This window comes from Arctopsyche grandis, chromosome 5, assembly GCF_051622035.1.
Source record: "Arctopsyche grandis isolate Sample6627 chromosome 5, ASM5162203v2, whole genome shotgun sequence".
In the NCBI taxonomy this organism is placed as follows: Eukaryota; Metazoa; Arthropoda; class Insecta; order Trichoptera; family Hydropsychidae; genus Arctopsyche; species Arctopsyche grandis.
In genome coordinates this window covers 4,715,210-4,787,298 of record NC_135359.1, presented here as the reverse complement: position 1 = coordinate 4,787,298, position 72,089 = coordinate 4,715,210, and the positions used below count along the sequence as shown (strand labels likewise).

Sequence of the window (72,089 nt, the reverse complement as noted above, 5' to 3'; positions counted from 1 at the left end):
TTTCGACCCGTGTTACAGGTCGTAATTGTCTCCTCTGAATTGTATGTATGTATCTTTGCCAGGCGACAAAGAAAATTTCAAACACGCTCTCACTCTCTCCCTCTCTCTAACTCTCCTCCCACCCACTAATTGAGAATTGTTTGGTCTTGTGAGAACCCCAATTAATAGTTTAGTAAACTTTTGTTAAGTTTCTATATAACGTTTGCCGGGGTTTATACGGAGTGCGGCAGAAAAACGGACGGTCGCATAGTCTGTTTATTCGCAATGTTTGCCCGAGTTGAATTGGTTTGTTTTATAATATTTAGCCACATAGACTTAGCGGGACAAAAAACCTGCAAGATCACTTAGTTGTTCGGCCCTAAAATATAATACATATAAATATACTTATACACAGTGGTGTAGTGCTAAATAAAAAAGAACCAGGTCGGTGTTTAATTTTCACGACCCACCACCCCCCCCCCCGCTTTTTTCCTTACTAAAAAAAAAGTTGTATCCTAATATTGGTAGTTCAAATATTTATAATAAAAATCAAATAATAATAAACAAATATACTTGTTGAAATTATGATCTATTTTCTTATATTTTATACAAACTTTCATAATGCATCCTCTTCAACATCTTTGATTTTGCAAAACCCGTGTTCGTGTGTCAACAGCAACATTTCCTTTTAGCAATGCTAAAACCATGTACATATATTTATGTATACATATGTCAAAAAACTAACAAATTTAGAGATGACTATTCATTTAAGCTGAGTTCCCTCATTTTATCTATCCTCAAGTGCGTATGGTCAAACAACAAACAGTCGAAGAATGTTTTCTTTCGAAGTTTTGGGTGGTTTTAGATAAAAAATCCAATAAATTTAAGTTTTGAATGTGCTCAGATTACTATTCGATTGTGGTCATCGAGTTTTAGAACGAGAGTCTGCTCACAATATTTGGAATATCAAATTTTATGTGAAATTTTAGTCAAAATATTTTTTAATAGTATTCGAAAAACAACGTTTATATCAATCAAAGTGCCAGGGCTGCGACCTGGCCCGACTACACCACTGCTTATACATACTTGACAACAGAAATACACTACATTTAGTAAGATAGGTACTGTTATGTACCTCGCTTATCAATGTAGTCGACTAACCAGTAGGGATAAGACACACCATTGATTTGTGGCACGCCTAAATTAATAAGTAACACCATTGATTTATAGCACACCTTAAGCAATGACTAACCAAAATTTTACGACACGTGTCTTCAACACTTCATTGTTTTAAAGAAGAGTATATAAACTCATTACTGTTAGAATTTAAGATAGTCATCACCATCGAGACTCCGAAAGTGGTAGTCGATACCATCGAGACTCCGAGAGTAGCAGTCAACACATAACGCAGAACAAAGTCAACGCAGAAAAAAGTTAAATAGTGAAGCAGAGTTAAAGTGAAACAGTTCTACGTATCTCATTTTAAATTCATCATCGTTCCATTAAATGTGTCGTTTTTCGAATATCTCTACCAATAAAATAAACGTAACGTTTTAATAATAATAAAGAAATCTTGGTTAGTTGATCAAGTAGTTTTAAAAATAGAAAAATTATTTAATCTTTCATTGGAACGTGACAGTACTTATTAGCCAGCAGCATGGCTCGGTGGTTGCGTTGATACTAAGCACCGCGAGGTCACCGGGTTCGGTTCCGTGAGCTGACTGCGATTGAAAAGAATTTCTTCCGAGTATAATCTTTAATGCTGCCGGTGAGACATGGATATTTGTGACTCCAAGTCGATCGTTTCCTATCAAAGTTTGCCAATTTATCTGATTGCCATTATCATTATTGAAACGGTTCCTCCATCAAATTGACCTGCAGCACTACAGAAATACTTTTGAATTATTTATTTTAAATCGAGGTCAATACAGGGCTTGAACTCGGGAGCCTTTCGGTGGTAAGCATTTATGCAACCACCGAGTTATACTGCAAGCTAAGCATGATTAAATAAATAATTACCGATTAATGGTACTCCTATATAATTTACACTTATAGGGTAAAGAACTTTCTTAGAATTAATATCCTTATTTATTTTATAATACTACGCATAAAATAAACCAGCGGGCAGGAGATTCTTGCCCCTCCCAGAATTAAAGAAATGGATATAAATATTAAGTTTTTTTAAAATTTTACAAAAAAACGACGTATTAAGAGGGCTGGACAGCAGCGCCTTGTCCATACAAACGTACTATACTTCTCCCTTCCTCAATTATGGCACTAGAGAAATTATTTTTGGGGTGCATCTATCGTTTTATTTTTTTGATTAATTATTTTTTATAGGAGCTAGGAGCCGCCAAACATCTATAAAATCGCCTCTTTTTTACACCCACGAAACGAGTCCAGCGTGCTTATTTAACCCTTTGACTGCTACAACAACGATAAATCGTTGTTTTGAAATCGGCGAAGATTGCTACGACGATCGTTGTTGACGTCATTAATTGTCGTATTTCAATACTTTCTTTGAGCCACCAGCGCATCAGTGGCACGAAACATTTTTTTTATAAATATTTATCAATTTTTTAAATAAAAGCTCTTCAATTTCGGGTTCATCATCAAAGTAAATTTCGGGTTCATTGTCAATGTCATATAAGGAGTTATTACTTGGGAATTGATTATTGTCGATAAATCCATTTTCAGAATCAGTAGAGCTGCTGATTTGTCGAGTTCCTCGGCGAGGAGCTATTATTTCGCTTTCATCACTTTCACTGTCCGATATCATTTTGCAGAGTTAAAATAAATGGCAAAAAACAATAGAAATCCGCTTTCAATTATATAGGTCACGAGACGTCACGATGTGTCTCGCTCACACGTACACAATTAAAACCAAGAAAGAAAGAGAGAAAGACCGCTACCTGTTTCGAATATATCACATGTTGTAAGGATACATCGATATCTAAAAATAGATTATTGAAAAGAATAAAGCGTCGGAAAACAATTTATCAAAACTTATTTAGTGTATATATGTAGGTATCTCTTTCGCACGCACGCATGTAAAAGCAAGACAGAAAGAGAGAGCACGAGTCCACGACTGCTTCTTAAAAATGTATATAAAGTATTATAAAAATTACGAGTGTTCGGCGAAGTAAGTATGTAAAAAAAAATATTATATTTATTTTTTTTCAAAATAATTACAAATGTTAGCATTTTTCGCTTGGACATTGAAAAACCTCGTAGCAGCCAAAGGGTTAACGGTCAATTTTAAAAAAGATAGATGCACAGAAAGTATCTTTCTAATACCGATGATGAAATTTTTTTAAAAATTGGTCCAGTTTTGGAGGAGAAAATAGGAGAATACGAAACCTCGATTTTGTCAATTTAAAATACGTTTTATCTGGTCGAAGCGCAACTGTCGCATTCACTCAATATATATATATTGATATAATTTGTCGCATTCACTCAATATATACATACACTCAATATGTAATACGTTCGAAGAAAGGAACGGTAACAAAATTAAGGTTTCGGCTGTACAGCCCTCTTAAGAGCTTTGTGAAGAGATTTTTCTTTTATAAATTTTAAATTTAAATATAAAAATTTACTTAAGTACCCAATGAAATTTGTTGAATTTAAAAAAAATAAAAACATTTTATGCCCTTAATCTGAATTCCTCTCCCTTAAATCCCCAACTAAATCCAGAGTTCACCATAGATGTAAAGGAACCCTTATAAAATACATATTTGAATATTACAGCAATTCCGCTATAATTTATTGTTATTATGTGAATGGATTTCGTTGTGTGCCAACACAATGTTTGTTTTTAGTAAAATTATACTAAATCGATATTTTACATGAACGTTCAACAAACATGTAATAAGAAAGAGGTGAAAAACTGTACTAAAAAAAGAAAACTTTTCCAATTGAGCATGTTATACGACATATGTAGATAAATTATTTTCTAATCAAAAATACTAGTCAAAAAAATAGAGATATATTTTATAATAATATTATTTAGATTATATTATATATTTATTTATATATAACACATATGATTGTATTATTTTTATACATAAGTACTAACAATTTTTCAAACATAGAGACATCTATGGACAATCAATAATTTTTTGATATACAGCAAATTTATAAGAAGTACGTTAGTATACTTATAAAATTCAACAAATTCGAGATGCTAATAACTCGAATTTGCCAGAAACTGAGGGGGAAGATACTGATTTATTGGATCCGTCTTAATAATCAAGATCTCGCCAGCAGCGTATTTGGCCGGGACTTGAACCCATGACCTATCTACTAGTATGCAAAATAGCTCTACCGGTGCACTACGCTGTGATAAAATGAGCGTTCGAATAATAACCTAAAATTAAAGTGATCTTTAGAGGTCACCTTGAAAATTCGATGCACAAACATATTTAAATTATACATTAAATATATTTTAATTGATAAATTCAAACTTGGATGAACACATTTATTTAATAAAAAAAAATTATTACTATGTGTATTAAAATATGTACCTACATATGTTGTACGTACGAAATACCATTGCGTATCTAAAAAAAAAATTGGTCGAATATTTCCGATCGGTCGGTGAAGTTGAAAGATTTGACATATCAAATTTTACAACACATCGATTGCACACGCCGAATCGAAACAATATGACCAAACTATCGAAATTTTAAAATAGCCTATATTTCAACGACACACAACAATGGCGTCAACGAGAGTCGAATTGAGTCTCATCTCGTTCAATGTTGAATTTTTCCACGAGGTAGTGTTTTTTTTTTTTTCTACCCCCCACCGTGCATGTACAATATAATGACAATTTTTCAAAGGCTTTTCTGGCGGCGAGCCTTATGAAAAGCCCAGTTTGAAAAGTTTCGTCGGCTCGAGCCAAACCACTCGCCCAAGTGTGACATTATTGTCTCATAAGCCACTTCCGGCCCTGCCTTATTATTGTATTGTGCCACCGAGCTTTCCGAATAATCTCGCCGTTATCTCTCGTGAAATATATTTATTTTTTTACGTGTGTGTATTTCATTATACATATGTATATATATATATATATATATGTATATTAATAATAAAAACGATCCGACTCCTGCATCGTGGCAGTCGCGGGACACCGAACAGAGCAGACGGTAGGATTTATGTATTGCGAACGAAATTAGATGAAAATTGGGAGTCGAAAGAGCTGCTGCGAGATCGAAAACCATTGAATCGGATTTAATGGATTCGCGAGTGAAATGGAAAATAAATAAATTTTGGTGTATGTATTTTGAGCAAAGAGTTTACGGCGTTTCAAAGGCTACGCTGCAGTGTTTGTATTGGAAAATTCAATACGAAGTTTACGTGACTGATATAAAATTCAAGATTAGTTCAATCGACAGTCAATCAAAACTAAGGAGAGGGCGAATTTAATCTTTGCAAATTTGTATTGGTTATATGATTTGTATATATACATAGATATATGTACTCAAAGATTATTTGAAACTTACCTAATATAGTATTAAAATCTGTGTACATTTACATATATGTATACTAGCTGAACCCGGCATGCGTTGCAATGCCAGAATAATAATTCCCGTTCTCATTTCTAGTGATGGTTGGAGCTCTAATAACTAGAGGTAGGACAGCCAAGGGGCCGCTCATTGTTCCATTGTTGTAAATCCTTTGTAAAAAAGGTTCGGCAAACCTTTAACAATGCATTTACAATATTTGAACAATACGCGGCACGCTCTGGGTCCGGTCTTTACTAATAACGTCTCTTCAACGCCGTGGGGGCCCCAGCATGAGGCCCCCCCCCCCAATGAATACAGTCTGAGAGACCCTTTCGTCGGAGAACGAGACGATTGTCCGGCAATAGCACTAGAGCTATTTCTGGATATTTTTTATACATAGATATAAGAAATGTTAATAATACATATAAGCAATGCAATCGTCAAAAGTTTTCTGATACTTTATGTTAGAAATTTCAAATCATAAAAACTTGTTGCTAAATGTTTTTATATATATATGAAATTCATAATATGTACATATTTATTCTTCAAAATATGTATGTACATAATATGTTATTGGAACTTTATGGAAGACTTTGGATCTTGAATCTTTACTAGACAATGAAAACAACTTACATATACTAAAGCCATTCCTATACTGCCATTATAACCTTAGAAATTAAAAACAAAGACAACTTTATCAGGCATCATTTGTAATATAATTAATTTATGTTGTTTTTCTTTTAAATTATAGTGGAAGACAATTTCAAGCATCTATTTTTTCAAATTATAGCCTTTGCATGTTTTATTTCAGCTAATAGAATGTTCAGTTTTAGCATACATTTCTGTAGACATTATTTTAAAAACAAAAATCAATTTCAATACTTCAATCACAGAATACATAAATATAATATTTTACAATTTAAATATATAAACAAACAAATTCTTTATTTAATGATACTTTTTATACACCTACACAGATATAGAAATTTATTGGTAAACAAAAAATATAAACAACTTATCTAGGCATTGATTAGACTGCCTGGTTGTTTAAAATTTTCCGGTTTTGGAAATAAAATTAATTAACAGTTATAAGTATGAGTATAAAAATATATCGAAATAAAAAAAACAAATTAAAATATTTATATGTACCTACATGACTTGTTGTACAGATATTTCATGTCCATTTTTGAGTTTGTATCGAATTTCAAGTTTGTAGACGCCGGAATAATTCGGTTTTTCCTTTCAAGGTAATTTATGTGGTATACATAAATTTCCTTGAAAAGAAAAACCTGAATTATTTCAGCATCTAAAAACTTAAAATTCGATACAAATTCAAAAATGGACACACAATATCTGATATCTTTCTACAAAACCATCGATAAACATGAATAAGTAAACGTATGTATGTATGTATATGTTTATAGCCATATTAAGTTTCCTATATCGTCGAGGCGCCCGTTTACGCTACATTTATTTCTCAAAAATTATCGAAAATCACTTTGCACGTGGAAAATGCCCTATCTCACCAAAAAGAAAAACACCTACAGTATACATACATATACATATAGCTTACATTGCAACGAAATAAACTCAAAACAGTATAATATTTTCAAAAGTTACAACTCCGACTTAATCAATATGCAAAGACGCGTTCGAAAAAAAAGTGCAAAACTTCTCCAAAAGAAAAATCCCCTTAATTACCCCCCCGCGGAAACACCCATGAAAATGATCCACTCAAAAGCGACCACTAACACGTAAACGATTTACTCCGGCAAACGGGTAATACCTTTACAAAACTTTCGGCGAATTAATTAACATAAATTATGCACGACTTTACATACAATGTACGTTTGTCGGAGACGAAAAATACATTATAATTACGTACCCTAAAATTAATTGTATTAAAATTGCCTATCGCATGACAAGCGGTTTATGTTACAAGTATATCACACACAAGGCGGCCTAATTTCATAAACCTTATGATTATTTATATTTCACTTTGCGTTGCTAATTATTATGATTTACTACTTGCGAGTTTACATACATACATACATACATATATTCAAACTTATTCAAATTTATGCGCATTTTATACGCACACACACACACACACAATTTGTACTTATTTCATGATACAGCTCTTAATTATAACGATCATTAAAAAAAATGTTTTGAAAAACACATTAGCACAGTGAATACGGTACGGCGGCTGTCCTAGCATACAAATTCGCATCACATCGGATAATACGATTCGCGGATAAAGCTTGCAATAAATCATCGGAGAGGGGTTTTAATTAATATTTCGCGAAAAATTTGCGCCGTTAAAGTTTATAGGTTAATTTTTAATCATGCCGTTACGGGCAGGAGGGGCCCGCTTCCAGGTGGGAAGATTTACCGATTCATTTTATGTACCGAATTTACGCAAATTGAATTTAAATCAAATTAGCGCGAATTATGCTCGACGCAAAGTAATAAACTAATATACTATAGCAACCGTACAATCAAAAATTTCGTCATAATTAATATTATTTATACAACAATACATGAACATATGAGCGTACTATAAGCTGTTATATGTGCTTACAGAATCACCAACCATACATTAACACACTTGTGAAGAGTCTCGGTGATTACAATAGTATATATGGATGTATTACTCGGTAATACATCCATATATACTAACCTGAAAAAACTGCATGCCATATATAATATTCCGTTTGTTACAGACATTACTAACAAACTAACCAGTAGATTCTATCACAGAATCACTAATAACCATACTAACACACTTGTGAAGAGTCTCGGTGATTACAACAAAATTTATATACCCTTCAGGTATAAACACAGATTACCAAAACACAATCTGCTCTAGATCGTCGACTTTAGAGAGTCTTTAATTAATATTATGTCTTAGATGTATTATGAGCATTTATAAGAATGGTAAATATATTTTTGAGCTCTTTTTCCTATTATGCTGTACATTAACATTAGAATAATATAATACTATGATTACCAATAAAATAAAATTAAAATTGTAAAATAGAAAATTATCAGTAGATCAGTAGCTATTAAAATAGATATAAGATGTATTGAGAACATAATTTAGTAATTATAAAAAGCATTTAAAAATCAAAAAATATCAAAAAAAGAAAATTCATTCAATGCAAAATCTTACCAAAGTTGAATTTAAAACTTATTCACAATGTATGTATTTTCGAGGAAAGTTCAAAAGGGATTCGTAGGGAAGAAGGAGGATTTTTCAATGAAGGGGGGGGGGGGTCACTTATTATGTGTTGTGCTCGTGTGTGTGTGTGTGTTTATGTGTGGGTTTAAATATGAAATGAAATGATTGTTTGGTCATTTTTGCGATCTCGATTTGGTGAAAGTTTCGCGAAAGCTCGTCACTACAACAAACCGTAGACGTCCGTTCTCTACGCGACCCTCTACGACACTGGCTGTTTCTGCTCGCGGCGTTTGTGTTCAAGTTAACTTTGAACCACAGTTTAAAACTGTACGTAGAAGTTGAACTGCGCTCGTCAAACTTTCCCGAAAGCGATCGAATATCTTTCGGATCTTTAAATTACACACGGGTATAAAAATTAGCACTCAATATGGCTGGAGGTCCTACATAAGATAGAATCATCAGGGCTGTGAAGTATGTACTTATGTACAAGGAAACATGACTCCGACGACAACGTGGAGTACGAATATATTTATTTATTACGATTTTGCTATAGTGACATTGCAGAGAATTTGAAACTAGTCACTATGGCTAAAACAAAAAAAAAAATACACAGACACATCTTTTCTAGATCATGAAAACGTGATCAGTGATCGATTCCGATTTCAAATTAGTCAAAATCTCGAGTTTCGTATGATCGCAAAATTTCATCTATTGTTATTGCGTACATAGATAAAGTATAATAAACAGAAAATAAAAACATACAATCAGATGAAAATAAAATAAAAAATAAGCATAAATATAAAAAAATCCCTCAACCAGAGCAGTATATCTTCGATTAAGCAAAACCCAAACTAATAGATGAAACCATCAAATTGGTACGTGCCCCAGGTGAAGAGAATAATTCTAGTATATCTGAGTTGGCTAGGAACTTTGAAGATTGCTCAACAAACCAACCAGTGATTTATAAAAATGTTTCCCCAAATATATGTACGTTGTGATTCGAGGGAATTATAGCCTAGTGGTCTTAGCAGACACACACTAAGATAGAGCCAAGGATATCGACCGGTATGTATGTATGGACATACATACATATATGAGTGATGATATTTGAAAGTGATGGAAGTTCAATTTTCAGTTCAAAAAACCCTATTTCTGTTAAAACAGTTTAAAAATATTTCATTACCAAATTTTACACAATATCAATTAACGTTCGATGTCTATTGAGCATTTGAACATTTGCTATTTAGTATATGTTGAACATCAACAAATGTATAATATTAATTTCCTTATTATTTTCTTACTTAAAAGTACACGTTAAATAATTTGGATATAATGAAAGGAATCACTTCTTTTAATTCGATATTTCCAGAATCTCGGAATAAACGTATTACATTTCACCAGTATTTTTAAATATTGTTAAATGCAAAACATCAGAATTCATGTATTGCGAAATATTTTTCGAAATGTGGAAAAAAAAAAGTGGAAAAATGGACTTTTCATATTTGTCTGTTGCAGTGTTCACGAACATACTAGTTTGTTCATACTCAAACTATTGGTTTTAGCTTAAGTGCTAACAGTCAAAAACTTTAAATAGACTCAGCAGGTATCTTAAGAAATTATTGAAAGTCAAAAATTTTAAACTATCAAGACTTTTGAGACCTTTTTCTAAGGGAAATCCTATGAAAATCACGATGCAACGTTGCAAAAATTACAATTTCCGTTTCCGCTAATATTAGAAATATTGCAACCCGGGGTGAGCATATACATACATATGTATGCATTAACGCTTCCAATCCCGGGATCCCAGGATCCCGAATTACGAATATTATTGTTAAGGATTACGAATATTATTATTAACCTCTTAATAATAATATTCGTAATTAAGATTTTACCGACGCGAAAGTATGTCTTTTGGTAACCAAGTTACCAGATGGCTTATGACGACATGGCGTTGAAGAGACGTTACTCCAAGGCGTTGAGCTCTAACCATCACTTGAAACGGGAACGGGAACAGGAACTGGAACCGGAACGCCATGGGAACGGGAACTTATTCTGGCATTGCAACTCATGCCGGGCTCAGCTAGTATAGTATAAAATTGATATTTTCAAGTGGTTCAAAATCTGGAGGACATTGAAATGCAATTTATCGTTTTCCAACGGAGTTCGATATGGAAACAAAACTGTGTTAATTTGAGAAATGATTTGGAAATAATTGAAAGTGATCGATTAACGAACATAATTAATAAAAATGCAGAAGAAGAAATAATGAGAACTTGGAACACCGTTCCAGAAATCTTCAGCGCATTTTCTCTTCTACATATGCTTGTGAGTCATTATTTTCAGAAATGAATTTTATAAAATGTAATTTAAGGAATAGATTGACTGATGAATCCATCAGTCAATCTAATTCGATTTTAGTTCGAGTTAATTTAGTCTAATTCGAGTCAATCTAAGTCGATTTTTAAATGCTTTTTATTATTACGAAATTATGTTCACAATACATCTATTTTAATAGCTACTGATCTACTGATCATTTTCTATTTTACAATTTAATTTAATTTGGTTTGTAATCATAGTTTTATATTATTTTAATGTTAATCTACAGCATAATAGGAAAAAGAGCTCAAAAACCTATTTACAATCCTTATAAATGCTCATAATACATCTAATACATAATATTAATTAAAGACTCACTAAAGTCGATGACCTAAAGCAGATTGTGTTTAGGTAATCTGTGTTTATACCTGAAGGGTATAGACATTTTGTTGTAATCACCGAGACTCTTCACTAGTGTGTTAGTATGGTTATTAGTGATTATGTCATAGAATCTACTGGTTAGTTTGTTAGTAATGTTTTTAATAAACGGAATATTATATATGGCATGCAGTTTTTTCAGGTTAGTATATATGGATGTATTATAAATTATTTTTAGGGATTTATTTTGTATTACTTGGAGCTTGGAAAGGTTAGTATTCGAGGCGTTATTCCATACAGGTGAAGCATAGGTTAATAATGGTAATATGAGCGCGCGATATAATTTTATTTTATTTTGAGTTGATAAAGAACTATGGCGATTGTTGAATCCAGTTGGTTGTGTGTATTATTACTAAAAGTGACGAAATATGAACGAGATATTAAGAATTTGTCATCGAATGTACAACAGCAAAAATCTCATTCATAAATAACTGATGTGTATTTTTATTGGTTGTGACTTTATTTTTAAGAAACTCAATTGTAATTTTTAGCTTGTGAGTAAAATTCCGAATAAAAAATCATTTTAATTTTTTTCTATTTTATTAGTTTTTTTACTGCTTGGGCACGCCAAACAATCGAGAAATAGTATATGAGAATTTTTGGCACGCAGACACAAAAAGGTTCGCCATCCCTGTCAAAAGTGATCGGTAAGTCGTTGCATTGTTTTGACAAAAAAACATTTTAAAAACCTTACTAGGAAGGCTTGTTTGTTGTAGGTTGGAGGCTTATTGTAGCCTAAATAAGTTCGAAATTAATGTCGCAAAATGCTCCTGCATATCCTTCACCAGAAAACTATGTCCAGTTGATTTTCCTTATTCAATCAACGGACATAGACTCAGAAGGGTATCGGAAATTAGGGATTTGGGAGTCATATTAAACTCTGATCTATCCTTTAGTAAACATATTGATAATGTCGTAGCTCGAGCGTCGAGCGCTCTCGGGTTCGTTATCTTTAAAATTTAAAATTAGAGCGCCGAAGGTGCTACAATATTTAAAATCAGTACGCTAAAAGCGCCTCTGCTTTCTAAGTTCGAACATTTGTACTAGGCAAATTCTATTCATTGGGCGAAGGCGCATTTCCCTTTATATTCTATTATGCTTCTCAAAAAAATTTGTTTCTTATTGTCCTGTGGCATCTATAATTTAAATTGTGTGCTATATGACACTGAGAAATCTGTAACAATGCAATCTTTCTTTGGTACTCTCCAAAGATTGTTTACACTATTTTCAGCTTCAATGTATCGCTGGAAGATTTTAACTGATCACGTGCAATTATATTCATTAAAAAAATAATCTGATACACGATGGGAGGCGAAAATAGCAAGTGTCAGCTAAAGATTTAGCAGTGGAATTTGTAACTCAGAGTCGGTTAAACAATTAAAAAGAATCACACCCGTGAAACGGCGTGTTTGACGAAAATACACTAAACGAATTCATCATTTGTCCTGAGAAATAATAATAGGTCGAGTTTTTTATTCTTCTCTTAGATACAAAATTAGCATCAATGAAAGAAAGATTCAAGCATTTGAACGAATATTCAAAGACGTGGATTTTTATTTTGTATTTTGTAAACAATCTGCCGGAAAGAGACGAACTTCGAAAATATAGTGCCGATCTTCAAATTAAGCTCAAAGCGATTTCAAAATCGAATATCATTAGTAATGAACTTATTACATCAAAATCCTATCTTTCAAATAAAATTTATAAATGTACATAGTTGAATAAAAGTAACTTACTCAGTGAGATGTACGTAATTGTTGATAATAATTGGCATCTTGTATGTACATAGTTGTTGATCATCTCGTCTCATAATTAGACTGGTTATTCTTTTTTGATTGATTTATGACGAAAATCCTCTGCAAGTATTTTACAAAAAAATTTCCGATCAGTGAAATTTTCTATTAGTAGAAATAATGATATTAAAATGATGTGAATATGGATAATAATAATACTTGGATTGAAATTATATGTCTATCGCGTAATACAATTTAAGATTTATATAGCGGAAAATGTTTATCATGCTTGTTTATATGTATGTATATGTATATATGTATTATTAAATTGTATTAGCTTCATATAACATACATAGGTAAAATAAATATCTTTTGAAGTTTTATTATCAAAGTCATCCGAACGAATTCGAATAAAATTATACTTAAAATAAAAATCTTTTATTATGTATATGTATACAATGTACAACACATACATACATACATAGTATATATTACATATGTACATATTACATATGTAATCATTTACATTTTGAATACCTATTTATCTGTCGTTTGTCAGTCACGTATGCTTATTAAAATTTTCTTTTCACACTTTTACTTGAATTTCTTAGTTTCTTCCGTTAAATATTACAAATGGAAAAATGTCGTATTTGATAAATGAAACAAGCAAATTTATATTCTTTTGTTTTCTTTTAAATATTTTTTTGTATTGTTGAATTATTATTTTTTTAATTTTTTGTTCCATAAATTCGAGAGCACTTTTTTTTTTAATTGTGTACATACAAAAAAGCACGAAAAAAGAAATTGGTAAAAATTAGTTTTTAGTGACATCTATGGAATATATTAAAAATTATAATAGTTTTAATGCCGTTATTTTCCGTAAGTATGAATGTTATAAATATAATATTTAAAATATGTACATAAATCATATTTTACTATAACTTCACGCATGGATCATTAGCACTAAAATATTGCTAATATATATTGTGTCACATAAATTCGTCTCTCTTTGGTCATATTTTTATTTTATTTAAACATATTAGCCATAGTTAAATTACAGAGAGCTCCAACGCATCTCTGTGGCGAGTCATACCAACATAATAATAATATAATATAGTCATAACAACATTATAATAATAATATTTTATCATAATAATATAACATAAAACCATAACATCATCATTATAATAACATAACATCATAATGATAATAATAACATATCATCATAATAATAACGGATTTGGTGCAAACGATCGAAATGCGCCAGACAGATTGAACCACAGATTAACTGGATGGCTGCTTTAAATGCAATTCACATCTGATGTGCAAAAATTGTACATAAGATGACGATTAACATTTCGATGTGCACATATGCAATTATTAAAATTTAGTTGGATCTTTCTGGCGAGTTTTTAATAATTTTATAAGGAAAAATTCGCAACTAAAGTATCAGAAGCACAGAACGTATACAGGCTAGGTATGTCGAGACTTCGGGTAGATTTCGCTTAGTGTAAGTGCGAGCAGTGTGCACGCATAAGGTACACGTGTCGTTAATCTGTGGTTCAGTCTGTCTGGCGCTTTTCGATCGTTTGCACCGCATCGAATAATAACATAACGGTTCGGTGATTACTACTCAAATGTGAACCGGTCACAGGACAACCGGTCGATCTAGATCGGTCACACGTGATCACCCGTCACACTAAAACTGGTCACACCCTCAAATCGGTCAACCAGTTTTCTCGTGACCAGTTTTAGGGTGTGACCAGTTTTAGTGTGACGGGTGATCACGTGTGACCGATCTAGAGCGATCGGTTGTCCTGTGACTGATTTACATATGACTAGTAGTCGGTTTACCAACATAACATCATTATAATATGCGAAATATCATTATAATATCCTATATGCGAAAATTATTAATGGTTTACGTAAAATAATTATGCTTTTTTGCTATCAATCTATGTAACATAATAAACTGTAAATTTTCCTAATAAATAATAAATAAATAAATAAGTATAATAATATGTAATATTGAACGCTGATATTAGTTTAGTACATAGAATATTGACATAAAATTGATATTATACATTTTGAAATTAATTTTCAACAGGAATATAACCAATAATTTAATATTTTTGAAATTATTAATTAAACAAACTGATATGAGGCTTGTAAAAATAAACAGGCTTTGGTAGAAAAGCGTTTTGTTACGGCCAACTGTCGGGTCGAGTGGCTGTCATTTTCGGTCTGCACGTGGTGTGTCGTTGATATACAGACGCTTTGAAAATGACTAAAGTTCGCAGACAGAAGAAACGGAAGCACTTCAAAGCAAATATCAACAGAAAGAGACTTCGCAATCGACTTGAAAATGTTGGAGAAATCAACTGGTAAAGTTTTGTTTTTAAAAAATATTCTTTTCAATTTTTGTGACACATAACCTTGTTTTCGGGTCATAGATTCTTGCCTTAACAAGTGTGAATTTTCTTTCAGTATTCCAATTAAACGCGCTTGGAACCATAAGATATCCGCCAGGTCTAACTTGAGGGAAATGGGTATAGCGTACGATCCAAATGAAGCATTAAAGATTCCAAGTTACAAGCAACAGCAAACGGAGAAGGTTGTAGCAATCGCTCTGAAGAATGGTGATTTTACAGTGACAGAGGAAGAGGATATGACCCCTTCGCTTCCGAGCAAAGCTAGTGTAGTCCGAGAATTGGAAGCTGATGCAAAAGCACCCAGAGAATCTAGTTTGAGGTATTGTATTGTACATAAATGTGTACATATATAATATGGAATTGTTTTTAAATGTCGCTTACTTGTTTTAAACTTACTTATCATTTTTGAAATTTCAGGTTGCCAAAGTCGCACTTAGACTTGATAGTTTACCTTTTAGACAAGTACGGAAACGATTACAAAGCTATGGAGAGGGATAGAAGGAACTACTATCAGGAAACTTGGAAACAATTGCGTGGAAAAATCAAAAAGTTTATGAAGATGCCCAAAGAATACGGCAAATATTTAGAATCTAGGGGTCTGTTGGATAAAATTCTCGATGAGAATGTTATTAAAAATGAAGTGGAGGCATTAATGATCGATAGCGATTAATTATTTATTGTTAAGTATTTTAAGTAAAATAAAATAATTTTATAGTATTTTCTTTTTTTATTATAAGTAAACGGTCTAAGAACATACCAATCGACACAGTTGTATATACATGTTTATTTCTAAATTACAATAATGACTTATAAATGTTTATGAGAAGATATCGGATCCCGTTTTCCTCGCTAACTCTAGGGCTTTTTCCGATGTTAATTTTTCTTCCTCGGATGGATTTAGTGGTTCACCATCCAGTCCTATTTTACCGGCTTTGAAGTCCTCGACGATTTTTTTCTTATAAACTGCCGCAAAGAGTTCTTTGGGTGTAAACTCAGATTGGACCACGTCTGGCACGCGGTACGATACGTAAGGACGGAGCTCGCAGTCGGTCAAGTCAGGAACTATCAGTTCGGGGATCTTCTCCGGCACGAGCATTTTAACACCGCTTGGAGTTACCACCCACGGGGAATTCTCTTCCTTTGGACCGGGACCGTAGTTTACTGGATTCTCTCCTCTTGCCATAGCTTCTTTGCCTTTTCTGGTGCCGCGGCTTCGCAGCACGAACTTGCGGAAGTTGTGTTTTCCATGTTCAATGGCTGACACGGAAATGGGTCGAGAAAGAGACGGTGCAATCGGTATTAGTAGCCGCCATACACACATTCCGCTAGCCATCTTACAGCCGCTAAACACCCCAAGTAATTGACAGTTACCTAACCTCAATTGGTCTCAACAATTTAAATGGCGACCTACCGTTCATATATAAAATATCGGTTCGGTGATTATTGCCCACAAAACGCTCGCCCAAAAGTCACTAAAATCTCTATAACCGAACAACTCACAGCCGAAAAGTCCATCATACTAACGAGAACTCGAGTGTCAAATATTCCGTATTCGCGATTTTCATGACAAAAATTGTCTTTGGGTGATCGCAATGTGCGTAATAATCCAATTACCAAAATATCGTCATTCATATATATATAATCAGGCGTATGGGACAGGAGGTTATGTTGTGACCGTAACCCGGCCTATGGAAACTCGTTGTAGATAACAGAGGGAATTTATTTTCTTCAGTATACAAGTTTATTGTCAGTACATAAAATTCACGGGGAAGTGGGCTAGTTGCCTGCTTCAGGGGAATGCCTGACTGGACTGCTGTCTGTGGCTGCTGTACTGGTTTATATATAGCCAGCAGTTTGGCTTAGTGATAGCGTATATATTTAGCATCACTGAGGTCATAGGTTCGTGTCCTCGCCACTGCTGGTTAGATTTGGGGGTTTTGTGACTCCAAATCGATCGTTTCTCTATCAGAGTTTGCCAATTTTATCTGATCATTGCTGAAACGGTTCCTGAAAATTGGTATTAAAAAATCTAATCCTGTTGTCACAAAAATCTGTCTGTGTATAATTTGTATTAATTATACACAGTAATCTGAAATCCATAGATGTCACTATGATTATTATTTCTGATTAATTGTTATATTCTATATATTCTGATTGTATATGTATGTATTACTGTATTTCTGATTTCTGATTGTTTATGTATTTCATTAACGTACACCCGTCGCATTGGAGCAAATCTGTAATGGCGAGTGTGTATTGATTTGTGACAATAAAATAAAATAAATAAATATATGGGCACGGTGATGTCATCTTGCTCTCTGGGATTCCTCCGGGTTCAAGGGTATCCTTTGTGTGGGTGTGCCACAAGGTTGCTTGATGGGTATTCATCTAGAGCGAGTCGAATCGCCTTTATCGGTGGTCTGGATATGGGTGAGGTGATGTCATCTCGTTCTTGAAGATTCTTCCAGGCTCAAGGGTATCCTTTGTGTGGCTGTGCTTCAAGGTTGCTTGATGATTGTTTATCTGGAGCGAGTCGAATCGCCTTTATCGGTGGTCTGGATATGGGTGAGGTGATGTCATCTCGTTCTTGAAGATTCTTCCAGACTCAAGGGTATCCTTTGTGTGGCTGTGCTTCAAGGTTGCTTGATGATTGTTTATCTGGAGCGAGTCGAGTCGACTTTATGGGTAAGCTGAACGAAGTATTTCGGTTGTTCCCATGAACTCAAGGTTTGTTTATCTGGAGTGAACCGAATCGCCTTTATGGGTAAGTTGGACGAAGTATTTCGGTTGTTCCCTTGAACTCAAGGTTTGCTTATCTGGAGCGAATAGATGATTGCTTTGGCTTTGCTGAAAGCTCGTACAAGCTGTATTGTATTCCTACAGGCGCATAGGAACCGCGGCGCTGCATCACCCCCAGAAAAATTACAAAAAAATCGCATTTACAACTTGTATTTAGATATATTTGACATACTCATTAATAATGATTCTGTCAAATATCTAATCATTCTTATTTAAATTATATTCACAAGTTGTAAATGTATACAAATGTGATTTTTTTCTGGGGGTGCTGCAGCGCCGCAGTTCCTATGCACGAGCCGCGCCTGTTCATATATATAATATCGCAATTCTGTGTGTGTGTAAGATAACGTTTCGATTCGACATACATATATACGTCACAGCTCAGAAAATGCCAACAAAACGTACGAATATAATAACGAAAGAAAAAAGCTTCTATATATACTGTTTGCTTAGCAAATTTTGCTACCAATGTTTCCTCAAGGCTTAGAAACGGTGCTAAGTCTCTGAGCATTTACCACAATCTATTGAAAACTTATTTAATTAATTAATTAAGCTATTTATTCTGCAGGTGTTTTTATATTGTTTATATGCAGGTAGGTAGGTAGTTTTTATCATATTTTTTCATATTAAACAATTAAATATAAACATAAAATGAAATATATTTAAAAGGTATTTGAAAAAAATTCGACCGCGTGCAGATTGAACACAGTACTGACACATTTCTATTCATTTTTTTATTATTTATTTAATAGCTCTCGCGCTCGCTAAAAGCGATATCTCGCACGTCACTAAAATCTCGATCACGGAACATCTGAACTTTTGATTGATGGAGCTTTTGGGTACCAGATGTTTCATGATCGAGATTTTAATGACGTGCGCGAGACTTTTTGACGTGTGCTTTTTGCCAAATAATCACCGAAATGTGCAAAATGTCATTGACCATACGTCCCGTTTTGGACGGGACCGTCCTGTGTTTAGGTAGCCTGTCCCGTTGTCCCTAAGCACAGCTTCGGTACATCGAAATGTCCCGTTTTTAAAAAGAGAGTATATTTATTGAATTATTATATATGTATGTATATATCGTATAATTACACTATATATAAGTATATATAATAATTCTACATAACAAACTAAGGAAAAATATAGACTTTTTTCAATTTAATTATAATCACAGGATATTTTGACGTATCGCCGTGAAGTAACCAAAATCAATTTCGAATCATAGTCTTAAACACGAAAGAGGCAATTAAGTGGTTAAATAACACTGTTCGACAAATGACGACTTTTTTTGGTTCAGAGACGAGATATGACGCATCTTATAGATCTATGCCCAGTAAACACGAATCTGATAATAACAAATGTTGACTGGCTCGAGATTCTGAGATATATGTGTTTTTTAAATCGCGCGATTTTTCTATATCTTGGTGTTGTTCGGTTGATGTCTCAAAATCTGTCAATTTCCTGTTCAAAATGATTATTGAAATTTATAGTCGGGTATTTTACCTTTCATTTGTAGTACTTTTCAGCTTTCAAATCTCTCTAAGTAGTCGTCCAGTTCAAATCAAAAGTCAAAATTACGTATTTTCACTTGGGATTTTTTCCCACTGTTAATACTATTTTATATTGAGTTTTTTCTATTGAAACATTTTTATTGGGATAGCGTTCTGGCTACACTATTTTTTGTTTTTGTTTAAAAGGGTTCATTGGAAGTGTGCTGAATTTTAAATCGGTAAAATTGCGAGCTAAAAGCTCGTACTAGTATTTACTCGTATTTACACGAATCTGAATTAATATATTAAATAGATTTATAGCGATAATATATTAAATTGTCTTTATATGAGAATTAAATAAAATTCCACTTAGAAAAATCATATTTCGGCTATTCTTGTGAATTAATAACAAAAATTCGTTTATTTTATCAAGGTAAGCCAATTATCAATAGAATTTTTGTTATTAATAATGTTAGAATTTTTGTTATTAACCCTTTGACTGCTACAACAACGATAAATCGTTGTTTTGAAATCGGCGAAGATTGCTACGACGATCGTTGTTGACGTCATTAATTGTCGTATTTCAATACTTTCTTTGAGCCACCAGCGCATCAGTGGCACGAAACATTTTTTTTATATACGTATTTATATTTATTTTTCAATCAAGCTTTATAAATATTTATCAATTTTTTAAATAAAAGCTCTTCAATTTCGGGTTCATCATCAAAGTAAATTTCGGGTTCGTTGTCAATGTCATATAAGGAGTTATTACTTGGGAATTGATTATTGTCGATAAATTCATTTTCAGAATCAGTAGAGCTGCTGATTTGTCGAGTTCCTCGGCGAGGAGCTATTATTTCGCTTTCATCACTTTCACTGTCCGATATCATTTTGCAGAGTTAAAATAAATGGCAAAAAACAATAGAAATCCGCTTTCAATTATATAGGTCACGAGACGTCACGAATTCATGCAATCAATCAAATGCAACTGAAATGCATACAAAATGTTTATGATACATGTTGAAAAATTATTTGATTATTAGAAACTTCGCATCCTTGTGTGTCTCGCTCACACGTACACAATTAAAACCAAGAAAGAAAGAGAGAGAGACCGCTACCTGTTTCGAATATATCGCATGTTGTAAGGATACATCGATATCTAAAAATAGATTATTGAAAAGAATAAAGCCTCGGAAAACAATCGTCAAAACTTATTTAGTGTATATATGTAGGTATTGTTACGGGGACAAGTAGGAGATGGTGTAGAAATATTATAGTCACAGTTTTTTTATAAGATCTTCTTTAATAGTAGTAAGTATACACGAGATAAGTTTGTATTACACGTTACTAGTTAGGTAGTTTAATCGCAAGTAACTATGTATGTAGTAATCACAAGTTACTAGTAAGGCAGTTTAATCGCAAGTAACTATGTATGTAGTAATCACAAGTTACTAGTAAGGCAGTTTAATCGCAAGTGAGGTTCAATAGATCTAACATGAGCATTTATACACAAAAGAATGATAAGCTTTAACCAATCACAGAATTTTGGTAAATAACAAAGTGATTAAGATACAGAGCAACATCCGTGTGTAAGACAGTTTTAATATTTGATTTATGTATCCTTTGAGAGTATCGAGACATTTTTGAGTAGAAACACAATTTATCATAGAGATAAATAGAGATAATAATATTTTAGGGTTTACACGTATCGTGGGACAAAATGCAGCTATAGCAATAAAGATTATTAAAAGTAATACTTTGTATTTCAACAGGTCATTAACTGTGTCGTCTTATATAGCAATCGTGTTAGAAACTCGCATAAATTATAATAGATAAGAAGTTAAGTAGATAGAGTTGATCATAAGTAGTTAAAAATGAAACAGATGTTCAAACTTAAGGTTAAAGGGTATTATACATAAGTATATACATAGGTCGTAAGATCCTACCACATAACATCCCCATCGTTAGATTAAACATATGGCGGGAGTGCCATGTGATTTAACAATAAAATTAAAGTATTTTGTATAAAGTTTTAAGAATTACAAACATCGTTATAAGAATTCCATGTGATCTAACATGTAAAGTAATAAAGTATTATATAATCACTTACTATAATTATTATAAAAGTTAAGTTTTTCAAAAGACTCTAATATAAGATGTTACAAAAATAGTAATTGTAAATGTACATGTTATTGAAACCTCTTTTTTTTTTAATATTCAAAAATTATAAAAATATTGATTATAGGAAAAATCACAAAAATATATAAATTAATCACAAGATTAATAACTATACTATATCAGAAATAGTAAAAGTAATTACATGTTTAAACCTATAACAATAAAATTGTATAAATCAATTGAAATAGTAAAAGTTGAAAGAATAATAATGATTTTGTATTTGTTTACAAAACTTAATGAAATGAAAATATAATATACGAATTAATAGAATATAATAATCGTGTAGGACTTTTACAATTGGTATAAATGTATTAAGTTAGTAAGAATTCAATAATATTTTTCTTGAAGTAATTAGTAATACATTGGTTTATTTGAAATCTATAACTATAAATTAGAATAATATATTATCCTTATTAAACATATATGTATATTCAATTAAATCATTGTTTTGTTACCAAGTTATTCAAGAATGCACATAACAATAGTTTTTACTTCTTTGCTAATTATTATATCAATATATTTTTTATTCAATCAAGTAAGCAAACGGTTTGTTGAACTGCTAAATACAGATACAAATTTTCAAATATAAAGTTTCAGTAAAAGTATTTTATTATATAAAACATTATAATTATTAAGATTAAAAGTTTATTTACTTTTCTTAGTAAGCTATTTGTAACCTTTCAATAAGAGATTGGATTGATAAAAGTTAAAATATTGATTTCCACATATGAAATCAAATTTTATAATTAGTTTCAAATGATAATTTCATTTTAAATGTGTCTATAATATAATATACATAATTGTTCAATCAAATCAACGTCTATAATATAATTGTTCAATCAATTTTTTTTCTAAAACATCCATTGAATTTCAACAGGCACAATAATAATTCATTAAAATGATAAAATAATGTTTCTGAATTATATAATATAAGATTTTTAAGTATAAACTTAAATTGTTTAAAGATTTTTTTTTTTTTTTTATAATTAAGAGATTACACAAATTAAAAATACAAGAATAATAGTTATAAACATTAACAATAATTAATAAGATAATTGAGAAATAATGACAACAACAATAATCAATACGATGGTTGGAAATCGCTGAATTAAGTAGATAAAGTAGATAAAGAATTGCTACTTTCGAAGAGGAATTCGAATAGTTTTTTTTATTTAACGTGTTGTATATAGCGTTAACTTTTCGAATATAATATTCCATTACATTATTCTATGATGTATGGTATTTTTTATTTTTGATGTCGTCAATATGTGATGACAATATAAGTACATGAATAAATTGTCATTGCATTAAAATAATTCAAAAATCTTTTATTTATCAACAACTTTAGTTGCCTTCTTTCTTTTTATATTATATGTATACATGAGAGTTCAATAATGTTATACATATTTATTTTTAAATATTGTGTTCATAGTTCTGTCATAGAACTAAATTAATTGTTATTTTTAAATTTCTTTATATATTTTGCTGGTTATAAAATATTAATAAAATATAAATTTTAACGTTGAAACTAACATGTCGATATTAAACTTTTGGGTATCAGGATAAACTGATTTAATTAAATTTAAACAATTTAATTAATTTTCAAGTCATATTTATTTATAAAATATAAAATATTTCATGGGATTCACTGTTATAATAAGATTTATATTTGTTTCTAAGAAATTTACTTTTAGCTTTAGATTTCGGTTTATTTAGGTTTTTATAACTATGTTGGTTTACGATTTATATTAGTTGTATGTAGATTGCGAATGTAAATGGTTGTCAATTACTTACAATCTTCTTCTCGAAATTTCACATGGTTTTTTATTTTATTTATTTTTTATTCTATATTATTTAAAATCAGAAATTAATTTATTTTACGATTTACACTTGCGTATACATACATATGTATGTGTATGTAGTGTATAAGAACATATCAATTACGTAATTTATATGTATATGTAATTCTATTCTAATCAGTTTGTTTATAATCCGTGTAACGAAGGTGTTATATAGTCATTTGAAATAGTTCGACTGCAAATGTATGTTCGTTCAAAAGAATAATTTATTTTTTAATTGACAATAAGTAGTTTGAATACATTGAAAAGTTTTACAACTACTGTCAAAATTAGATGTGAAATCTATTTTTCGATTAATCTAATACATAAATTATTATATAACTTTAATAAGTGAAACGTAAAAGAGGTTAGTAAAAATAAAGAAATTTCAAATTGTCTGTTGCAACAATTTATTATTGATTATAATGATTCTTAAAAGAATGAGTTTATGAGTATTAACTATCATCATTTGGAATAGTTTACGTTTTCGATTTAAGTAATTGAATTTTTTTTTATTATTATTATTTTTTTTTTTTATTTCAAAAGCGATTAGTAATATATTTTTTAATTCTTAATTAAATAATATTTATAATAGTAGTTTTAATTATTCATAATCAAATTATTCAACTCACGTCTAAGTTGTAATAGTGAAACTGAATTCTATATTTTTAAATATGTATAGGTTGTTTATAAATTTTATAAACTTAAGATTTTTAAATATATATATTTGATAAGTAAGATTTTCCATAATCTTTTATTCTTTTATGATGAAAGATTTTACACTGACCTTTCATTATTAATCTCAAGACGATAATAATTTCTTTATATTCGATAATATATGATTCGAGTATAATAATTCGATAATAATTCCTTTATAGTATTTTAAAATATATTTGACTTTTCATTTGATATAAATTTTTTTTTTCATAGATAGTGATAATTTTAATTATTTATAATTTGAAATAATACATTTTATTTCTTCAACAATATAATGCAATGTGCTGCATAATATATGATCCTTATGATCCAAAGAGATTCGTCAATCTTAATAAGATAATTTCATTAGTTCATAAGTTTGGTAATGAAATTTTAAAATTCGTAATAATTTAATCTATGTAGTTCTGATTCCATTATACCATTATATTATATCTGATTCTAATTCCATTATATGGACATACGTTATATGTACGTAGTCAAAACAGTAGTGTTGAAGTTAATTTTAACAGATTTATGAACTATATTATAATCGTATTCTTCTAATAATGATTTCTGTTTCTTGGACCTAGATTCAAGATCTTTGATTTAAAATAGCTATTGACAAGTGATTTATAACAAATGTGAATTTTCAACAGATGAAGAATGTTCTAATGTTGAATAATTCCATTATTCTTATTTTATTTTTTTTTTGAAAGTATACATTTATGTGAAAAGTAGATATTTAGATATCTTACTTTGTAATATGTAATATTACTAGCTTTGTTAGTGAAAAGAAAAGAGTTCAGAAAAATAAGGAGTTATAAAGTACGAAATTAGTTAAAAAAATATATAATTTTGTTAATCTGATCACTTCAATAGATTTTTATTTATTTAATAGAGATGTGAGGGTTTAAATGTAACTCATGAAAACTTAACATTGGATTGAAGATAATAATAATAAGTAAATAATCCTAGAGATATTATAATAAGCATCTTTCGCGTATTTGTATTTTATTTTGGAGAATTCGAATTTGTCGAATTATATTTTATTCCTTTCATTTTATTTTTCAAAATGAAATCCAAAAATGATTATCAAGTTGATACATATTTATTCCTAAGTATCAGTAAGTCAATTGATACTTCTATCTTATCTAATATAATAATTTTAAGTATCTAATAGAAATAATTTTTATTTATAGTATATTTATTATTTATAACTTCAAATCAATTTTCAAATTTTTTTTTTTTCATATATGCATTTAGTATACATATACATATTAATAGTATTGTATAGATGAGAGGGATCGTATAACCCTATTTATACGATAAATTATTAATTGCTTCAAAATAATCGTCGATATATGCAAATAAGTTGCTTGTCGATATGTGCATCGATATTACATATATAATATATCCTTCGTTTATTATTAATTGATTCGATATATGTATGCTTAAATAATATTTAGCATAGTATAATATTTAAATCCTTTTTTTTTATAACTAATTAATTGCTCTTATGAAATGTTAATAATAGCATACATCACTGTCTGTGATATAATTTAATTCATAATTGAAATTTTTAACTTTATCTGACAACTTTCTGCTTGAGTTTCATAAAAAACAACATGTTTTTTTTTTTTTTTATTAAAAATAAAATAATAGATCAAAACAATAAATTAATTTGAATCTATGTATTTATGTTGATGATTTAAAGTCTAGAATACATACATGTAGAATGTACATACATATGTCATAAGTGATTTTAAAAAGAGAACACTAGTCATAAATCGTGATATTATCTAATTTACGATTCTTCCTTTGGGTGTTTCCATTATCAGTTTTGTTATTTTTTTTTTTAGATACTTCCCAGATTAGTATTCGTCTACGGGATTTACGGTTTTACTTTGATTATCAATTTCTTATTTCGGAATTACCGAACTCAATAACACATTTTCTATGAAATAGTTAAAACGAGTTGGTTTGATATATTGTCGATACATACAGATAGTTAAATTGTCAGTTAAATGCATTCAATAAAAATTATTTATTTTTTTATTCTTGATAACATGTTCGCATTCATGTTATTTAAATTTCCGTTACAATATCGATTATTGCGATGTACTTGAACGAAAGTGACATGATTTTTAATTTTTATACTTCTTCGAAGTGAATTTATTTTTATTTTTATTTTTACCGTAGGTTTGCATAACGTTTTGTTAGTGAATCGAAGTTCATTTATAAATTTATGCTTATTATGTTCGCTTATTTTCATTTTCTTATTTATCTTCATGTTAATAGTTTTATTCATTTTTATAATTAATTTGTTGAAGACCATATCTTCTGACAAATTAACGAATTCATTTTTAACATAACGATTAATTATTTTTATTTTATTTTTAATCTTCAGTTTAAAATTTGTATCATTGCTCAGGAACATATCTTCTGGCAATTTGACTTCTTTAATGAATTCTTCTTTTATATTACGATTAATAATTTTCTTTTTAATTTTCATCTTTTTATTTTCATTTAAACGATTGCACAGGATTTTATCATCTGGCAATGTAATTTCTTCAATGGATCCTTCATTAATAATATGATTAATTATTTTATTTTTACCTTTTATTTTCGCCTTTTTATTTTCATTTAAACGATTGCACAGGATTTTATCATCTGGCAATGTAATTTCTTCAATGGATCCTTCATTAATAATATGATTAGTTATTTTATTTTTATCTTTTAGTAATTTTAATTCATCAATAGATTCATTATTAATTATTTTTATTTTCGCGTTTTTATTTATATGATTGCACAGATTCACATCTGGCAATATTCTTTCATTAATAGATTCTTTATTAATTGTTTCATTTTTATTTAGGCGATATGTATCATCTATCATCGTATCAGCTATCATAGTAACATCTATTAGCTTATCGTTTACTAACGATTGTGATTCGTTAGAATCAGGAAAAGATTTTGATTCATTAGAATCAAGAAAAGATTCACGTAAATTTTCAATAATGTTTTTATCATCGTTACAAATAGGTAAATTGGGTAATAATTCATTTTCGATAGACTCTGAATATGAATCAATAGCAGGCGAATGTAATTTTTTTAAATGAGATATCGTATTCGAATTTAAATTAACTGATGACGATTCGGTTTTATGTTCGATTGAAATATCGTCAACATTATCATCTTCTATTGGAAAAACTGTATCGAAGACGGTTAGAGTATTTTTGGTATAATCAAGTATTGCTCCACTTGCTATTAAAAATTCGTTAGGTAATATTCCGTCAAAAGGTAAATTGAATTTTTCTATTACTGCTTTATGAGCATTATGTAAATATGTGACATGACGTCTACTTTTAATAATGGGGTTTTCTTTTTTCGGACTTCCATGATCATATGAAATAAACGTATTTTGAATTCTTAATATTTTTTTCTCGATATCAAAGCCATTACCTTGAAAAATGAAATCAGCGCCAAGAACGCCGTTAAAATCTTTGTTAAAGTTGTTATTAATTAATTGGAAAGAGAATGGTAAAATATTATTATTTTCTAAAATTAAATGAACGATATCACGGGAATATTTATTTTGTGATATATTTAAATTTTCAATTGATATGAATGAAAAAGAATGAAAAGGGTTAAATAAAAATTTAAGTTTTTTATTATTTGCTTCTACTGCGTCTATTTCTATATAATAGTCATAATTAGAATTAATTATTACTTCGTTAATTTTTTCTGGATTTTCTATAAATGATAAGTTTGAATAAACAGGTTCATCGATATATGTCGATTTTTTAAAATTTGATTTGGGTTTTCTATAACATCGTCGCGAATATTGATCCGAATATTGTCGTGAATAATAATTGTTGTATGCCATTTTACAAAATAAAATATTTAAATCAACACATTAAAATAATGCAATAAGGGTATAGTAAAGGAGAAAAGGTTTAGGATTAGGAGAAAAGAAATAGTCTCTTATCTGAATTTTTGTTGATGAAACTGGATGATGATATACACATAGTGCTGGATCTGCTTGGATCTCGAGTTGTACTCGTACGTGCTGCTAGTTCTGCGTCACGGACTTGCGATGTCCTCAGAGGTTGCACCGTTTCCTTTGAAGATTATATGGTAGATCTGCTCTCTCTGCATACTGTGAATTGGTTCTGCACACTGTCTGCTTTCTTGTCAGTTGTCCCGTTAGAAGTTAGAAGTCTCCGCTTAGAAGATTCTGGTAGTTGGATTTTTCGCTAGATTTTAAGGATGAAAATCCACCTGGTCCACTTCGAAGTTGTCTATACAACGGTTGTTCCTTCGTTTAGTAGTGATGTCCAGTTGTTCAGCTATATCCGCACCCGCTGCCACCAATTTTTATGTTACGGGGACAAGTAGGAGATGGTGTAGAAATATTATAGTCACAGTTTTTTTATAAGATCTTCTTTAATAGTAGTAAGTATACACGAGATAAGTTTGTATTACACGTTACTAGTTAGGTAGTTTAATCGCAAATAACTATGTATGTAGTAATCACAAGTTACTAGTAAGGCAGTTTAATCGCAAGTAACTATGTATGTAGTAATCACAAGTTACTAGTAAGGCAGTTTAATCGCAAGTGAGGTTCAATAGATCTAACATGAGCATTTATACACAAAAGAATGATAAGCTTTAACCAATCACAGAATTTTGGTAAATAACAAAGTGATTAAGATACAGAGCAACATCCGTGTGTAAGACAGTTTTAATATTTGATTTATGTATCCTTTGAGAGTATCGAGACATTTTTGAGTAGAAACACAATTTATCATAGAGATAAATAGAGATAATAATATTTTAGGGTTTACACGTATCGTGGGACAAAATGCAGCTATAGCAATAAAGATTATTAAAAGTAATACTTTGTATTTCAACAGGTCATTAACTGTGTCGTCTTATATAGCAATCGTGTTAGAAACTCGCATAAATTATAATAGATAAGAAGTTAAGTAGATAGAGTTGATCATAAGTAGTTAAAAATGAAACAGATGTTCAAACTTAAGGTTAAAGGGTATTATACATAAGTATATACATAGGTCGTAAGATCCTACCACATAACAGTATCTCTTTCGCACGCACGCATGTAAAAGCAAGACAGAAAGAGAGAGCACTAGTCCACGACTGCTTCTTAAAAATGTATATAAAGTATTATAAAAATTACGAGTGTTCGGCGAAGTAAGTATGTAAAAAAAAATATTATATTTTTTTTTTTTCAAAATAATTACAAATGTTAGCATTTTTCGCTTGGACATTGAAAAACCTCGTAGCAGCCAAAGGGTTAATGATTCCTGTTCTTTTTATTAATAAATAAAAACTATGAAAAAGACGCGTTTTCTTGAATACACATACTATTACGTAAAAATTGGTAGATGTCCCGTTTTGAGGACAAAAATAAATGGTCACATTAACTATTGATCGTTTCACGCGTGTCTCAGTGTATCCCGTCTGCTCGTATATGTGAGATGACGTCAACGTCTAGACTTTGATTGTACACCTGCGTGGTACTTGTATTCGCCGTTCTGCTTGAATTGGTTGTTGGTATTTCAGAGGGTTCTGGAAGTCGTTTGTTTTTTAGCTGCGCGATTTTTTTACATACCTCCTTTACGTTTCACTTACGATTACAATTCAGGAAAAAGTTTGCCTCTTAACTGATCGTCTTCATACTTTGCCATATTGCTCATTTTGGTCATCAATATAAGTAAACTAGTGTTGGACCCGTTGATTTCAACGGGTGGTTTCGAAAAGGAATTGAAACTCGAATAAAAATAAAGTTAAAGATATTGAATCGACTGGTTTCGGAAAGAAATTGATGCACGAATTACGAATGACAAATTACGAAGTGATTACGAATTACGAATTACATTTTGTGCATCGCCGACGCCTCCGGCACCCCGGGGGCTTCACCCCGGGGGCTTCACCCCCAGCGCCGCCGACGCCTCCGGCGCCCCCAGCGCCCACAATGCTTTCGGCACCCCGGGGGCTTCGCCCCCAGCGCCCACGATGCCTCCGGCACCCCGGGGGCTTCGCCCCCAGCGCCGCCGGCGCCTCCGGCGCCCCCAGCGCCCCCAATGCCTTCGGCACCCCGGGGGCTTCGCCCCCAGCGCCCCCGATGTCTCCGGCACCCCGGGGGCTTCGCCCCCAGCGCCGCCGACGCCTCCGGCGCCCCCAGCGCCCCCAATGCCTTCGGCACCCCGGGGGCTTCGCCCCCAGCGCCCCCGATGCCTTCGGCACCCCGGGGCCTGAAAAAACTAGGAAACTGAAAAACTGAAAAAATGAAAAAAATGAAAAAACTGAAAAAATGAAAAAAAACGAAAAAACTAAAAAAAAAAAAATGAAAAAACTGAAAAATTGAAAAAAATGAAAAAAATGAAAAAATGGAAAAAATTAAAAAACTGAAAAAATGAAAAAAATTAAAAAACTGAAAAATTGAAAAAAATTAAAAAAATTAAAAATATGAAAAAAAAAAATTTTGTTCCCCGTACATTATCTTCGGCGAGCGTTAGGACACATACACACACCCACACACACACACACCCACACACACACACACACACACAGATTACCGTCTTTATATATATGAAGAGATAAAATATCGTTTAAGAAGCGTTTCAAGATTGAAAATTTTTAATCTCGGTGACGTCTCGTGGTCATTAATTTTATACATACATAGATTGCGGTAGTAAAATAAAATTATTGGTATTTATATTCAAAATAATAATTTTATATACAAATTATAGAAGAGGTATGTTTTTAAAAAACTTTTTTTATATGTGTTTTTATATTATTTATTGTTTTCCTCTGAGTGTATGGTCGTTTTATTTGGATTTCAGTAATTTGAAAATGCGGCTAATGCAGATACAATTCGATCCTTCTTCGTATCTCCATTTTAGAATTGATCAAGTTGATCATTGCTCCTAGGTATTTGTAGTATTCGATCTGTTCAATCATTTGTCCGCGCACACCCAGGTTTAATGGGTTCGTCTGTTTTTGGATATTTGAACCATTGATTTCATTTTTTTAATATTAATGGACAGACCCCATTTTTGACATGATTGGTCGATTGCGTTCAATAACGATTGCAGGTCTTCGATACTCTGAGTCAGTATCGTCATATCATCAGCAAAACGGATATATATCGTATATAATAATTGTCAATGCATGCGTGCGTTCTTTCGTGCGTGCGTGTGTGTAAAGTGCGTATTGATGTTCGCTAATACGCTCCATCTCTCTTTTGGTGCGTACGCACCAAGCCAACGAACGGCCCACAGGCCAACTTTTAAAACCAGTAGCGTACAAAATATCGAAATAAAAATTAAATTTAAAAATTGAAATTAAATATCAAAATTAAAATTATTATTATTATATTAAAATTAAATTCAAGTATCAAAATAAAATTATAATCATTATATTAAAATTAAAATTAAATATTGAAAGTTAAAACAGAACATGCACAATTTAAATAAATTTTCGAGATTGACCTAAAATTAGATCATCAACAATCACATACAGGTAATCCTCGACTTTTGTTTGTCGAAGATGTTTTGACTTACGAAGATACGCACTAAGATCGAAAAAAAATCAAAGAATTATTATTTTTACTTCCCCGTAATGCGCAGTTACTGAGAATATATCATGTATTAGTATGGGTGATCCAACGATTTTTGCTAACCCGGAGTGTTGTCGGTCACATCAAACGGATTTTTTTATTCTTCAATTGTTTCTCTCGTCGAAATAAATCAAGTAATTAAATCATTTCAGAGGTAAAATTTATCGGATAATGTGTGATTATTAATTTTATTTCGACGAAAGAAAAAAAACCCTTTGACAAATCACCGACATCCGACACCGCGTTTTTTTATGAATTGTTTTTTTTTTTATCGATCATCCACGTGGAAATACAGTAACATCTCGTGACGACTTTAACAATATTTTTTTTCGCTCGTAATCAGAGAAATTATAATATTTCTCTGGTTTTAAATGCGGTATCGTCGTAATTCAAAACATTGTTGTAATTCAAAACATCAACGATGATCTAATTTTAGCTCAATCTCGCTCTTTAGCTTGATTTTGATATTTAATTTCAATTTTAAAATTTAATTTTTATTTCGATATTTTGTACGCTACTGCTGGTTAAAAAGTTGGCCCAAAATCGTCGTTGGTTTAGTCCGTAAGCACCATTTCTCCCCTTGGAATCGTATATCGTGGAAAGAGACGGAGCTTGGTGAGTGTTTACAAAGTACTCACTCGGCCGACAAAAACATTTTTTTTTTCAAAAAAATTAATGAAACCTTAAATTATTAATTCCGTTGATCCGAATTGCAATATTTTAACGAGTGCACAATTATGTCCACACAGGCAACTAGTTATTAATAACTTAACTGCCTATTAGCACTTCTATTCGGCTATCGAATACCTGGTTGAACACTACATATTTTCAAATACAGATTGAAGAGCATGTGCGACAACAACACACATCCCTACCGCACCCGTTGACGAATTTTTACGTTTTCAGTTTCCAAGTCTTCGACCTTCACGACAACAGATTGAAGTACATAGATCGCTAGCATAATACAGTAAGGGCGTCTGCACACTTGCCGGAGCGTTCGTTGCGGCTAGCCCGTTGCGTATGCCAGTACGTCCGCTTTCATATAAATGAGCGATAGCCGCCACACTGACGGACTTGCGGCTACCGCTCATTTGTATTGAGGCCTCGGCACACTTGCCGGAGCGCCCGCTGCGGATTTCTGGTTGCGTACGCCAGTACGTCCGTTTTCATACAAATGAGCGATATCCGCCACACTAAGCGCGCGGCCCGCAAGTCTGTCGTGCGAACCGCAGACCTCTGCGAATGTTTCAATTCCGCGCGCGGTTCTCCGACTGCGGCAGCATTTTGCATTTTGCATGTTAACCAATGGAATGCACCGTACTTGCAGTTGGTCGACGGCGCGCGCACTCGTGAATAGCTTGCGTTCTACACGATGTTCGACACGGTGAACGGACGACTAGTCAAATGTGAACCGGTCACAGGACAACTGGTCGCTCTAGATCGGTCACACGTGATCACCCGTCACACTAAAACTGGTCACACCCTAAAATCGGTCAACCAGTTTTTTCGTGACCGATTTTAGGGTGTGACCAGTTTTCTCGTGACCAGTTTTAGTGTGACGGGTGATCACGTGTGACCAATCTAGAGCGACCGGTTGTCCTGTGACCGGTTCACATTTGACTAGTAATCACCGAACCGTTCGACACTGATCGATTCATTTTTGAAGTCCAAAGTAGAGTTTGCCTTTGGGACTTGAAAGACAAAAGCTAGAGTGATAGGACAGCAAAGAGACGAGCATGGGATGAAATTTCAAAAATAGTATTCGAGAATTGGGAATTATTTACAGAAAAAGAACATCTTGAAAACAGTAAGTAATTTATTAAGTAATTTATTAAGTAATTTATAAGTAATATAAAGTAATTTAAAGTAATTTATAAGTAATGTAATTAATCAAATGAAATTGTGTTGCCAATCTAATTTTCCTTCATTCACAAAGTATTTTTTAAAAAATTCTCGTGTATTTATTGCACTTTGAACTCTCAATGTACTTGTTGGTGCCAATGCTGGTAGTTCAGAAACTAGCAATTCGTCTTGAAAATTAATTCCATCTCTCCTGCGAACAAAATTATGGAGAACACATGTTGTTTTTACGATCAGTGTAGTAAAGTCAGGTTCCGTAAGAATGCTCGTGTGAAGTACTCTCCATTTATTGGCTAATATACCGAATGCGCATTCAACACACCTTCTCGCTCGGCTCGGCTCTAAATTTTTGCTCGGATATGGTCGCATTAGGTTTTTATGCAACGCAAATGCTTCATCACACAGCAGTACAAATGGTTGTACTGGTCCAGTTGTATCTGGAAGTTTTCTGTCGAAGGGTAGATCCAACATTTCCCCATATAGTTTTTTCCAAAATTAGAATTTTTGAAAATATTGCTATCCGCTTCTTTGCCATAAGATCCAACATCAATGGTGAGAAAGCACAAATTAGAATCTGCTACTGCCATGAGTATAATTGAAAAAAAAAAATTATAGTTGAAGAAATTTGACCTACTACGATCAGGGTTGATAATTCGTATGTGTTTACCGTCAACTGCTCCAATACAATTTGGGAAATTTGTTTTAATGTAAAATTGTTCTGCCACCGTCTGCCACGAATCTTTGGTAAGCTCTGGAATTTCTATTGGCTGTAGTACCTCCCACAAAGTTGATCTTCCAATTAAAAAGTCTTGTGACAATGTGGTGAAATTCATTCCAATTGCCAAATACCTATGACAAAACATGTGATTAATTTGTGTTAATTTTTACAAACTTCCTTTATATCTCACTTACGATTATTATTTGCAGTTAACGAATTACAAAAGAAATGGAGGAATTTAAGGGATTATTATTTATTTATTTATTTAACATATTAGCCAAAGTGACATTACAGAGATCTCCAACGCGTCACTGTGGCCGGTCATTCAGTAATAATAACATCATAACAGTAATAATAACTTATAAAAATAACAATATTGACACAACATCATTAAAATCATAAAATCATAAAAAAAAAAAAACATAGATAAAGTAATAACAATCATTCATATTTATAATAGGCAAAATCAACCACTGGCATTCCTCAACAACCACTCAACCAGATTAGTATATTTTATATTGAAGAGGTCAATTTCACCAGAAATCCGGTTGAGCAGATATATAGCCCTAGATATAGGAGCCGTTGTCAACATATTTGTGCGAGCCACAGGAGGAACAAACAAATCACGATATCTCAAGTCCCTGAATTTGCTAGGTGCATTAAACCTAAATTCATTTAGAACCTGAGGATTGTGAATTATCCCATTCAACAGCTTAAAAAAGTGCCTTCCCAGTAACATATTCCGACGAGACTCCAATGAGTTGAAACCTAACGCCCCTAATAGGAATGCACTAGGATATAGCCAAGGATAATAACCATACTGTTTCAAATAAAGATATCTGAGAAACCGTTTTTGGATTCTCTCAATCTTCAATGAATGAGTTATATGGGTAGGATTCCATATAATAGAAGAAAATTCTAGAATACTACGTACTAAAGATTCATAAAGAATTTTAAGCACCAACGTACTCTGGAAAGGTTTGCTAACTCTTAGTAAGAATCCCAGCATTTTTGTGGCTCGCAAACAAATATTGTCTATGTGTCGTTTAAATTGAAAATTATTCGAGAACAAGACCCCCAAATCACAATATTCATCCACAAACTTTAATTCAACACCACTTAGGCGATATGGATAAATCAAGCGATTTGAAGATCTTGCCACATTGAGAACACAGCATTTTTGAATGCTAAAAAATAATTTATTATCGACAGACCAACTTGACAGCGCATCTAAGTCCAATTGGAGAAGGGCTGCGTCACTATGAGACTTAACTGTCATAAAAATCTTAAGGTCATCGGCGAATAAAAGATAGTCTGAATACTTGATTATTTTTGAGATGTCATTAATGTAAATTAAAAAGAATAATGTCCCTAAGTTGGACCCCTGAGGTACCCCAGAATGTGAAATAAACTCATTTGAGGAATTAGGGTGAAAATAGACAAATTGCCTCCGATTTTCAAAGTAATTTTGTATAAGTTGCATCAAGCCATTTGATAACCCAAAATTTCTTAACTTCACAAACAAAACATTATGGTCTACCATATCAAAGGCCTTCATGAAATCGGTATATACTACATCAACTTGGTTTCCCGCGTCAACCGATTTGGTTACATAATTGGAAAAACATAATAAATTAGTAACTGTTGAACGAGAACTTCTAAACCCATGTTGTTGATCGATCAAATATGGTTCGCAGTGATTGTAGATATACCGATGTAATATTGCCTCGAACACCTTGGCAGGAGCAGAAAGTAGCGCAACCGGTCTATAATTTGTAATTGATAAAATGTCACCTTTTTTAAAAATGGGAACAATTTTTGTGATTTTCCATAAATCAGGGAAAATTCCCGAATTTAATGACAAATTGAAGATAAAGCATAGTGGTTGCGTTAAAGGAGCTTTGCAAGCTTTCAACACATACGCAGGAATGAGATCTGGACCAGCCGAAAGTTTTTGTTTCAGTCTGTTAAAACCATAAATTAAGTCATTTTGATTGCAGCAATCTAGGTTTAGAAAAGGGAACCAGCCATTGTCTGATATACTGTTAGACTGACCTTGTACAGATTGACAACTCCGCACAATATTGCTAAAATGTTCACCAAACTTATCAGCAATATTTTGGGAACCATGTACCTCACAGTTTTCATAAATCATAGTGCCAGGCATATTTTTAGTAAAACGTTTAGAATTAATAAGTGACCAGAAAGCAGACGGCTCCTTAGATAGTGAAATTTCACAATTTAAAATATATTTTTTACGGCATTCATCCATAGTTGATTTTACTAATTTACGCAGATATACAAAATCAGCACGTGCTATGCAACATTTCGTTGTTTTCCAAATTTTATGGACGTAAATTTTTCTTTGAATAATCTTAATTAAATCTTTTGAAAACCATTTAGGATACTTATAATCGTTGGATAACTGGGCAAATTTCTTTTTATTAAAAATGCCATTACATTCATTATATACAATATTATAGAAGGTGGAAACAGCTATATTTACATCACAACACTTATACAACTCATTCCAATTACAATTGGCCAGACTATTTCCTAATTTAACCAGCTTATCTCCATATTCAAATTTCCATCCAGGTATCATTTTTCCATCAGAACACAACATATTATTAATATTAACTTTAGCTGAATTAAAAATAATATCAACATCAAGTGCTGGATGATAAATATCCTCTGTAACTAAAGGATTAGACGCTCTTGATACAGATATATTAACACAATCAATATTAGTGAAGATTAAATCTAAAATAGAACCATTATAATTGTTTTTAATAAAATTGATTTGACTTAAATCTAACAAAGATAAAACAAAATTAAGATCCTCACTCGAACAGTTCGAGGAGATTAAATTAAAATCCCCAATCAAAATTACACGCCCCTTGGATAAATCTAAAACATTTGAGACAATCAAATTAAAAAAATCCCTATAAGATTCAGGCGTTGATCTAGGCGGAAAGTAAACAACACATATATATAATAAGAATGGAATACAATACAGTTTCAACTTAAGCCACACACATACACTTCCTTTCTCTAAACGATCAAGTCTCTCTATCGTAACATACTTGTTGCGTTTCACTGCTAACAAAACTCCTCCACCTCTCGTAGGTCTGTCCTTGCGGAAGATTGAGTAAGTTCCGTCCAGCAATTCCGCATTATGCACAGAGTCGTCAAGCCAGGTTTCCGTTAGTACCAGGATATCAGCACATTGTATAGCCGAGTTAGAACCTAATTCATCCAGTTTAGACTTAAGGCCTCGTACATTTTGATAAAAAATGGATGTGCTTATATTATTGCCGATCAATTGAGACTTTCTCGGAAGAGGACGTGGGCATCTTTGTACTTCTCCGAAAAAACCACTCCCTTATACCGGTTCCCTCTGGCCAAAATTCGGACACATTAATTAATTTAAAATTATCCACATCCACTGTAATTTTAAAAGATGTACTAAAAGAAGTCTTTCGTAATTGATCTACTAAAACGTTATCATGGCCCAGTTTTTTTGATACATATTCTTTAACTGCTTCCACAGTACAATCGTTCGTTAGGTGGAAAATATGTAGATATTTTCTAATTTTCGTCACCTGAAGATTGGCATGTGGTGCTCCTGAACCACGCATAAACGGTCTAGTAGAACGAGGTAGCGAGGGCCGCAAGGGTTGAGATGTCGCCAAAGGATCAGTAGAAGGCTGGTCGACATCGTGAGTGGATGGCACTGAAGCAGGAACAGACACAGGTTCTGAGCGTGGTAGCGAGGGCTGCGAGGGTCGTAACGGCGCCAAAGAACCAACTGTATCACCAGTGATAGCTGCAGTAGAGACGGAAGCAGAGGCAACAGCCGAAACAATGGCTGAGTCCGAACGGGTCGATGAAGCAGCGTTTGACAGCTGATATCGTTGCTTACTACGTCTTGGCCGGCTATTGGTTGACGAAGTATTGCGCTGATTGGATGCAAGAGGCAAAGCAGGTGTAGAAGGGGGCGGAGAGAGTGCAGAGACAGATGGTGGTATTGTTGCAATCTTTCCAGCCTCAATTTGATTAGCCAGAGAACTGAAAGAATCAGCAATGAACAGCTTTAGTTCACGGGAATCCTTGGTGAGCTGGTCCACTGCATGCTTGAGGTTGGACAACAGATTGGGAGAGTCAGGCGCCCGCGAGGATTCCTCTTCAGCTCGCGCCAACATGGCTATTTGAGAGGTGGCCTCCATCAAATCAGCCTTTTTTGAGTTTGAGAGGATATTAGTTTTCCCAGACAGGTCATCGGTAATCGCACCACACAATTTATATATCGCTTCGAAGCGCGACATACTAATTAATAATTAATAAGTATAGACAGAACGACGCACGTCAACCACGTTCAAAAGGCCGGCCGATTATATCAAAGAAAAGAGGTTCGATACGACAAGGAGTGGAGGTGCAGCTCCTAAAAAAAGGAAGTGCACGTATGTCGAATCTCTTCGATTTTTAGATGGCACTAAAGAATCTCGTCCCACGTCGAGCAATGTTAGTGCTGAAGTCAATATTACAGATGTTACTGACGACTTCGCAACTCCGTTGGAGTCACTAACTTCGAAGACAACGTCGAAGAAAAACAAACCCAACATGACGGCATTTCAGGAAACTCTAATCAGCTCGATTACACAAAGCAATACCAAACCCAAAGAAGATTCTAGCACCCAATTTTTACTATCCTTAGTATCGGATCTTAATGGTATGAATGAAAGACAAAATGTAGAGTTTCGACTAGAGGTCATGAATGTATTATACAGAATAAAATATCAAACCCATTAAATTCAATATGCAGACCACAATACAACGGAGTATAATTTTCTCACTATAAATTCACCAGAATCAGGTCATTCGTCCGTCAATCACTCAGGCAGTTTAACCGAGAACGAAAATAATACTTAAGAAAAGGTTTTGTGCACAATTTGAATTTTTTATTTTACTGTCATTTTTACCTTTTATTTTATTGTGTTTTTTCAATAAATAAGTCTAAAAATAAATAATATTGTTTTCCTTACCTCAAAGTAACAGTTATCCTTTCTTCAGTTGATATAGCATCTCTGAAACGTGTATTTTTCTTGGTTATATAAACCTTCATCATATTGAGAAGCTCATCAAATGTCTGCGTCGACATTCGATAAAACTCGAAAAATTTATCGGGGTATTCCCTAATTTTTGGATATAGGTTATTGAATTGACCTTTTTTATTTCTTTGAGAATTTAATGTATGTACCCAATATTTCTTCCTTCTCTTGTCTTCTTCTAAAGCCTCATAAATGCTATAATTGTGATAGGGTCCATTTTTGTCTATAACAAAAATGTGTGAACAAATGTTGTGAAAACTATAGAACTTCACGTTCAACAATGTGTACGTACAGTCAGAATATGTACACTTGCCGGAGCGTTCGTTGCGGCTAGCCCGTTGCGTATGCCAGTACGTCCGCTTTCATATAAATGAGCGATAGCCGCCACACTGACGGACTTGCGGCTACCGCTCATTTGTATTGAGGCTAAAGGCTCACTTCCACCGCATACGTTTACGCAGACGCATGCGTTGGCGCCGTCAGTTTATAACAGGCAATAGCATCCTGCACTGCTTTATTCACTTTCCTAAACCGATCAGTATCTGGATCTCGAGATTCCAGGCAAGCCAGTCCTTTGTCAATCATTTGTAAGCATTCTTCCATTTGATTAGTTCGAAATTCTTTAATTTCTTCAACTTCTTCTGAAAAATTGTCATTGTTTCTCTTTTCTTCATATTCCATTAAAGTTTAGGTTGTCATTTCCACTCGATGACTTTCTGATAATTAGATAAAATCATTTTCGCTCAGATTTCAATTTAATTGATTGGTTATTTTAATTAGATGGTTAATTACACCATCCTGTTTATCTGGTTCCGAAACGTCATCAAAAAAGTGAGGAGTGAGCTTCTTCCAAACGCCTTTCATGTTAGATATTGAAACTTCATTCCAGGCAGCACCGATGTTTCTTTCAATTTCTTCAATAAATTCGCCTCTTCTTTTAGCAATGATCGTGCCTCGCATCGGAGCATAAATTTTTACATATTCCATAATTCTAATTTTATCTTTTATCACAGTTTTGACAGTTGATTCACTTAATTTATAATAATGTGCTATGTCTATGGTCTTATTACCATTTCCATGTATTTTAATAATAACCATTTTGGTCTCCATAGTTATAACGTTTCGCTTCTTAATATTTTTTTAAACATATTTAGTTTTATGTAATAAACGGCTGACTTTGACTGATCATGGTGAACTTGAAGATCGAGTACATAAAAGTAGAAGTGGTCGCGTTGCCATGGTTATTTAGTGCGAAATGTATTTTCGTCCATATGGGTCAACTGCACGTATGTACGTGTCAATAACGCTGGAAATCAGTGACACATACGTAGTTGGTTTATTTTTTTGTTCTCAGCCGCATAAGTACGAACTCGCGTAATTTGAGGACTTGCTGTATTGAAGTGAAGTCAAAAGGAGTATAGAATAGGAGAACAAAACAGTATGTACGCTTTCTTTGTGGTGTACGTTTTCTTTATTAATTTATCGTAAAACGTACCGATTTCAATTAAAATTCTAAATGTCATTATACTTGTTGAGAAAAGTGAAATGAATTTCAACAATCGTATATGTACATATAATAATTGTCTAATGCGTGCGTGTGTTTTTGCGTGTTAAGTACGGATTCGCTAACATGCTCCGTCTCTCTTTCTCCCTTGTAATCGTATATGTGGAACGTGGAATCGCATAGCATAATCGCAAACCGCCCATTAAGGTCTGTTCATACTTAACAGCACTGCACGACTCCGTTTCAAATATGTCATTTTATTACATTTCTATTCATATCTACCTACACGTCGCGGTCACGTCACGTTCACAGCAATTTGGCCGAGTGAACGGCAAAATCAGCTTACTTATACATTACAGGCCATGACGATACGGCGCAATATTGCTTACGTCGTATTGTCGAGTACTTACAATATGAATGCATACACGTGCATTCGTAGCTACGCGTCAGAATACAAGTCAGCAAAAATGTTTCGGCGTTTATCGAACGAAAAATTATGTATAATCGCGTTGTTGTTGAAAGAAGAAGCTCAAAAAGGGAATAAAAAAGCACGGAGGCGTTTTGATGTGCATCCCATGTTAATAAAGGAGGTAAGTAAAAAATAGAAAAACCGAAGGAGAGTTTTGGACACTGACTGTATAAGGAGCTTGTGGATGATGGACAAATTTTTTTTAAATATTTCCGTAAAAAATTTAAATTTTTTTTAAATATTTGCGATAGATTGAACAGCCGTCAACTGTCACTATAGATAATTGGTCCAAAACAGCAAAGCGGCAGACTCATGGCACGTAATTCGCGTGTATATTTCCACGATGGCGTGTATAATCAGCACGTACCGACTTCAGCAGGTATCCGACCGTACGAAAAGTATTCTTTGGTACATTTTGTATGGGTATATTCATACCAACCGTCACGTTTACGCCACGGCAGGCTTACAGCAGTACCCGACATTTCCTGTTCATACCTTACAGCAACATCCGTCAACGTTTCGTATCCGTTTTTTTGGCCATCGTGGAAATATAGACGCGAATAACGTGTCATGAGTCTGCCGCTTTGCTGTTTTGGACCAATTATCTATAGTGACAGTTGACGGCTGTTCAATCTTTCGCAAATATTTAAAAAAAATTTAAATTTTTTACGGAAATATTTAAAAAAAATTTGTCCATCATCCACAAGCTCCTTATACAGTCAGTGTCCAAAACTCTCCTTCGGTTTTTCTATTTTTTACTTACCTCCTTTATTAACATGGGATGCACATCAAAACGCCTCCGTGCTTTTTTATTGCCTTCTTGAGCTTCTTCTTCCAACAACAGCGCGATTATACATAATTTTTCGTTCAATAAACGTCGAAACATTTTTGCTGACTTGTATTCTGACGCGTAGCTACGAATGCACGTGTATGCATTCATATTGTAAGTACTCGACAATACGACGTAAGCAATATTGCGCCGTATCGTCATGGCCTCTAATGTATAAGTAAGCCGATTTTGCCTTGCACTCGGCCAAATTGCTGTAAACGTGACGTGACCGCGACGTGTAGGTAGATACGAATAGAAATGTAATAAAATGACATATTTGAAACGGAGTCGTGCAGTGCTGAAGCCGTGCAGTGCTGTTAAGTATGAACAGACCTAAAGTGGGCTTATGTACATTAATTTGATTCTTCGCTCTTTAGAGATGAATTTTTCAATTCCGCTTTCGTAAAATCAGTTTTTCATACACAGCACACCCAATATTAGCACTCACAATACGCCACTGATTTACACATTGTAACGTGACGTTCGTAATCGTCCTGTCAGTTGGCAGTGGCTGCCAGTTTTTTTGAATGGCAACACCCAGGCAGAGAGCTCTTAACGCGGGAACGCAGACGAGAGCCAGTATAGAGTTCGTCTCCTGTCTCTTCCGCCAGCTTCATTTATTTATTATTTATTTTATCTTTAATTTATACCAGGAAGGCCTAACAGGTAACCCAATGTACTTTCCTGGCCAGAAAAATTGTACATATGATACAAATATTATTAGTATTGTTGCGTAGGGGTGGGTGGAGGATCCAAGTAAAAAGGCCAACCGTCGTTTCACAGCATTTATTGATGATTCAGGAGATACACGCAGTGTCACTGCTAAGTCCAGAATGACCTGATATCGCCTACGTACCGCCTTATAAGGGGTAGATCTCTCAGGACGTCTAATCTGTTTACCTACTGTATAGTCACGTATTCGGATATGTATTCACACGGTATGAGAAGTGCAATCATTGTTTAGCTTTCATGCACTTAGCTTGTCGCTAATCCCTTAAACCACTAACACCGGTCTCACGGTCTCTCAGGACGTCTACCCGTCTTAATCCGATCGCATTTACTCGGCTGCTCTGTTTAGTATACGTTACATTGCCCCCCTCTTAGGTCAAATCGTCCCGATTGATCAACAAATCCTAACTGATAAATCTACCGTAGTAGTTACATTTATATCCGATATCAGTCACAGTTACATTTAAAATTACAGCCGTTATCTTTACAGTGAATACATTAGCGCGTCGTTACAATGGAAACAATTACATTTAAATTCTATTACCGTTACATTAACGTTACCTTTACAATTTAAATTCTGTTACAGTTAAATTACCGTCACCTTTACAATGGAGACAATTACATTAAACTTTCGTTACACTTCAATTACGTCACCTTTACATTGGAAACAATTACGTTAAACTTTCGTTACACTTCAATTTACGTCACCTTGACAATGGAAACAAAAACATTTAAAATTTCGTTACACTACGATTTACGTCACCTTTACAATGGAAACAGTTTCATTACATTTCTAATCGCCTAAAATTAGTCATCCGATGTTCTACATTTGGAAATCATTATTTGTTAGCTAGTCGGTCCAAAGTTTCTCACGTGTTTGGTCCATGTTGCTCGTATCACCAAAGTCCAAATTTGCTATGGCAGCCCCGTATTCCTATCATGTGGTCCAGCATCCTGCTGCAGACCAACGTTCAACCCAGAACGTGCTCCAAAGCCATGTCCCACAAGAATCGCTCCCATCCTCACAAAAGTGACTTGGTCCATGTCTCTCGTGTCACCCTCGTCCAAATTTGCTACGGTGGCCCAGTGTTCCTATGTCATGTGGCCCAGCATCCTGCTGCAGACCAACGTTCAACCCAGAACGTGCTCCAAAGCCATGTCCCACAAGAATCGCCACCATCCTCACAAAAATGACGGTTGACCCTGGAAAATGTGCACCCCTCAGTCTGCCACTCTGTTGGTGGTGCTTCTTTTCCGTTCCCTTGACCCTGGAAAATGTGCACACCTCAGTCTGCCACTCTGCTGGTTGTATTTCTTTTCCGTTCCATTGACCTTGGTAAATGTGCACCCAACAGTCTGCCACTCTGTTGAATGTGCTTCTTTTCCGTTCCATTGACCCAACTGAAATCCATTTCTTTCTGATGTATTTTCCCGTTACATCTGCGAGATGATCTAAACACTGCTGCAACTGTCCATGTATTTTTTCAGGTACTCGTGTTTCCACTAGTTTCCAACTAGATTTTTTTTCGATGTTGACGTATATCAATTGTTCCACTCTCTCTCGTTGAAGTCGCGATCTGGCGTTTCTTCGGTTTCAAATGCCCTCACGTGGTTGATCCAAGTCGCTCGTTTCCCCAACGTCCAAATTTGTTGCGGTGGCCCCGTCTTCCTGTCATGTGGCCCAGAATCCTGCTGCAGACCAACGTTCCACCCAGAACGTGCTTCCGTTGCCATTCCCTCTGAAGCGGTGCCTCTATCCTCCCAAAAGTGACTTGATTGACTCCGCCGACTGACCAACCAACATTTATCCAATCTGATAAATGTGCCTCTCTGCCGTTGCCTGGTTCCGATTGAATTCCATTTCAATCCATTTACGTTCCAACTCTTCCAATTAGACTCGACTAGTTTCCAATTAGATTTTATTTTTAATTTGTTGCCATCTGCCGTCAAAAAACAGTTGAAGGGAATAGTGGCTTGTAATCGACATCTCTCAGTTGTAGTCGATCTCCGCTCCTTTTCTGACGACGATGCTTTCCCGTGGATCGTCGTCACCTACAGCCGCTAATTCTTGCTACTTGCGGCGAATTGGCGAACTGCCCTCGTCCCGGTCGCCCTTTGGATGACTCTGCAATTGCCGGATGCTGCTCTCCGATGTTGCCCTTGACAACGCCCCAAGTTGTCCTCTCCCGGGAGCACTTGTACGAAACCTCCCGTTTCGTAACCTCCTTCCGTCATCCCGATGAATTCTCGGCGGCCACCGCCGATAATGTCAAAGTCGAGTTGCAGTGATAACTGCAATTCGACAACCGAATATGTGATGACCGATTCTGTGTGTTGCAGTGAAAACTGCATTTTTTTATTTCGTGTCTCCATGGCTCGAACTCTCTCCTACAGCTCCCGAGGATGGCTTCGCTGTAGCTTCTCTTCCTTCGCTGATGACTTTGTTCCACGGCCCATCTTGGATCCCACTTCTGACACCAGTGTTGCGTAGGGGTGGGTGGAGGATCCAAGTAAAAAGGCCAACCGTCGTTTCACAGCATTTATTGATGATTCAGGAGATACACGCAGTGTCACTGCTAAGTCCAGAATGACCTGATATCGCCTACGTACCGCCTTATAAGGGGTAGATCTCTCAGGACGTCTAATCTGTTTACCTACTGTATAGTCACGTATTGTTTAGCTTTCATGCACTTAGCTTGTCGCTAATCCCTTAAACCACTTACACCGGTCTCACGGTCTCTCAGGACGTCTACCCGTCTTAATCCGATCGCAGTTACTCGGCGGCTCTGTTTAGTATACGTTACAGTATTATACAAAGTACATAAATACATATCAATTAATATCCACAGAGACATCTATGGTCAAATTGTAAATTTGCAGCAATTTAAACAATTCAGAGAAATTCAGTAAATACATATCAATTAACATCCACATTTCATGGTCCACTTTTGTAAATTTGCAGCATTTTATACAATTCAGCGAAATTCGAGATTGCTGAAAGCTCGAAATTTTGCGAGAAAAGGGGTAAGGCTGCCAATTTGTTGGAACCGTTTCAATTAAAATCAGATAAATGGGCAAACTCTCAATTTTTTTATTGGCAAAACTTTTTAGTGATCGCCAATTTAGTAGTTGGTGGTCACCAATTATAGGACGGGTGAAAGGTTTCGACCGTTTCCCAGCCTATGGAAATTCAGTTGAGTTTGAAAGAGGATCGTTTATTTTCGTTCAACTGGTACAATGGTTATTGTATGTACGAAGAGGTTTCTTCGGAGATGTGATCTGGTTGGACTCCAGAGATTCACTCTGGTGTTTGGGGCTGGCGTATCGCTTTATATACCTTCTGGCTTGAAGCGTGTCGTGTGCATATCCTTTGTTCTTCGGGCACGTGTACTCGAGACGTGCGTTTGATAGCTTTGGGGTCAGTGCCAGGACGATGTCCGTATGAGAATGGGGTCATGCGCTTTCTTTGTTTCCAAGACACGTGTGTAAGAAGCACGTGTCGACCTATTTTCGAGGCGCGTATTTTATGGGTTCATGCGCCACACATAAATGCTTTTTCTTCGTTTCCAGAACATGTGTGGTTTTATTGTTTTACGATCGAGCGGTGAACTCTCTCTTCTGGAATGGTCGTTGCCCTTGAGTTTAGCGTTTTTGAACAGGATCGATGATGGGATCGCTGGTTTTGATATAATAGCACGAGTTGTACTATATTCCTACAACTTCATCACAGCTGCGCCCATCTAGACGAGGATTGCTGACCAGGAACCTTGCGACAAATACACGACAGCCCAGGTCAGTCAATCTGTTCCCTTTGACCCCCACCACGGAACGAACACACCTGGAAGGACGATACACGTGTTGCGATGCACTATCTGGCTCTCCCAGCGTGAGTCGTATTAGCGCATAAACACGTTCGTTACAACATGTATGTACGGACGCCAGGTGCTCAGTCGAGAGACACCTGAAGTCGGTTTGTGAGATAGCTCGTGGTAAGCGTGGGCGGGGCTGGTTTCCTCACGGTGCCTACCTTCGTCGTCGGTGGTCTGGTCTCTGCTGATGATGGCTGCTCTGCTCTGTCCCTTTCTCTTTCGTACAGTGGGCGTGGGATGCGTGATGTGGAAAAAGGGCGGGAGATATATAACAATGAAAACAGGTCGTAAATCTGATCACAATGATTATATTTCCACGTTGAATGTACAAAGAGCAAACAGGGGGAAAGAGGGGGGGGGGGAGTCAACAAAGAAACCACGCGTGATTTTGAGGTTAGCCACGCGTAGCTGAGTTGTCTGCCTTCGGTACGAAGACAGACCAGGCTTCCTCTGGTGCACACCGGACGGATACTGGAGCTGGTCTCCAAGTGTCGTCAACCATCACCAGCCTCTAGCTGGTGATTTCGGTGGCGAGGAGCTAACCACGTAAACACCCACCATGTTTACACGAAGACCGTTATCGAACTACTGTCAGTCTGTTGGCTGTCAGGATGGCCAGCACAAAAATATGGTAATTGGACTATTCGTCACATTGGGGTGGTCACAAAGACAATTTTTGCCATGAAAATCGCGAATACACAATATTTAGCATTCAAGTTCTCGTTACTATGATAGTTATCGTTAGTATGATGGACTTTTCGGCTGCCAGATGTTCCGTTATAGAGATTTTAGTGACTTTGTGACGAGTAATTTGTGACCAGTAATCACCGAACCGAAATATATATCGGCCAAATCGTGGGTCGTAAGGCCACGAAAGCCGATCATCAGACATAGTCTGAACAATGTATTTCTTTTCATTTCGTGGGCTTTTCAAAAAATCTCTTTTTACCGATTGCACAAGTGTGTGCACAATCCAGGCCACTAGTGATGTATAAAGGTAGTCGTTAAAATGAGAAGTGAGAAATATGAATTGATGTCGATTTGTTTACTGTTTGTCGACGACGAGTGACAAGCAGTGTAGTAAGAAGGCTTAGGCCGTGGTTGATGTTGATTGGGCCACGTGTTTATATGCGCAGAGTGTCAGTTCGCGGGAAGGCGTAGTTGTCCTCGGTTCGTTGCAGAGGTCGTTCGTTTCGGCCGGTCTGTGGCGCCCCCGAAGCCTTCGCCCCGCCGCCTCCGCCCCCCCGCCCACTGCCGATTGCGCCCCCCGTGTAGCCTTTCAGCCCCCTCCTTTCGCATCTTCTGCTTCTTCTGCTTGTTGGGACCGAGAAGAGCTGGAGGGCGCATGCGCACGCAACTCATCACCGATGCTTCGCGCCACTATTCAAACATCGCACGGTAAACAATCTTCTTTATTTTTTCTCTTATTTCTCATTTATTTATACTCGACTCTTCGCCGCAAATCACTACTACTAAATATCTCTATTTGCACTATATCTACGTCGCATTTCCGATTCATTCATTCGATACTAATTCAGAATTGAACATTTCAATTTACGCGCCATTTTTAACCAACTAAAACACTCGACTGCTTTACTATTCAAAGCGTATGTAATTTGTATACATGTGTACATAAATGCAAGTATGCAATTAATTAAAGTCACGTTTAATGTGTATGTATTTTTTTTATTGCCTGTTTGCGATAGTTATTATGAAAGTGTATTTTGTGATCATTTAAAACCTAATACTATTCATTGGTAGACTTAAAAAATATTTTTTATTTACTTTCGTTTCACGTTTTAAAACAACAACAGTGGAGTGTTTGCAATAGCTTTATCTCACTTTAATGATAATTTCTTAAATAATACATTCTTATACTTACAGTGATACCTAATTTTAACAGGAAAACATCACATCTGTATTATTTTTGATGAATAATATATTAATTGAAGTCACTATTTCAAGATGGTTTTTTTTTTTTTACCACAAACACAAACAAAAGCATCACAGGTAAAATACCAGACAGGAATTGGTAGCATAATAATATACATTATTATAAACAGGAGCACCATTTAAAGTACATAAAGCTATCTACAATGTTACAGTATTCCTATTTTTCATCTCTAGAATAAACAAATAAATGGTCAATAACTGCAGCATTCCTCCGCAACCATAAATGCACTTCGGTTTTTTTTATTCATATGGGTTTTTAATTCCAAATTGACCCTTTTTCATTTCAAATTAAACCTTTTTTTTTGTTGAAAAACCTGTATTATTGTACAATCACTACTTACATAAATAATACACTAGTTTAACTTTGATGTATTGAAGCAATATAAAAAGATCAAATTTGAATCACATTCCGGAGAGAAAAACACAAATTTCAATAAATTTACATCTCATCATACTGATTTAGTCCACTTTTATATAATAATTTTGAATGTAAGTTGCTCAATGAGCTTTCCAAATGATTTATAACTATTCATAGTTCAAATACTAGAACCAATTTCACCCAACATACATACATACATACATATATTCCGGATATTTCATTTCAAACAAAGAAACAAATACATACATACATACATATATTCCGGATATTTCATTTCAAACAAAGAAACAATAAGCAATGATTATAACCGGCTGATGTAAGTCTTTCAGAACTCAATTGCGCATAATCGTAACGAGTGCCTGAAGCTGTTGTGATACACAAAGGTTCCGTTTTCAGTATTGATTTTGCTATTTTTTGAACTGAGCCCTGGGAATCTGCTAATAGCACAAATTTAGCACAGTAGAAAATCGATGCAAACCTCCTAGTACGCATGTTCAGTTTGTTTATATAACATAACTCATATTGCATCTCTCTCCACTGAATCGATACAGCCACATCCAGTTTCAGTCTGGCAGAATCAATCTCCCCGGTGAAATGTGAGCATTCGTCCCGAGTCACCCGTCGCAGTCAAACACCTTGAAATCGTCCTGCTCGCGTAAGTATCTACATAAACCCACATCAGTGATTAAATAAACAATTTCAAATCGTTTTCGCAAACACGCATTAGATTTTAATACGTTATATTTCGACACCGAACAAAGAAAAGTGGTGTATCGATTTATGGCCGGCCACTTTGTATGCAATAATAAGTTCAATCGTTCACACTCGGCTAATACAGATTGTTCTTTTTCACTGATAAAGAGGGATCAAGTACATTCCATTGTTATCGCGAACAAAGATATGTGTGATATGTTTTTGCGTCGCATTTGGTATTCCCCGTATCTCCGATCGAGAACTGACACATTGTGAAAAAGTGGTCATTTCAAAACCATTGCATGGCTGTTTTCGTTTAAAAACTGGTTTAATTGTATGCAGAAAATAGTTGGAATTGCGAATCGGCGTATCGATTTTTAGCAAAGTGCTAAAAATGGCCACCCTCTTTGTGTCCTGTTTGCGTTTAATTTTTTTCACGTCATCCCCTGTGAATTTTCAGTATACACATGTTACAGTGAAACTGTTATTGTCAGTGAAATTATGATTTCACTGACTCAAACAGTGAGTACGAATATAACAATAGAATTACAAATCCACTTCTCATTGTCAGTGAATTTGGAATTCGGATTACATACAATGTACTACCAACCCTAACAACCTAATCTTAAATAAATAAAACCAACCCTAACCTAACTTTTTTTTTTAAACCAAACTTAACTTAACCTAACTTTTTTTTTTAACCGAACTGAACTTAACCTAACTTTTTTTTTTAACCAGACTTAACTTAACCTAACCAAATTTTTTTATATCAAATTTAACCTAACCTAACCTAACCTTTTTTACATACCTCTTCTTACTTCGCCTTACGATTACTATTCATTTTTTCATACGGTGAAGTAGAAAATCTTCAAAAAGTGTCAGATTTTTACTGACTAAAAAACTCCCCCGATTCATCTCACCCTCGCGGGATAAACTCTCTAAGACGTATTGCTTCCGTGAGTGTTGATTCAGATCCATGCCGGCTCTTCCGGTTTTTGTGGATTTCCTCTGTTTAGTACGTTTAAAGGTCTGTTCATACCTATCCAGCACGACCCGAATCCTGCAAGTATCCTGCAAGTACGGACAGTGTAATGCGCATGCGCGAATGTACTGAATGCGTAAATGCGCATGCGCGAATGCAGTATGAATACGTCCATATAATGTACCAAAGAATACCATCCGCACTTGCAGGAGACCTGCAGGATACGGGTCGTGCTGGATAGGTATGAACAGACCTTTAAGTAATAAATTAACCTAATCTAACCTTGACTAAATAAAACCAACTGTAACTTAGCCTAACCTTTTTTTTTTTTTTTTTTTTCTTCGCTGTGATGGAGGTGGGAATCTTCGAAAGACAGCCTACAGTCCGAACTGCAGGGTAGTGCCGGATTTTTACCGGCCAAACCCCACCCCCGACCTCCACTCTCTGGGACTTCTTTGTATTACTTCAAAGAGTGGGGGTCCAACTGTAACTTAGCCTAACCTTTTTTTTTTCTTCTTCGCTGCGATGGAGGTGGGAATCTTCGAAAGACAGCCTACATTCCGAACTGCAGGGTATTGCCGGATTTTTACCGGCTAAACCCCACCCCCGACCTCCACTCTCTGGGACTTCTTTGTATTACTTCAAAGAGTGGGGGTCCAACTGTAACTTAGCCTAACCTTTTTTTTTTTTTTTTTTCTTCGCTGCGATGGAGGTGGGAATCTTCGAAAGACAGCCTACATTCCGAACTGCAGGGTATTGCCGGATTTTTACCGGCTAAACCCCACCCCCGACCTCCACTCTCTGGGACTTCTTTGTATTACTTCAAAGAGTGGGGGTCCAACTGTAACTTAGCCTAACCTTTTTTTTTTTTTTTTTTCTTCGCTGCGATGGAGGTGGGAATCTTCGAAAGACAGCCTACATTCCGAACTGCAGGGTATTGCCGGATTTTTACCGGCTAAACCCCACCCCCGACCTCCACTCTCTGGGACTTCTTTGTATTACTTCAAAGAGTGGGGGTCCAACTGTAACTTAGCCTAACCTTTTTTTTTTTTTTTTTTCTTCGCTGCGATGGAGGTGGGAATCTTCGAAAGACAGCCTACATTCCGAACTGCAGGGTATTGCCGGATTTTTACCGGCTAAACCCCACCCCCGACCTCCACTCTCTGGGACTTATTTGTATTACTTCAAAGAGTGGGGGTCCAACTGTAACTTAGCCTAACCTTTTTTTTTTTTTTTTTTCTTCGCTGCGATGGAGGTGGGAATCTTCGAAAGACAGCCTACATTCCGAACTGCAGGGTATTGCCGGATTTTTACCGGCTAAACCCCACCCCCGACCTCCACTCTCTGGGACTTCTTTGTATTACTTCAAAGAGTGGGGGTCCAACTGTAACTTAGCCTAACCTTTTTTTTTTTTTTTTTTCTTCGCTGCGATGGAGGTGGGAATCTTCGAAAGACAGCCTACATTCCGAACTGCAGGGTATTGCCGGATTTTTACCGGCTAAACCCCACCCCCGACCTCCACTCTCTGGGACTTCTTTGTATTACTTCAAAGAGTGGGGGTCCAACTGTAACTTAGCCTAACCTTTTTTTTTTTTTTTTTTCTTCGCTGCGATGGAGGTGGGAATCTTCGAAAGACAGCCTACATTCCGAACTGCAGGGTATTGCCGGATTTTTACCGGCTAAACCCCACCCCCGACCTCCACTCTCTGGGACTTCTTTGTATTACTTCAAAGAGTGGGGGTCCAACTGTAACTTAGCCTAACCTTTTTTTTTTTTTTTTTTCTTCGCTGCGATGGAGGTGGGAATCTTCGAAAGACAGCCTACATTCCGAACTGCAGGGTATTGCCGGATTTTTACCGGCTAAACCCCACCCCCGACCTCCACTCTCTGGGACTTATTTGTATTACTTCAAAGAGTGGGGGTCCAACTGTAACTTAGCCTAACCTTTTTTTTTTTTTTTTTTCTTCGCTGCGATGGAGGTGGGAATCTTCGAAAGACAGCCTACATTCCGAACTGCAGGGTATTGCCGGATTTTTACCGGCTAAACCCCACCCCCGACCTCCACTCTCTGGGACTTCTTTGTATTACTTCAAAGAGTGGGGGTCCAACTGTAACTTAGCCTAACCTTTTTTTTTTTTTTTTTCTTCGCTGCGATGGAGGTGGGAATCTTCGAAAGACAGCCTACATTCCGAACTGCAGGGTATTGCCGGATTTTTACCGGCTAAACCCCACCCCCGACCTCCACTCTCTGGGACTTCTTTGTATTACTTCGAAGAGTGGGGGTCCAACTGTAACTTAGCCTAACCTTTTTTTTTTTTTTTTTCTTCGCTGGGATGGAGGTGGGAATCTTCGAAAGACAGCCTACATTCCGAACTGCAGGGTATTGCCGGATTTTTACCGGCTAAACCCCACCCCCGACCTCCACTCTCTGGGACTTCTTTGTATTACTTCAAAGAGTGGGGGTCCATTCATTCATCGTCGTTCATTCTTTGTTTCTCGTCGTTCTTTCTTTCTTTCTTCCATTCATTTCGCATGCATTCTTCTCTCTCGTTCATGCGCCTCCTTCTTGCGCATCACCGTTGACGCGAACGTGTCGATAATTACCCAAGCTTCCATCTTCTCTATTAGCTTCTTGCCCAGGTTTTCGGGTGAGGTCACTCCAATTTCCTCCATAGCTTAACCTAACCTAACCGAACCTTAAATAAATAAGTGATGGCTGTTAAGATATCATGAAGTGTTTGCTTCCGCATCCAGTCCAAATCAAAACAGATAGTGAACCACGAGGAGAGTGGGAAAGGACAGGAGTGGGGTTGCGGGGAGGGCATGTGAGCTCGAGTTTGGCATCGGAGTGGGGATGGAGAGGAGCGGGGTTGTGACGTGGGTGGCGCGATTCTTATCAGAGACGCACTATCATCCAACGGTCAAAAGTCATAATTTCACTGATAGGGGCCAGTGAAAATGCAATTGGATATGATTTCACTGAATTGTACCCAGTGAAAATGTAACTGGTTATGATTTCACTGAAACGTCAGTGAAATTATAATTTCACCGTGGCATATGTACATACATACATATATCCTTAAGTTTTCTTTATGTATGGCGAATCGACTCAAATGGAATGCCATTTTAAGCACTTTGATAGTTAGTTACGTATTACGATAAGGTGTGGCTCGTACATAAGGACTGTCGTGTCGTACCCCACCAAGTCAGCTTTTCTATGAAGAAATTATAAACGGATACATGCAGTACCATCAAAAATATTAGCCACGAGCCGCCACTGATTACGACACAATATACATATATGTATGTACATATACATATTTACATTTAAACCCGTGAGTTTGGTTTTTTTACTTGTTGCAAATAATTGCATCATCAGTTGGACTGTTTTCGATTCTACGTATGCTCTTAATATACTTATATGTAGTTTCGAAGTTCCATTTTAACGCGATGTAACAAAATTTTTGTACTTTTACTGATCTAGAGGGTAAGTTTTGTACTTTATATTTTTCAACTTGCAGATATACTCAATCGTGGCCGTGTCTAAATTGCCAAATAAGCAGAATATACAAGGTATTGTATTCTTGGGAGGTTTTGAGTTTATCTGGTGGTTTGATTCCCCCCTCCTATAGCACGCTCCTTTAAAGGCTCAAAGTAACTGTCGAACATAAGGGCCGGGCCGCACCGTGCGACTTGCGAGCGACTTGGTTGAGGGCGACCAGACCAATGCATGCAGGTAGATGGGACATGCCACACCCGTCAACTTGTTTGTCGCACACATTTCCATACATTTTTTCGTATCGCGCAACTAGTCGGCCGATAAAGTTGCACGGTGCGGCCCGGCCCTAACTGTTGGGTCTATACATTTTTTCCCTTAATACCTGTTTTCGTATAACACGCACGACATCCCCTATTACACGTTTTCTCACAAAAACCCCCCACCCCCTCCCCCACCAACCTCACAGCACGATCTTGTTTGTACTATAGTCCGATGCAGCGTGAGAATTCCGAGAACCGAGCATTTTTTTTGGTTTTTGTAAGTTTTCGGCATATTTCTTGACTAAAATGCAATGTGAAACTGAAACGAAATGTAATTGGCCATCGCGGGTCGAGTGCGATAGCCTATACATTTTACGTAAGTCTAATGCTAGATCGGTTCGACTAAACACTAATCACCCGATTCACGCGGTACTTTTTTAACGTGGTTTGCATAAGCATTACTAAATTTCATATATTTTATTTTAACGAACTGTTTACTTTCACTTCTTTTCTTGGATTTAATATAACTATTTACGCGGTTCTATGCATTTTTTTTTACCGTTTTAAAGTATTTTTATACAATCCAGGACTGTAACGCAACAGCAGTGCACGGAAAAGACTACTTCTATTCATACTATACAGTAAGGTGATTATTCGTACTGATTTTAGCAGTACAGTGGGCCTGTTTAGAAATATTGAAATCAATTTTTTTTATTTTCATAAATGAGCTTACATGATTTTCTATTATTCATTAATTTTTTTAATAATCCAAGCATTTGGAAACATTATTTTGATAAAAAATATCCTGGTTTTGTCACATAACTTAAAAACATGTGAAATGGCCACCTTAGGGCGGTTTCAGACTAGTGTTTTTTTCTGCGCGTATACGGTCGTTTCGGCATACGCGCTTACACGCGCGCTACTTTTCGCGCTTCAAAAAACCGGACGCGCGTACACGGGCTTATTCCGGCGTTTTCGCTAAAACCGGTAGTGGTGATTTAGTATCAACATGGATAATACGAGCTTATAAGCGCGTCTAAGCTCGTAAGAGTTGCGCGTATGGAAAACGACGCGCCTATACGCGCCTACATGCACTTCAAAAAACGAGATTATACGAGCGTATAAAACGCCAGTCTGAAACCGCCCTTACAGTATACAGCAGCGCACTTTCAGACTTGTTTTGGCCGATTGCAAGGCAAAATCGGCTTACATATCATTATAGAGCCCGACGATTCGGCGCAATATTGCTTGCGCCGTCAATGTTGTCGCAATATGACCTATTTTGAAAATATTCACATGCGCACTTTCGTTAGTACGCGTACACTCGTTACTATGACGTCATGTCGTGTGTGAATATTTCCACAGTGGCCAATAAAACCGGTTTTGCTCGATGCGTTACGGTGACATGTACTGCTGTGTGATATGAATAGATTGTCGGCGACTGCCGTTGCGTCTACGCCATGTACATATTACGGAACATATGAATGTGTCCATATATAATGTACCAAAGAATACTTTTCGTACTACTGTTTACGTGCAGCTGCCGGTCTGTGCTGTGTCAGTGGGAATAGACACTCACTACAGCGTGTTCGCCAGTTTGTTTGTTTCTTAAAACCTGTTTTCCTATAACACGCGCGACATCCTTTATTATACGTTTTCTCACAACAAACCCCCCAACCACACAGCACGATCTTGTTAGTACTACACCCCCCCATCCCCCGATTTACGCGGTTTTTTACCGCGGTTTTTACCGCTTAAATCGGGGAATGGATGTACATGTTTGTATGTCTGTATTTATGTATGTATAAATATTGTTCTATTAATATTATGTATATAAATGTTTATGTATAAATGTCTTCTGAGCATGCGGATTTTGTTTTTTAATGCAAATACGATGTTTTATACCAAGGATATGTCTCATTTCTCCCCGAGATCCTTAGGGCGAAAACACGCTGAGTGGGACGTGGTACGTTTTTTAAAAATATATTTTTAAACATGCGAAAAAAACGCACCACCCCTAGTTCATATACATGGAAAACAGTCCCAAAGTGGAGTGTTTTCGGTGATATTGTTGCGTAGGGGTGAGTTCAGGATCCAAATGAAAGGCCAAAGTCGCTTCACAGCATTTATTGAAAGATTCAGGAGGTTCACACGTAACCAGCGCACGCTCCAGAATAATCTGATATGGCGTATGTACCTCCTTTATAAAGGACTAGTTGCTCACCACAGCTTCCCCGATCCATTTATGTATCTATTGTCTAGGAACGTACAGTTTTAAGTGAGCCTCTCGCTCTCGTCCTGGTTCTAATAATTCTAGCGGGTACTTACTGAGTCCCGTTAGGCCAATTCGGGTGTCTCCATTGTTCACCCCCGAATGCACTTGGACAGCGGATACTCTCTCTCGTGTTCCCATGTTACAATATTTTATCCTTGCTTTTGACAGTGATTGATTACTGTGAATCCCACATTTGAAGAAATGTAGGAGAAACTTGTCGGTTGCATATGGATATGCATACACGTGCGACTTGCCAAACATATGCATTTTGCACGTGCAAGTACACCCGAATTCGGTTTGGGAAACACCCACTGTTTACGCTTACAGCGGGAAGCCAAGGACACGTGACGTCCCATACCACTCGGTGTGTTTTCACTAGATGTTCTGATTTGATATCTCGGGTTTATCTACACACTGCCAAGTTGATTGAAATGATTCATTCTTACAAATATGTGTTTATGGTGGGTGAGAACAACTCAAAATTATATCATTCATCTGAGATTTTGATATTGATTTTTTTTTTTGTTTACAAAATACATTCCGATTCAATATTGTTTGAATTTTTTGCACATCTAATTCACAATCAGAATAGGAAATATGTATATGTATACCTTTTTATACGAATCAAGTTTAAGACCAAGGCTTAATTTTGCCTCTCGATACTTTCGAATACTTTCATGGCCATAATATTTACTATGGCAAGTGGTATTGACGCAGAATGCGACCGTTATCTCGCAATATTGGTCTCCTCTCTCTCCGCGGCTTGTTATCTCGTTTTGAGTTCGAAAAGAATTTGTATCGATTCTGCCCAGTAGTAATCGACCTTTTGCGAAACCAAGTGCTTTGTTTTGATTAAGATTGCAGCGCGTTATAACCCGAGTACTACAGTTATGTATGTGAGTCACCTACGTTAAATACAGTTGTTTTGTTGATATGATCGACAGTGTAAAGCGAGTGAGATAGTATTTATATGCACGTTTTAAATGCCAGCATGACGTTCATCACGTTTGATATTGCTATCGCTGTATTAAAAGATTATTATTACTCATTTATTTTACAATTTAACTGATTTGGAATTAGCTAATGTTTTGTCTGGTTCGTGTACCAATAGATTGTGAACAAAATTCAATTTTTCCAGTGGAATTTTGAAGTCTAATGCTTCATGAATATATTGGGTAATTTTCAAAGCATTCTGGTCGCTAAAAAACGAGATTTTTCTCCGACAATTTTCCACTCTGTGCACTATTCTGACTGCAATTTAAAAAAAATCAAATATTATATATATTTTTGAATAGATTGTTTCTAGTGAATCATGTTTAATGACTGTCACAGTAAAAAAATGCTGTATAGTGGTTTGAATTGCAAAATAAAATTGCAGTTTGAATATAATAAAATATATTATTATTATTTTAACCCTTTTAGTGCTGACGTTTTTCTGTTGAAAGCCCACCACGCTGAAAATTTCGCAACTAGAATTATTTAGAAATCCTATAGAAAGCAGGTATAAATATTGTAGCTAATCCAAACAAACCCTAAATAACTACCGCTGAAGATTTTGAGTTTTGTAAAGGTGTGTTTAGACTCTCTAATGTATCTTGCAACAATATAAAATAAACAAAAGAAGTATTAATGCATCTCACAATATGTCTCGTATATTAAAGATATTACAATATACAAACTCCTGTTTAAGCATACGAAAAGTTGAGAAAACGAGTCTTGGGATATTGCAAGTTGGTACATCGGAGCGCACCGGTAAAAGAGCACCCTTTTTCCAGAACTACATATGTATATTCAATTATGTAGAAGATGAATCAAATTAAAATGCAATCTTCCATTGAATTTAATATTTACATTATGTTTTTGGCAGCCTTGGTTTTTATCGCTTTTTATTATTATCTTTGGAGTTCATTCCGTCGAATTGTTTTCATATTGATTGAATACTTTTTTTTAGATGACCTCGACGTGTAATTTTTTCCCCGTTTGTCGTTGTTTAAATTCGAACTCTGCATTAATCTCGATGAAAAGTTCACTGGCGGGACTTTAAATTTCACCTTTGCCTTTGTTCGAAATATTTTTAGACGTGCGTTTGCAAAACAACGATACGTACCGTAAACCGCGATATACAGATGTGTGCCAATTAGAACTGTTTGTTCAGGTGATGGCTTTCAACTTTTGTAATAATAGTTAACATTAAGCAATGAAAAATTTAAATCTCATTATTTATTTTGTTTACATAGCTGTTGATGCATACACATATATCATATATGATGCATGTCGCTGTTATATTTTTGTACTTGTATAATATTGAATTGGACTTTTTATCAAATTGTGTTTGTTTTATATTCCAGATTCCAGAATGGAGACCAGATTTACTTAGCATTGTTCTCATACCCGACTTGGATACATGTTGTGCCGAACGTATGGTTTTAAAAGGTATTTTACATATTCATATGTTCATATTTGAAATGCAGCAATAAATATATATAGTGAGTTTTCCTTGCTTAGGTCTTTATTGAACACCGTAGCAAATATTCTCGACCAACTGTGCGACACATTCAAGCAATTTGAAAATGGCTGGTTACAGTCAATATGATTCATCGAAATACAATACGGAGCTGAGCCGTATCATACAAGATATAAATAATGGGTATCGAGTGCTGGTTATTATGAGAGGTTTGCCAGGCAGCGGAAAGAGTACTGCGGCGAAAAGTGTTATACAGTCGACGGTGAATTACAGCAGTTTAACACACATTCTCAGTACGGACGATTATTTTAAGACGAGCAACGGTAGATATGTTTTCGATGTTGCAAAATTGAGCGACGCTCATAGTTGGAATCAACGTAGAGCAAACCAATACTTGTGTCAAGGAGTCAGCCCTATAATAATTGACAATACGAATTTGGAGGTATGGGAAATGAAACCGTATGTAGCTTCAGGCATAGGCAACGGTTATATTATAAAAATCTTAGAGCCGAAAACTCCTTGGGCTATGAAGCCTGCTGAATTGGCACGAAGGAATTGCCACGGTGTGCCAATTGTTAAAATAAAAAAAATGCTGGATAAATTTCAGTCAAATATAACGTCAGACTTCCTAATAAGATATTTCGAATTTGAATATTCGTCACAGCGAAAACCGCCAATGAAAAGAAATGCGCCTGAAATCGTCAATAAAACCAATTTGAACCCTTTGCCGACGGTAAAGCCTGCTTCAAATGTTGACGATTATACCGTTGTGAAATCTAGAAACGGAGGTGGGTATAAGATGTCTTATGATTTGATCGATCTCGGTGATACTGATGATTGGGTCGTTGCTGAGCCTGCTAAGAATATAGTTTGTAACGGTATCCAGCCTGAAGTGTTGGATAGTAACGATTCTTGGACTGACACTTGGTCGTCTAATAACGATAATGCTGATGTTGGCGATAGGTCTAAGCCACAGAGGACAGTGTTAAAAGGGTCTGCGAAAGCTACTGATAAATTGAAGAATCCGTTTGCCGTTAATTGGGAGCCGATTGGGGAGTCGCTTTCGAATTGGGAAAACTTCGAAAGTCTTCTTACACCTCCTGCGGTTAATAATTTACATTCTAACATCATCGTTTCTAGTTGTGAAGCAGGAACCAACACTCGCAGTTTTGATATAAATCCTGCAAATGAAAATTGTTTTAAGGTTTTGTCTGCTGGAAGTAGGGATATTAATTTGCATAATGTCACAACATTGCCTAATAATATATTGAAAGCAAAATTAACTCTTGATAAAGGTGTAATGACATCTGAACTGACTATGGATCCCGGAGGGTCTGTTGAAAGTTCAAGGCTTCAATCAGTCGCCGAACTGAAGGACTTGTTTTCAAACATTCCTGAAAAATACATTCACGATGTTTTAGATAAATGTAACGGTGATGTGAACTGGACAGTTGAGATTTTACTCGACGGTAAAAACAATGAAAATTTCATCGATTTGCCTGAAATTGTATCCAAGACGTTTGAAACTAATCACGTTCAAGAAAAAGTTGCATCCGTTGCATTGAACACTTCTGAAACATCTGAAAAAAAGTCCAAAATGAACAAAGTTCACTCGAAAGTCAGGAAGGACAAATCTCCATCTGAGATCTCCACAGAGCTAAAGAAACAAATCGAAGGTAGTTTTCAATTTAGCAACGATCACTATTCTGACCATTGCTTAAAATTAAAGAAAAAGATACACGGGGAAGAGGTCGATGTGAAGACTCCTAGTGAGGATGTAGATGTCGACAACGAGGGTAGATCTAGTAGCGAGAGTTCCGACGAACCGGATTCTAATGATAAAGTCGTTTCTTTTCGTATGGGTCGTGACTTCTTTAAACAATTGGATACAATGTATGGTACGAATAGTGCATGGGATGATAATTTGGAGCCAATAATCCATTTACCAACGTCGTTGGTGAATCAGATTCATGCATTGTGGCTTGAATCTATTTGTAATCAGATTGAAGTGCAGAGGGGTTATAGTGAAATCATGATGGCTGAAGACGAGGAGCTGGCTCGGTAATAATTTTTTTTTTGTTTTTATATTGGGGAAATAAATTTTTCAAAATTTGACTTATATTTTCTTAAATTCGAACCTTTATTTTTTATTTGAGTGAATTTTTATTTGATCGGTAAATGAAGTAGCTCAGTCTTCGAGGGTATTGTAATACGTGTGAGAAATTTCTGTCGCCTTTGTTGAGACAATATTTTCAAACTTTTTCCACTTTTATGTTTTGTTTTGTTATTATGTGTTATTATCAGGAAATATTTATAGGGGACTAGAAGCTATAGAACAACTGCAAGGAGCCGAGGGTCAAGAGCCTGGAGTGGCTAATTTAGTCGAAATTATGGATATGGAAATAGCTTTAGCCAATTATAACAATATCGGGTCACAGTGGAAACAAGCGCCAGAAGATCTTGCTACAAAATTAACGCAGATGAAATTGGTGCAGATGTTCCCAAACATCGAGGAATCTCTTCTCATCGAAATTTACAATGCGCACGATAATAATTTTGAGCAAACTTTCCATGTATTGTATTTTTTCAACAATTGCCCATTAAATGTTTGTAATTATGTACATATGTTATCGTAACAGAAATATTCTGATTTTTTTATTTATTTTTGACAGGTCTTATTAATTAATACGGGTCAAATATCAGAATCTCAAACAGAAGGAATAGACGGCAACGCTTTTAAAAAGTTATTGGCAGATTTGGAAAGAGATCTGCTTGAAAGAGCTAGTAGAGAAAAAGAAAAGGTAGAATTTCCCCTGTTGAAATGTTTTCATTGTGTTACAGGCGCTTTAGGTACGTTTTTTTCAGCCGTTGAATCCAGATTTGTTTAACGATGAAGATGTTATAAACATTCCGGGAGAAGATGGTGAGGATATAATAGTTGACAATAAAGCGGCCGTGCAATTCTTCAGGTAAGCTGAGGCTATTCAGTTGTTGATTTGGCATGTAACTTTTATTTAAGTTATTAAATGAATTAATTTCAGACAACAAGCTCAGCATCATCTTAACATACGCAACGAAAACATCAAAAAAGCGAAAGAATACATGTCTAAAGGAATGGTTCAAGTCGCTGCGTATTATTCGCAAATAGCCGCTTTGCACAAGAAAAAGCACGAATACGCCAACAATTTAGCTGCTAGTAGACTGATGCAGGTGATAAGATTTTATTTCACCGATTTTTTATTCTCTATATCAATAAATTATTGACTTTTTATTTTATTATCGTCAGGTCAGCGCTTCCGGTACCGATTCTTACACCTTAGACTTACATAGCCTCTACGTGATGGAGGCGCTCCTAGTTCTGGATGTGTTTTTAGATAAACACATTTCAGAGCTAAGAGAAAGAAAATTGTCCACTTCCAAACTTTTTTTGATAACGGGGAGGGGTCGTCACAGTCCCGGGCAACAGCCCCGGATCAAACCCGCGGTGAAGAAGCGGCTTGGCGAACGTGGATTATGGTAAGTGGAGTTTAACTATATGTATTTTTTAAATTAAATTTATGTATTATATTACTATTCCACATTTGCTTTTATTTATTTTAGTGCATACGAGATTAATCCTGGATTACTTGGAGTGTTCATCACGTCTCTGTCTATTTTGCCATCAAGTGCATCTAATAATTATTAAGATGTTTCCTGTTTAAATTTAGCCCCATGGCGGCCCCTAACTGATGTTTGTATCATGTTGGGTGTAAAATGTTTTCTGCCTGCACATAATTATTACAACTGCGCGAATGTATTTTTTGTGCAGAATATACTTTTCAGTCCGCCGATATATATCACGTTTTCGTCATAAACGAAGACGTGATACGAAAATATATCAACGGATTGAAACAGTTCGCGTATATACATACTAGCGGCCACTAAGCGTTGTGCACTCAACATGATACAAATTGAGTCAGCGACCGCCATCGTGTTAATGTATGTTTTTCTAGACATGTGAAACCCCTAATATTATTAGCAAAGGCAATTTTTTGTGAAGTAAGCACACCCATATCGAAACGTGTTCCCAAAGGATTACATTATATATTTAAAGAATGTACACTAGTTTCCGCATTCACGAATATCTCGGTTCAGGTATTCCGAGATTAGATTTTTGTGTTAAAGAGGAAACAAATCCCATGTTCATAAAAGATGAACGACATTGAAATTGGAATTGTATAAATAGGTGGAATGTTTTACAGTGTACATACTATATAAGTGATAAAGATTATTCGAGTGTATTACTTTATAAATCTAAAAAGGTGATGAAAAATAATCTCAAAAGTGAAAAACAAAGCCTTTCGTCCTCAATTATTATTATTTCTTATTAATTATTTTGATTATTCCCTCCCCCGTGTGCCTTTGAATATATATGTGTATGTATGATGCGAATGTGCCAAGGCTAATTTAATGCCATTTAATTTACGTTTCTTCGATGTTATCTGTGTAAGTCTCATAATATATATGTGTTGATGTATTTGTGGTCATTTATATACATGACATTGTGTAGTATTATACTTATTTTGATATTTAATTTTGATCATGTACAGTTTTAATTAGAATTGTAATTGAACATTCCCCAATTTGAATAACTGATACATAATATGTATATTTTAAATATAAATATCAATAGAGATACGAGTGTTACAAGAATGAATCGAAAAATTTACATTTTGGAATTTATATCTGTGAAATCTTATGTATTTGAAATTATTATGTTCTTCATGGTACTAAAATGATAAAATGCTTAGAGGTTTGAAGGGTTCAATTGGTGCTTGAAATTTGAACTATAATATTGACTTATATATTTATAGTATTATATTTAGCATATGTATATTTTCAAAAAAATTGGATTTAATTTATATATATATATATATATATATATATATATATATATATATATATATATATATATATATATATATATATATATATATATATATATATATATATATATATATATATATATACATACATACATATATACAATACATTGAAATTCTAATTAACGGTATACGTATTTTTGGGACTATATAAAATTTAAAATAATTGTTCAATTACTAAATAACTAATTGTATTTAATTATACATGTATTATGTGAATGTGTACTGAAATATATTTTTTAAATTAAGGTGTATTTACATATGTACTCACAAATATGTTCTAAATTAAATTTTAATATTCATTGTGTCTATTTCGTCACAATAAATGTGACCAAACTACATGCATGTTCATTACTATGAAACTTTGAATACATATAAATGTTTAATGTATTGAATTGGATGTATAAATGTGATAATTATTAAATGTGTTAAAAACAATACATACCATAAGTTACCAATATAAGTTAGTTATAAGTAAGATAGTTGATCTATTGTTATCCTCCGATACACAGTAGGCTTTAATTTTTTGATGTACTATTATAATATAAAGTCTATTGGTCTTCTTTTGAAACCGACATATTATTATTATTGATATCTTCACGTGGATGTTCTTTAACGTTTACTGAAATTATATTGTGAAATTTAACAGGGTGTCTTTATTTGAGATGGTTCTATTTTTGGAAATGCTATTTAGGTACGTTATTCTTCTTGGTCACATGAGAGAAAAAGGTTACGATGAAGTCAATTGCTCTTTTTAAAGGCTTTTACTACGTTTTTTTAATGTTTATTTAGCTTTAAGTTGATCGTACAAGTTTATGTTTATCATATCAAAATTCTTAAGATCATATCAAAATCGGTTTCCGTGTCATTTATTATTAGACAAATACGTTAAGTTCAAATTTAAAAGACAATGAATATATTTTCATGTTGTTTTAATTACTTATGTATTATACATTCTGTGATTGATTATTTTGTAGTCAGTGTAGTAGATTTACGGTTGATGTTTTAGAAAGATTTTAAATGTTAATTGTTGTGAATCGTGTTTTTATTCGATGTGCTCTTATTCTGAATGTTTCACAAAATGCTTCAAATGAAAAAAAAAAGAAGTAAAAAAAAAAAAAAAAACTTATTGGTGTGATGTTGTCGTCGTTACAATTAAAGTTCTATTTGTTATAATGATTTTAATTAAACAGTGAGTCAAACTGTGTTTCCCATTGGGCATAGCTACCAAAATATGCCAAATTTGTTTAAAATATATTTTTTTTATTAATTTACAACTTAAGTTTGTGTACTGTGTCATTTTACTATTATTTCTAAAATTGCTATTTTTTTATTGTATAATTCGTTTGATGAATCGATGATTATGTTATATATTTGGTTTCATTGATATAACGTATTTCATGTTTGTATTATTGTACTGTACTACAATGTGTAATCATCTTAAATTATGATAATAAATATGTAATAAGATCTTTTTTGTAATCTTTTCCCTTTTCAGATATTACTGATAACACTGTTCGACATGAAAAATGGTTCAGAGACGAGATATGACTTCTCTTATAGATCTATGCCCAGTAAACACGAATCTGGTAATAAAAAATGTTGATTGGCTCGAGATTTGGAGATATATGCGTTTTTTAAATCGCACGGTTTTTCTATATCTTGGTGTTGTTCGGTCGATGTCTCAAAATCTGTCAATTTTCTGTTCAAAATGAATATTGGAATCTATAGTCGGGTATTTTATCTTTCATTTGTAATACTTTTCAGCTTTCAAATGTCTCTAAGTAGTTGTCCAGTTCAAATCAAAAGTCAAAAGTACGTATTTTCATTTGGGATTTTTTCCCACTGTTAATACTATTTTATATTGCGTATTTTATATTGAAACATGTTTATTGGGATAGTGTTCTGGGCACACTATTTTTTGTTTTCGTTTAAAAGGGTTAATTGGAAGGGTGCTGAATTTTAAATCGGTAAAATTCCGAGCTAAAAGCTTGTACTAGTATTTATTCGTATTTACACGAATCTGAATTGAATTAATGGGGATAATATATTAAATTGTCTATATATGAGAATTAAATAAAATTCCACTTAGAAAAATCATATTTCGACTATTCTTGTGGATTAATAACAAAAATTCTATTGATAACTGGCTTACCTTGATAAAATAAACGAATCCATATAAACGAGAGCTCCGTAGTGGCTACAGTTACCGGAAGCGTGAGGAATAAGATGGTTGAACTGACTAATTTAAAGTATAATAATTACAAATGAAGAGCTTTGCCAAATTATGAAAACTGCCGATCTTTATTTTTACAAGGTTTATTTTCTTTTAAGCACCTGATTAGGTAATAATTTGTCAAAGTCATTGACATATTAGTTGGCTAGAGATTTGGCTTCACGATATATGTACATAAGTACATAAGTCGACATCTGATAATTGCTTTGCAGGAAAGCGAACTTTGAAACTGTCATTAAATAACGTGATACGAACCTTCATTTGCACTAAGGTTACGTTTAGTGCCGCATTAAAAATTGTTAAAAAATTCTTTTAATGGATCTTGGAATCGTGTATCATGACTAAGTTCATCGAAATGCTTTTAGATAAGAGATTGACGATTCAATTTCAATTTTGGCTTCCATCCTAATATTGTTACGAATTCTTCAGATTTATTTCTAAAATTACTGATCTCGCAATATTAATTTCTAATCATATACTGAGCACTTACATATGTATAACATCAGCTTTTTTTGATTGAAGGAGCTTTGAAACAAAGTTGGGAGGTCGAAGAATTTTTCAAGAAGCACGAGTAGGAAAATAAATTCGAAACTTCTTTTACTTTTTAAAATTATTTCTGTAAGAAATTTTAAAACATCTGTACATATATGTGCCTACATATATCGAAGTGCATTAATAGTCTAATCTGGACGACCAACAAGCAGTGCATAATCTGTTTAAAGTAACTGATGGTGAATTTTCCTTAAAAACTTCCCACCTGTTAATGTAGACAGTGGGAATTATTTCCCACTGTCTGTCTACATTCACTTAGATTAGCTAATCATTTCAAATAACATTTTTATTTGTCTCAATTAATATTAATTACCAAGTCCAGGCCACCAAAAGCAAAATACAGAAGTTGCCACATTCCTCTACAGCAGTGCTTCCCAATTACTTTCATGTCACGACCCCCTAAATCTGAAAGAATTAATTCCTGGCCCTTAAATTTTTTTTTCCTAGTTAATAGGTTTATTTGGCAGTAATTATTACAATTACATATAATACTCATTTATATTCAGCACAAAATTATAGGAACATACTTAAAAACATTTTTTTTAAATAAAAATTATACACCATTGATGTATAATACACTAGATCCGCCCTCACGCTTTATACAGGTCTCCCTTTTGGCGCATGCAAAATACATGGCGCATGCACAGTTCCTCTTAGTAGGTAGGTAGGTACCGCTGCGTCGTAGGGAAAAAACATTTTTTTCTCCCAACTTCCCCGCTAGTTAAACCCCCCGCACCCCTCAGTTAGTGAAGACAAGATCTCCGACCAAAATCACACGTCAGGGCCCATCTAGTATATTATACATCAATGCTATACACACATGAAACAATTTAATGCGATTGATGAGGTCGCATGTTTTTAAATAGCAAATCGATATCGGTTTCAATGTCAGAAATGTAAAGTAATGACGAAAATGCTGTTTCGCATAGGTACGTAGTCGCGAAAGTAATAACAGTTACCAGGGCTTCTTTTCCAATAGCAGGATATTCTTGCTGTCGCCTTAACCAAAATTCTAATATACTTTATTCATTAAATTCCACTTCAAGCAAATGATCTGATCTGATATCGATCAACTCTTCTTGGGCTGTCCACATAATATGATCATATTTTAAGGCCTTGGCAAATGGTGCTCTTATCCAATTGTTCCTTTCATCCTCATTCAAGTTTGGGAAATATTTTTTGAAAAATAGTATCGATTCGGCCACGTGATCAAGTATAACATTTTTCACTGAAGTCGACAGTGATATTTCATTATTCGTGAGAAAATCATTCCAACACGAAAACATCTCCGTGCATCCTTGACTAATAATACCTTTTGACCACAAAGAAAGCTTTTGTTGGAAAGTTTTCATATAATATGTTATTATTTAACAAACTTAAATATAAACATTCCCTAAATATGTAATGTGGAAAAATATTCATAAATGAATATTTGTACTTTCTACTGAATATTTTCGCGGCCCCCGCGAGAAATCCTACGGCCCCCCAGGGGATCGCGACTCCCCAATTTGGGAAGTACTGCTCTACAGAACTAGAATATTTTAAGTCTGAAGATTTTCTAAAGTAAGAATATTATTTGTTGGTTGTAAAATTTTTCAAAGTAGGAGACACGGAGCGCGCGCCTTTGTGCCACCGTGCGCATCTTGTGTCTTCGTGCACTCCTCATGTCTCCGTGTATCCTAATTTGGATTCAGCTTTCCGTATGTAGACTCACCTGTCCCTCCCGTAGAACAATAAAAAGGAATTTAAATAGCTACTTATTTATTTAACCGGAAAAAAACAATCCTGATCGTCATCAATGTCAAGTGCCACATTGTGCACGGAATAATAAGTCGCATGATGATTTTTTTTATCGCGTTTCCCCCGTACCGATTGGCCCAAAAGTGAACTATAGCACTGGCTCACTTTCTCCGTGTGGATTTTCATATAAAGTGACGATACACGTAACTACGGTAGTAAAATGTGAATCTTTTTTTTTACATTGCGAACCGTTACATTACAGTCAACGCTCTCAGCGAGCGTTATTACCGTCGATGATTGTGCAAATAACCCGTTTGTTTATTCGGCTAACGTGTGAAACAATTATCGAGATTTGGGCCGGTCGGTACTAATAATTTATTTAAATCGCTTTTAATTTTGTTTGCGCAAGATTTTCGCGCAGGCCGTTTCGACTCTGCCGCCGTAATTTACGGCCGATTTACCGGGCTTTAAGTCGATCCTTTGACCATTTGCAATAAATTCGCACACTCTAATTTGTACAGTTATGCGTTAACTCTTTTTTTTTGTTTTGGAAAAATTTAATCGTTTCAAAATCCGTCTGGAAAATTTTAATCATCCTTCTCAAATCGTGTATCATTTCACGGCTGCTTGCAGTAGGGAGATTTTATTTATTTATTTATTATTTTATTCTAAACAGACCATTGTTGCATTACAGGAATTCTTAAAGCACCACAATGGTCAAAAAATATAACACAAAAAAAAAACAAAATAACAATTAAACATAAATTAATACATAAAGAAAATAATATATTAATCAATTATACATAAAAAAAAATACATTTGAACATAAACATAAATACATCCGTACATAAACATAAAAAATAGCATTTAATAATAACATATAACGTAAAAATATCAAATAAAAAAATATAGCATAAGGAATGCCTTGCACCTATAGCCAGTTCCAATAAATAACAAACAACTACAAATACAAAACATCCCAGTGAGGCCCAAATGGAAGAGAGTTAATCAAAATTTCACTCATAAATCACAATCAATCATGAAAACAATGATGAGCGCAGACTACCAGATAAATGGGTTAGAGTAATATCCGACAATTTACGCTCACTAAGGTGGAAAATATCACATTCAGTCTCGGCAGCAACGATTTCATTAAGAAGTCGAATAGCTCTTGGAATAGGAGCCATTCAAAAAATAACTGTGCGGGCAGGACGTACAGCCATCAAATGATGATGTCTACCACGCGCATAGTGATTAGGGACATAAAGTCCCAACTGCTCCAGCAACAACGGGCATGACGTATTACCACGTAGGAGCTGGATAACGAAACGAATTAATGAGAAATGAATTAATGAGATAAATGGGCGATTCCCATTGGTTGACTTACATATATGGTCTGATAAGGTTAAAGATTTTCAGCCAATTGGAATCAAGATTTACATACATACATAGAGTTTGCCTATTGCAAAGTCTACTGAAATGAAATATAGCATTGAATGTCCATATTGTAATATATACATAGTTTAAAGTTGACTTAAAGGGTAGTTAGTACCCAGTGATATGGTTCCATTTTAATCGGTTCAGTGGTTTAGGAGCCTATTCGAGACACACAGACAGACATTCATTTATATATGTATGTATAGAAGATAGAAGAAGGGTAAAAGTGAGAATTCTCGACTGGGTGAAACCGAGCCTAGTCGTAAGCGAGGCTCGATCGAACCGCTCTTTCCTGTCATTGGTTGCTCTTTGCGAGTACTTTAGTATTGCCGTGCCCTGAATTAACTCGACTTTTACCTAATGAAATACTCCGACATATACTGTCTGGTTCGTATATAATTTCGGATGGTTGGGCAGCGTACGGAAATATTCCACATATTGCGAATGGAATATACACGCATTCGTTTGTGGTTCAATACAAATTCATCTAAATATGAATCAAAACGGGCACACGTTGTGTCAAATTGACGTCTCATCTTTCTTTTCACACGCATCCACATATTTTCCACATTTTGCGTATGTATTGCACTATCATTTGGATCCACGAAATTATCCTGGTGAACCACTTTTACCGGAATTCGGAATATTTCCGTACGCTGCCCAACCGTCCGAAATTATATTCAAACCAGGCAGTATATGTCGGAGTATTTCATCAGGTAAAAGTCGAGTTAATTCAGGGCACGGCAATACTAAAGTACTCGCCAATAGAGGTTGTGATTTCTCGACTTTTTTTGATTCTCGAGATTCGAGAATCTCCTTTTCTCGGAATATTTGAATCTCGAGATTTGAGAATCTTATTTTCTCGAAATATTTGAATCTCGAGAATTCGAGATTTTCTTTTTTTGTTTCTCGAGATTCTCGAGAATTCTCGAGAAAGTATATTTTTTTTTTTAATATAGTGAATTGATTTCTTTAGCATATAAACTTGACAACATACAAAAATCAAAAGAACACAAACACTACATACATATGTATATTATATCAGGGGTTTACAACTTTATTAAAGACATGACGAAAGAAAGATATAGAGAGATATAATAGAATATTGAAAAGAAAAAAAAAGTAAAATTATATAAAAAAAATATTATAAAAGAAGGCATGAAAAGAAAATAAAAATATATAAAAGTAATTTAAAATAGTAAAAATAACAATATGTAAAAAAGAATTTTATAAAATTCCCAGTGTTGCTACCCGGCTTTGCCCGTGTTTTTGTGACCGGACAAATAATAAAAATACTGACCATCCATGCATATTAAAATACTGACTATAAATTGATTAATATCTAAGGAACAAATACTCGAATAAATAAA

General features: G+C 34.7%; 3 protein-coding genes across 3 annotated transcripts; 2 read left to right on the top strand and 1 right to left on the bottom strand.

Moving 5' to 3' along the window:
* The first annotated feature begins 15,347 nt into the window (after positions 1-15,347).
* Positions 15,348-16,344, top strand: LOC143911675 (nucleolar protein 16). The gene is made up of 3 exons (XM_077430670.1): positions 15,348-15,544; positions 15,648-15,911; positions 16,010-16,344. Exons 1-3 carry the CDS (start codon positions 15,444-15,446, stop codon positions 16,260-16,262), a joined length of 618 nt encoding a protein of 205 aa, XP_077286796.1. The 5' UTR covers positions 15,348-15,443; the 3' UTR covers positions 16,263-16,344.
* Positions 16,345-16,409: 65 nt separating this feature from the next.
* mRpL41 (mitochondrial ribosomal protein L41) lies at positions 16,410-16,925 on the bottom strand. Its single transcript, XM_077430671.1, has one exon. It carries the CDS (start codon positions 16,923-16,925, stop codon positions 16,410-16,412), a length of 516 nt encoding a protein of 171 aa, XP_077286797.1.
* Positions 16,926-49,980: 33,055 nt separating this feature from the next.
* On the top strand, positions 49,981-64,180 carry LOC143911773 (uncharacterized). The gene is made up of 10 exons (XM_077430804.1): positions 49,981-50,314; positions 54,856-54,907; positions 59,717-59,801; positions 59,874-61,893; positions 62,150-62,405; positions 62,505-62,633; positions 62,698-62,801; positions 62,874-63,042; positions 63,119-63,348; positions 63,433-64,180. The coding sequence occupies exons 4-10, from the start codon at positions 59,939-59,941 to the stop codon at positions 63,515-63,517; spliced, it is 2,928 nt and encodes a 975-aa protein (XP_077286930.1). The 5' UTR covers positions 49,981-50,314; positions 54,856-54,907; positions 59,717-59,801; positions 59,874-59,938; the 3' UTR covers positions 63,518-64,180.
* The last annotated feature ends 7,909 nt before the right edge of the window (positions 64,181-72,089 follow it).

What these genes read in the sequence shown, in the direction of transcription:
- mRpL41 (XM_077430671.1), bottom strand. Translation starts at nt 16,925, where the DNA reads ATGGCTAGCGGAATGTGTGTATGGCGGCTACTAATACCGATTGCACCG.
- LOC143911773 (XM_077430804.1), top strand. Translation starts at nt 59,939, where the DNA reads ATGGCTGGTTACAGTCAATATGATTCATCGAAATACAATACGGAGCTG. An exon ending in GAAGACGAGGAGCTGGCTCG is followed by an intron (nt 61,894 to 62,149) that starts GTAATAATTTTT and finishes AAATATTTATAG; the next exon opens with GGGACTAGAAGCTATAGAAC. An exon ending in CTGCTAGTAGACTGATGCAG is followed by an intron (nt 63,043 to 63,118) that starts GTGATAAGATTT and finishes TATTATCGTCAG; the next exon opens with GTCAGCGCTTCCGGTACCGA.
- LOC143911675 (XM_077430670.1), top strand. Translation starts at nt 15,444, where the DNA reads ATGACTAAAGTTCGCAGACAGAAGAAACGGAAGCACTTCAAAGCAAAT. An exon ending in AATGTTGGAGAAATCAACTG is followed by an intron (nt 15,545 to 15,647) that starts GTAAAGTTTTGT and finishes ATTTTCTTTCAG; the next exon opens with TATTCCAATTAAACGCGCTT. An exon ending in CCCAGAGAATCTAGTTTGAG is followed by an intron (nt 15,912 to 16,009) that starts GTATTGTATTGT and finishes TTGAAATTTCAG; the next exon opens with GTTGCCAAAGTCGCACTTAG.